Consider the following 72089-nt stretch of genomic DNA (forward strand, 5'->3'; position numbering starts at 1 on the left):
AGCTAGAAACCCGGATAATGGAAACACAAAAATCACTTAAAGAAATGCAGGAGAATAAGGCTCAAGAGATAGAAGTCAATAAAGAACAAAAACACACACACACACACACACACACACACAAACTTAAAGAAATGCAGGAAAACTTGAGTCAACAGGCAGAAGTCATGAAAGAGGAAACACAAAATCTCTTAAAGAATTACAGGAAAACACAAACAAACAAATGATGGAACTGAGCAAAACCATCCTGGATCTAAAAACAGAAGTAGAAACAACTAAGAAATCACAAAGGGAGACAACTTTGGAGATAGAAAACCTTGAGCAGAAATCAGGGGCCATAGATGCAAATATCAACAACAGAATACAAGAGATGGAAGAAAGAATCTCAGATGCCGAAGATACCATAGAAACCATTGACTCAACAGTCAAAGAAAATGCAAAATGCAAAAGGCTTGTATCCCACAACATCCAGGATATCCAGGACAAAATGAGAACACCAAACCTAAGGATTATAGGTATAGATGAGAGTGATGATTTACAGCTAAAAGGGGCAGCAAATATCTTCAACAAAATTATGGAAGAAAACTTCCCTAACCTAAAGAGAGAGATGCCCATGAATATACAAGAAGCCTACAGAACTCCAAACAGACTGGACCTGTGCAGAAATACCTCTCGTCACATAATAATCAAAACCCCAAATGTGCTAAACAAAGAAAGAATATTAAAGGCAGCAAGAGAAAAAGGCCAAGTAACATATAAAGGAAGACCTATCAGAATCACACAGACTTCTCACCAGAGACCATGAAAGCTAGAAGATCCTAGGCAGATCTCATGGAGACTCTAACAGAACACAAATGTCAGCCAAGACTACTATACCCAGCAAAACTCTCAATCACCATAGATGGAGAAAACAAGATATTTCATGACAAAACCAAATTTACACAATATCGTTCCACAAACCCAGCTCTGCAATGAATAATAGGAGTAAAATACCAATACAAGGAGGGAAACTACACCCTGGAAAAAGCAAGATAGTTACCTTCGTTCATCAAACCCAAAAGAAGACAACCACTCAAATATAAAAATAGCATCAAAATGACAGGAAATAATAATCACTATTCCTTAATATCTCTTAACATCAATGGATTCAATTCCTCAATAAAAAGACATAGACTAACAGAATGGATAAGCAAACAGGACCCTACATTTTGTTGCATACAGGAGACACACCTCAGTGTCAAAGACAAAAACTACCTTAGAGTAAAAGGCTGAAAGACAATTTTATAAGCCAATGTTCTTGGGAAACGAGCTGGAGTTGCCATTCTAATATCAGATAAAACTGACTTTCAACCTAAAGTAATCAAAAGAGACACAGAAGGACACTTTTTACTGGCCAAAGGAAAAATCCATGAAGAAGAACTTTCAATTCTGAACATCTATGCGCCAAATGCTAGGGCATCCTCATTCATAAAAGAAACTTTACTAAAGCTCAAAGCACATATTGCACCTAACACAAAAATTGTGGGTGACATCAACAATCCACTCTCCTCAGTGGACCGATCAGGAAAACAGAAACTGAACAGGGATACAGTGAAACTAATTGAAGCTTTGGACGAATTAGATTTAACATATATATATAGAACATTCTATCCTAAAGCAAAAGAATACCGTTTTCTCAGCACCTCATGGTACCTTCTCCAAAATCGACCATATAATTGGTCACAAGACAGACCTCAACAAATAAAAGATCGAACTAATCCCATGCCTCCTATCAGATCACTATGGAGTAAAAGTGGTCTTCAATAGCAACAAAAACAACAGAAAACACACATACACGTGGAAACTGAACAATATTCTACTCAATGATATCTTGGTCAAGGAAGAAATAAAGAAATTAAAGACTTTTTAGAACTTAATGAAAATGAAGATACAACATAACCAAATCTATGGGACACAATGAATGCAGTGCTAAGAGGAAAGCTTATACCCCTGAGTGCCACCAAAAAGAAAATGGATAGAGCATACACTAGCAGCTTAATGACACACCAGAAAGCCCTGGAACAAAAGGCAGCCAATTCACCCAGGAGTAGTAGAAGGCAGGAAATCATCAAACTCAGGGCTGAAATCAATCAAGTGAAAACAAAGAGAACCATACAAAGAATCAACGAATCCAGGAACTGGTTCTTTGAGAAAATCAACAAGATAGATAATCCCTTAGCCAGATTGACCAAAGGGCACAGAGAAAGTATCCTAATTAACAAAATTAGAAATGAAAAGTGGGATATAACAACAGAAACTGAGGAAATTCAAAAAATCATCAGATCCTATTAGAAAAGCCTATACTCAACACAACTGGAGAATCTCAAGGAAACGGACAATTTTACTAGACGTATACCAAATACCAAAATAAAATCAGGACCAAATAAACCATCTAAACAGTCCCATAACCCCTAAAGAAATAGAAGGGTCATAGAAAGTCTTCCAACCAAAAAAAACACACAGGACCAGATGGTTTCAGTGCAGAATTTTACCAGAATTTCAAAGAAGACTTAACACCAATACTCTTCAAAATTCCACAAAATAGAAACAGAAGGAACACTACCCAATTCCTTCTATGAAGCCACAATTACGCTGATACCAAAACCACCCAAAGATCCAACAAAAAAGAGAACTTCAGACCAATTTTCCTTATGAACATTGATGCAAAAATGCTCAATAAAATTCTTGCCAACCGAATCCAAGAACACATAAAAATGATCACCCAACATGATCAAGTAGGATTTATCCCAGGGATGCAGGGTTGGTTCAATATAAGGAAATCCATCAAAGCAATCCAGTACATAAACAAAATCAAAGAAAAAAAAAAACACATGGTCATTTCATTGGATTCTGAAAAAGCAGTTGAGAATGTTCAGCATCCTTTCATGCTTAAAGTCTTGGAAAGAACAGAAATTCAAGGCCCATACCTCAACATATTAAAAGCAATATATAGCAAACCGGTAGCCAGCATCAAACTAAATGGAGAGAAACTTGAAGCAATCCCACTAAAATCAGGGACTTGACAGTGCTCTCCCCTTTCGCCTTATCTCTTCAATATTGTACTTGATGTACTAGCTCGGGCAATACAACAACATAAGGTCAAAGGGATACAAATTGAAAAGGAAGAAGTCAAGCTATCATTATTTGTAGATGATATGATAGTCTACCTAAGTGACCCAAAAAACTCCACCAGAGAACTCCTAAAGCTGATAAGCAACTTCAGCAAAGTGACAGGTTATAAAATCAACTCAAGCAAATCAGTAGCCTTCCTATACTCAAAGGTTAAGCAGGCTGAGAAAGAAATTAGAGAAATGACACCCTTCACAATAGCCACAAACAGTATAAAGTACTTTGGGGTGACTCTTACCAAACATGTGAAAGATCTGTATGACAAGAACTTCAAGACTCTGAAGAAGGAAATGGAAGAAGACCTCAAAAAATGGAAAAACCTCCCATGCTCATGGATAGGCAGGATTAATATAGTTAAAATGGCCATTTTGTCAAAAGCAATATACAGATTCAACGCAATACCCATCAAAATCCCAACTCAATTCTTCACAGAGTTAGAAAGAACAATTATCAAATTCATCTGGAATAACATTCCAGGATAGCTAAAACTATTCTCAGCAACAAAAGAAATTCTGGGGGAATCAGTATCCCTGACCTCAAGCAAAACTACAGAACAATAGGTTAAAAACTGCATGGTATTGGTACAGTGACAGGGAGGCAGATCATTGGAACAGGATTGAAGACCCAGAAATGAACCCACACACCTATGGCCACTTGATCATCGACAAAGGGGCTGAAAATATCCAATGGAAAAAAGATAGCCATTACAGCAAATGGTGCTGGTTCAACTGGAGGTCAGCATGCAGAAGAATGCGAATTGGTCCATCCTTGTCTTCTTGTACTAAGCTCAACTCCAAATGGATCAAGGACCTCCACATAAAGCCAGACACTCTGAAGCTAATAGAAAAGAAACTGGGAAGACCCTTGAGGATATCGGTACAGGGGGAAAGTTTCTGAACAGATCACCAATAACGTATGCTCTAAGATCAAGAATTGGCAAATGGGACCTCATAAAATTACAAAGTTTCAGTAAGGCAAAGTACACCATCAAAAGGACAAATTGGCAACCAACAAATTGGGAAAAGATCTTCACCAACCCTACATCAGATAGAGGGCTAATATCCAATATATACAAAAAACTCAAGAAGTTAGATCCCAGAAAACCAAATAACCCTATTAAAAATGGGGTACCGAGTTAAACAAAGCATTTTCACCGGAAGAACTTCAGATGGCGGGGAAGCATCTTAAAAAATGCTGAACTTCATTAGTCATTAGGGAAATGCAAATCAAAACAACCCTGAGATTTCACCTTACACCAGTCAGAATGGCTAAGATTAAAAATTCAGGAGACAGCAGGTGTTGGAGAGGGTGTGGAGAAAGAGGAACACTCCTCCACTGCTTGTGGGGTTGCAAATTGGTACAACCACTCTGGAAATCAGTCTGGTGGTTCCTCCGAAAACTGGGCACCCCACTTCCAGAAGATCCTGCTATACCACTCCTGGGCATATACCCAGAGGATTCCCCACCATGTAATAAGGATACATGCTCTACTATGTTCATAGCAGCCCTATTTATAATTGCCAGATGCTGGAAAGAACCCAGGTATCCCTCAACAGAAGAGTGGATGCAAAAAATGTGGTATATCTACACAATGGAGTACTATTCAGCCATTAGAAACAATGAATTCATGAAATTCTTAGGCAAATGGATGGAGCTAGAGAACATCATACTAAGTGAGGTAACCCTGACTCAAAAGGTGAATCATGGTATGCACTCACTAATAAGTGGATATTAACCTAGAAAACTGGAATACCCAAAACATAATCCACACATCAACTGAGGTACAAGAACGGAGTAGTGGCCCCTTGTTCTGGGAAGACTCAGTGAAGCTGTATAGGCCAAAACCAGAACAGGGAAGTGGGAAGGGGTGGGTGGGAGAACAGGTGGAGGGAAGGGGGCTTATGTGACTTTCAGGGAGTGAGAGGCTTGAAAAGGGGAAATAATTTAAATGTAAATAAAAATATATCGAATAAAAAAAGAAAGTATTGAAAACAAAAAAAAAAATCTTCAGTTTTCTCAAAAAATGTTACCAATTAATTTTTCAATTATATCCTAAAAGTATTTGTATGCCTATTATTTTATCTGAGTTTTTTCCAAAAAAATTAAATATTATCAATTATTGTATGTAATCCTCAATTTTCACAAACAGGTTAGATGAAAAGCTTCATTATATTAAAAAATATCTACACTTTTTCTATTTTATTCTAAAGGCATTTGTATGACTAGAATTGTATCTGTTTTTCTAAATCTTTTCTTCAATTTTATCAAATCACTATGTAATCTTCAATTTTATCATACATATGTTCTACGAAAATCTTCAGTTTTTTCAGAAAATATCTCTACTTCATCTTTCATTTATATTCTGAATGCATTTGTATGCCTAGGTTTGTATCAGAGTGTTTTTAAAAAATATTTATTTTATAAATTATCCTATGTAATGCTCAATTTTCTGATACATATATCATATGACAATCTTCAGTTTTATCAGAAAATGTTTCCACTTCATTTTAAAATTATATTCTAAAAGTATTTATATGCCTATTATTTTATCTTATTTTTTTGCCCCAAAAACTTCAATATTATCAATTATCCTATGTAATCCTCAATTTTCTGACACACAGGTTAGATGAAAATCTTCAGTATATTCAAAAAATATCTACACTTCTTTTTCAATTATATTCTAAATGCATTTGTATGCCTAGAATTGTATCTGAGTGTTTTTCTGAATAAATCTTCAATTTAATCAAAAAAAGAGAGATTAATAAACCTCATGGCGTTTGCTGCACACATGCACACATCCATACAAACACACCTTTTCATATCTCTCTCTCTCTCTCTCTCTCTCTCTCTCTCTCTCTCTCTCTGCCTCTCAAATATACAGAGACACTCAAATATACACACATGCGTATACACATGCTAGCTCATAAACACAGAAAATATCAAATGTACACACACACACCACTGGACTACTCAAACTTCTAAAAAAATCTTTCCTAGAACCACAACTAAGGTAGGAATTTTGCAAGCCTAAGGGACTGTTGCTTATCCATATGCATTGAATATCCTAGGTGTGCTTTTCATACATTACTTACAGTGTGTGGATTACAAAGTCTAGCATGAGTTCCAAGAATCTTAAGAGATTTCCAGGACCACTTGTAATAAAGAATCTCAGCCCTTGGTAACTTAAATATTATTTCACTCACAAAACAAGTTGGAAGCTAATTTTAGTCATAAAATTTACCTCTTAGGCACTTCAATTTTACCCAAACAGCCAAGAAACTTCTTATAAATTCAATAAGTAATACAAGTAGTCAAAGGCCAGCTGTAGTACAGAAACAAGTCTCCAAAAACAGTTCCACTGTGTAATTGAACCAAACCCACTTGGAGAAAATATGGAAGCAACCATAGATATAGGCAGGGCTGGGGATGTCTAATTTCAATTAATTGGTTCCTAACACATTAAAGCTGAGTGCTTTTGAAAGAGTTTATCAATTTCTAGCTGGTGAAAACAGTTCTCCCAAACTGATGAGATAAAAATAAAACCTCTCTGTATATTTATTGTTCAACATGAAGGAATTGTAGGATATGTTCCAACTGTCCGCAAATAAATTCTTATTCTATTTTCAAACAGAAGTTCACTTATTTCATAGCTTTCTGTTTAGTTTGAATTATTGAGGTCATACCTACTGATGTCCCTCATATTAGGGCTGGGTTATTATTTCCTACCTTGTTTTCTTCTTATCTCACTTCCCTGCATACCACAGCAAACAAGGCACACAATACAAAGCTTACTAAAGATGTATGATTTCCCATTTCCTAAAAGAACTGTCTAGACATTCCTGTATCTCAAAATTATGGGAAATGTCAAAAGTGTTTCCTGCTCACATTGCCAGGACAAAATCTCTTGATCCTTTTCTTTGGCTCATGCTTTGTTTATAAAGAAAGTCAAAGATTTTTTTTCTCCTTAGACTATGGTCAACTCAAGAGCTGGGAGAAAAATCTTTGGAATTCTCTCAAAATTAAGAATACTGAATGACAAATGCTGAATAAATTAAGGACTAAATGAAAATGTAATTGTTATCACCTACAGGAAGCTCCAAGGAGCCCTTTGTGAGTTCTCTATGGGATAAGTATAAGAGTTCTGTCCTGTGAACGACACTACAAACTGCACTTCAAATAGAAACCGATTCCCAGAAGTTGAGAAACTTTTGTTCCTATATCCAAAATTGGAACAGTTGAACAAATAGGGTTTAGGTTGTCTAAATAGTACAGATTGTCTGCATAACTAGACCATCTTAATAGTTCCAAATTAGAATGTGTGAAAAGGTTTGAATCTATCACACTAGAAAACTTGCAATGTGAGAATGGCTTGAAGATACTCAGATCAATGACATAGCATAAAATATAACGATTGTAGTAGGAATACCTGTCCCTGATTTAGGACACTGTAATAATACATTCAAAAGGATTAAAACCAACCATAGCAAGCATGTGCCTGTGGGAGTGAATCAAAGGCCAGTCTGTCTGATTAAGACAATTGCATATGCTACTTAAAGCATATAAAATGGTGTGATTCTTAGGAAAGATTGTACCAAATAAAGAGTATTTAATGGCCATGTTTATCATTGTGCCTCTGTTTCTAGTTATCATTGCTATCATATATTATGAACAAATGACAAGACAAAAGAGATATGTATAAAATATTGCTTCAGTTATGCATTGTTTCCTCTTTTATATATTAATCACTTTATTTGTTTACATTTCAAACATTATCCCCCTTTCCGGTCTCTCCTCCTCAAACTCCCAACCCCATCCCCCTCTCCTTTGCCACTAAGAGGGTGCTCCATACCCACCCAGCCATTACCACCTAACCCCTCTAGCATGCCCCTTCTCTGGGGCATCAAGCCTCCACAGGACCAAGTGCCTCCCCTCCCACTGATGCCAGGTGAGGCTGTCTTCTCCAACATATATATGTGGGGCCATGGGTCCCTCCATGTGTACTCTTTGGTTTGTTGTTTAGACCTGGGGAGTTCTGAGGAATCCAATTCATTGATACTGTTGTTTGTCCTATGGGACTGCAACCCCAATCAGCTCATTCAGTCCTTTCCCTAACTCTTTCTTTGGGATCTCCAGGCTCAGTACAATGGTTGGCTGTATCTACATCTTTCTTAGTCACCTGTTGGCAGAGCCTTTCTGAGGACAGCAATACCAGGCTCCTGTCTGCAAGAACATTTTGGCATCAGCAATAGTGTCTGGATTTGGTGTCTGCAGATGGGATGGATACCTAGGTGAGGTGGTCTCTGTTCCATTTTTGTCCCTGCATTTCCATTAGACAGGGACAATTCCGAGTTAAAAATTTTAGATGGGTGGGTATACTCATCCCTCCACTGGGGCCCATGTCTATGTGCTGGAGGTGGTCTCTTCAGGTTCTATCTCCTTGATGTTGGCTATTTTGGCTAATGTCATCCCCACTGGTTTCTGGGAGCCTCTCACATCCCTGGTGTCTGGGACTTTCTAGAGGTTTCCCCCTCCCCCACAGCTACTTATTTCATTCTTGTGGCCCTCTGGACTTCTCTACTGTCTCATCCCATACCTGGTCCTGTCCCCCCCTTTTTTCTCTCCCTCCCCTCTCCCACCCAAACCACTCCTTCCTTTTGCATCCTATGATTATTTTGTTCCCCCTTCTAAAAGTGTGAAGCATCTGCACTTTTGTTTCCCTTGTTGTTAATCTTTCTGTGGTCTGTGAGTTGTATCATGGGTATTCTGAGCTTTGGGACTAATATCCATTTATCAGTGAGAATATAACACATTATGTCCTTTTGGGTATGGGTTACCTCCTTCAGGATATTTTCTAGTTTTACCCATTTGCCTACAAATTTTGTGAAGTTGTCATTTTTAATAGCTGAGTAGTATTCCATTATGTAAATGTGCCACATTTTCAGTATCTATTCTTCCATTGAGGGACATCAGGGATATTTCCAGATTCTGGCTAGAATATGAATTATTTAAAGCTAGATGTATTAATAATGATATGTATTATTAAAAGCTAGTATAACTCAGAAATTACAAACATCTGCTGCTCTTCTAGAGGATACTGGTTCAATTCCCAACACTCACAGGTGGCTCACAGCCATATGTAACTTCTGTTTCAGAGGATCCAATGCCCTATTCTATCCTCTATGGGTGTGAGACATACCTGTGGTGAACAGATATACATTTTCAGGCAAAACACACATAAACATTAAAATAATTAAATACTTTAGGAAAAAAGAATAATTTGTTTCTTTGCTCCATGTATCTGCTAGGTACACAGAGAACTTGTTCTGGTTTAAGTTTCTATTTTTAACATAAAGCTGGACAATATTGAAATCCTTAATGTTTAAAATTGCAAATGAAGACAGATATATTAAAAACCATGTACTACTAATTCATCGGGAAATGATGAGATTTAAAATACAGCTTGGTATAGTGGTCCACTCTGCTAATTCTAGCACTGGGGAAGCAGAGGCAGACAAATCTCTGAGTTTGAGGCCAGGCTGGTTTACAGAGATTTCAAAATCAGCCAGGGCTATACAGAGAAACCCTGTCTCAAAAAACAAACAAAAAATTTAATGCCAAATTTTAAATGATATTATAGATTCTCATTTGTCTTCTTCTGATCCAAATTTATGTTTTGAATCTTTTTGAAAACTTTTCTTAATTTGCACCTTTATTTGTGAATGTTTGTGTTGGCAGTTCTCAGGAGAAGAAAAATAGCCAGGAAATAAGTTTTAAAGTGATAATCAAGATTTTTTTTTTGACAGGGTTTCTTTGAATAGCCCTGGCTGTCCTGGATCTCACTCTGTAGACCAGGCTGGCCTCAAACTTAGAAATCTGCCCCCCTCTGTCTCCCAAGTGCTGGGAATAAAGACATGCACCACCACTGCCCGGCTGATCATCAACATCCTTAACCATTAGAGAAGTGGAAATTAATTTATTTGTGATTCACTAGCACCCTAGGCCAAATATGTACAAACAAAGAAAATAAAAGATACCAAATGTGAATGAAAAAGGAAACTAGTATTTTATGGTAGTAGGAGGGTAAAAAAAATAGTTCAGTCACAATAGAAGTCTGTAAGAAATTTTTTTGAAAACCTAAAAATATAACTATCATATGACTCAGCTACACTATTCTTAAGGACTCTATATGCTACCACAGACATATTTGCACATCCATATTGTTACACTATTCATAATAATGGGGAAATAGAAACAAGAAACAATCTAGATGCCCTTCAATAGAATAATGAATAATTACAATAAGGTATATATGCACAATGAGATTTTATTCTATGGCAAAGAAAAAGTGAATTTATGAAAGTGTTATATTAAATGATGAAACTCAGACTAAGAAGGACAAACACGAGGAAGTCCGGGAGAACTGGTGTGCACTGGAGGCAGACTGGGAGCACACAGCTTGCTCCTGTGGCATGGAGCTTAGGTTCCAGTCCTGAGGCCTTTGGCGGGAGCCCTCAGACCTCTCTGCTTCAGGATCCATATCAGCCTGGGCTGCAATGCCACATCTCCAAATCCTGCAAGAGGCAAGAGGGGCTTCCGGGAGGCAGACTGGGAGGAGTCAGTGTGCTCTGGTGAATCCAGTGGGCCCCTGTGGGAGCCTTCAGGTGTCTGCTTCAGGATCTGAACAGCCTGGGCCACAGCACTTGGTCTCTAGGAAGTGCGGGAGACCTGGTGTGCACCTGAGGCAGACTGGGAGTGCACATCTTGCTCTGGTGGCACGGAGCCTAGGTTCCGGTCCTGAGGCCTCTGTCAGGAGCCCTCAGATCTCTCTGCTTCCGGATCCAGATCAGCCTGGGCGGCAACACCACATCTCCAGGTCCTGCAAGAGCATTTCCTGGATACCCCATCACACCAGTAAAACAAGATTTGGATTTAAAATCAATCGTCATAATGCTGGTACAGGAACACATGAAGGACATACTTAAAGAAATTCAGGAGAAAATGGATCAAAAGTTAGAATCCCTTGCAAGGTAAACACAAAAATCATTGAAAGAAATTCAGGAGAATACAAAAGCAAATAAGGAGGAAACGCAAAAAAAAAAAAAAAAAAAAAAAAAAAAAAAAAAAACATTTAAAGAAATACAGGAGAACTTTGGTCAACAGGCTGAGCTCATGAAAGAGGAAACACAAAAATCTCTTAAAGAATTACAGGAAAGCACAAACAAGCAAGTGAAGAAGCTAAGCAAAACCATCCAGGATCTAAAATCAGAAGTAGAAACAACTAAGAAAACTCAAAGGGAGACAACTTTGGAGATAGAAAGCCTTGGGAAGAAATCAGGGGACAGAGATGCAAATATCAACAACAGAATACAAGAGATAAAAGGAAGAATCTCAGATGCTGAAGATACCATAGAAACCATGGACTCAACAGTTAAAGAAAGTGCAAAATGCAAAAAGATGGTAACCCAAAATATCCAGGAAATCCAGGACACAATGAGAAGACCAAATCTAAGGATTATAGGCATAGATGAGAGTGAAGATTTACAACTTAAAGGGCCAGCAAATATCTTCAATAAAAGTATGGAAGAAAACTTCCCTAACCTAAAGAGAGAAGGTGGAAGGTGCTGAAGGTGAGGGAAAGGCCATAGAACACAGGTGACATGAAAATGGGTATGGAATTTGGTAGAAAGAAAAATGTGGATGAGCACCAAATACATAGTATTAATTCAAAGAAGGCAAAAAGAATTGGTCACAAGTTACATGGTTTAATTTTACTATGTATAATGAAATAATGCATGAATCTTCTACTGAAATACACATTGAAATATGAAATAGTACAATAATTAATGTACATAAAACACTCAGGACATGTAGCTCCAAAAAGGCAGCAAATGGATTGGAGATTGCTAGAGCTTACATGGAAAAGGTAATGAGATATAAGTGCTTAATGACCAAAGTTTTCTATTGCAGTGATACACTATATCAAGCAGCATAGGATGTACTATATACTTCTGACTTGTACTCCACTTTATAATGATTCTTTAAGTCATGTGACTTTCTTTTGCTTAAATAAAAAGATTCTCTAAATGCCTACAGAATTTTTCAGCAGGTAAAGACCCTTAGCGATAAGTCTATTATCTGAATTTGATTCCTGAACCCAGAGGTGGATGGAGATAACATTCAGAAACTTTCCTCTAACCTTCATTAGTGCCCTTGGCACATGTGCACACACTCACACACACACACACACACACACACACACACAGAGAGAGAGAGAGAGAGAGAGAGAGAGAGAGAGAGAGAGAGATAACAAAACAAATACATAAATACATAAAATGATTTTAACAAACAAACTTCTTTAGGGAAAGTGGGAAAGTGTAACCAGCCTTGGGATGTTACCAGTGAAGTGAAGCAGGAAACAAGTGAAGTCATTTTATTCCATATTCACTCCTTGGCTTGGGCTTCTTAGACAAAGCATCTTTTATTTTTATTTTTTTCAGATTTATTTATTTACACTCCAGATTTTATTCTTCACCCCCAAGGTCTGCTCTCTGACTGTTCAACATCTCATACCTCCTCCCACCCCCCCTGTCTCCAGGAGGATATCCCCACACTCACTCCCAACCCCACCTGAATTCTAAACACCCTGGGTCCTCCAGTCTCTTGAGGGTTATGTGCAGACATGGCAGTCCTCTGCTGTGTGTGTGTTCAGGGCCTCATATCATGCTGCCTGGTGTATGCTACCCGGTTGGTTGTGCAATGTTTGAGAGATCTCAGGAATCCATATTAATTGAGACTGCTGGTCCTCCTCAGCTTCTTACAGATTTTCCATAATTCAACTGCATGGGTCAGCTGCTCTGACCATTGGTTGGGTGCAAGTATCTGCATCTGACTCTTTCAGCTGCTTGTTGGGTCTTCCGGAGGGCGGCCATATTAGGGTCCTTTTTATGAGTGCTCCATTCATAGTCTCAGGAATAGTGTCAGGCCTTGGGACCTCCCCTTGACCTGGATTCCACTTTGAGCCTGTTGCTGGACCTTCTTTCCCTCAGGCTCTTCTCCATTTCCATCCCAGTAGTTCTTTCAGACAGGAACAATTATGGGCCAATGTCTTAGTCAGGGTTTCTATTCCTGCACAAACATCATTACCAAGAAGCAAGTTGGGGAAGAAAAGGTTTATTCTGCTTATACTTCCACATTGCTGTTCATCACCAAAGGAAGTCAGGACTGGAAATCAAGCAGGTCAGGAAGCAGGAGCAGATGCAGAGGCCCTTCCTTACTGGCTTGCTTGCCCTGGCTCCCCTTGCTCTTTTCTTGTATAGAACCCAAGACTACCAGCCCAGAGATGGCACCACGTACAGTGGGCCCTCCTCAAGTGAGAAAATGCCTTACAGTTGGATCTCATGGATGCATTTCCTCACCTGAAGCTCCTTTCTCTGTGATAACTTCAGCTTGTGTCAAGTTGACACAAAACCAGTCAGCACAGTTAGAGTTTTGACTGTGGGATGGCAACCCCCTCCCTCATTTGATGCCCCATCTTCTGCTGGAGGTGGACACTACAAGTTCTCTCTCCCCACTGTAGGACATTTAGGACATTTATCTAAGGTGCCTCCTTTTGAGTGCTGAGAGACTCTCACCTCCCAGGTCTCTGGTGCATTCTGGAGGGTCCCCAAACCTCCTATCTTCTGAGGTTGCCTGTTTCAATTCTTTCTGCTGGCTCTCAGGGTTTCAGTCTTTTTCACTCACCCAATACCAGATATGGTTCCCCTCTCCCTCTCCAACCCCTGTCACTTTCCCTCCCAGGTCCCTTTCTTCCTTAACCCTTGTGATTGCTTTCTTCTCCCTCCCAAGTGAGACTGAGGTACCCTCACTTGCGCCCTTCAGTTTGTTGAACTTTTAGAGTTCTGTGGACTGAATGTTGGGTATTCTGTAGATTTTTTTGGAGGGTGGGGCTAATATTCACTTATTAATGAGTTTATACCACACATGTCCTTTGGTATCTGAGTTACCTCACTCAGAATGATAATTTCTAGTTCAATCCATTTGCCTAAAAACTCAGAATGTCCTCGTTCTTAATAGCTGAGTAGTATTTCATTATCTAAATGAACCATATTTTCTATATCCATTCAAAATTTTCTTCCATTGGGCATTTGATTTACTGCTTTGTCTCAGTAATATATCTTATCACTGTCTACCAGGACATAGGAATAAACTATATTTGAAACCATAAAGGTCCTGTGGCTTCTTAGTCTCAGTAGTCATATGGTAGCTGGGCAGTTAGTAAGGAACCACTATAAATGTACAAAGCTACCAAGGATATGATTTATTTTTTTCTTTATAAATACTCATTAATAGATTTGTGTAGTCACTTTATAGATCAAAGTAATTACAGACTATGAATACTTCTAAATCATCCATGAAAACAAAACCAACTATCAAATTAATTTACTAACTATCACTGTAGATAATAAATTTATCATTTAAGGGTCCTAGTTCTATTAGGTAAAAGGCACTTTTGAGAAATTGATGTAAGCTCTAGCTTTTTGAACAGATGAGTTTGGAAAGATAGAGTTAATCTCTATAATGTTTAACCCAATACTACTATTTGTTTTGTTTGTGGGTTTTAAGAACCTTTTTTTTTTATTAATTTAAGAATTTAATATGACATTTTCAGTCATCATCAGCCCCAACTCCAATCCCTCCAAGATTCATCACCTTTCTTACCCTTCCAATTTTGTGTCATCATTTTTGTAAAATCTTATCAAGGACAATTTTGTGACCCATAGACTATTAGGTTGGTGGTGACATGCCAACGCATACATAAACAATTAAATAAATAAACAGTAAAATAAAATAAATAAAATGAAATAAAAATTTGACAAGCTGAAGAGTGGGATAGATGGTTCAGTGGTTAACAGTACTTATGACTCTTGTTTTGTTTTGTTTTGTTTTGTTTTGTTTTAAGATAGGGTTTCTCTGTATAGCCCTGACTGTCCAGGAACTTCCTTTGTAGACCAGGCTAGTCCAAGACTCAGAGACCCACTTCCCTCTGCATCTTGAGTCTTGGGATTAAAGGCAGTTATAGGCAGACAGCTACACTTGTTACTATTAAGAGTACCTGGTACTACATCATGATTCATATCTATCTGTAACATCAGATTTAGAGGTTCTGACACAGTCTTCTGGCCTCCATGGGAGCTAGACATGTACATGATGTCCATATATTCATGTTGACTGAACACTTACAAAAATAAAATATAATAATTATTTGTATATAATTTTAATATGAGAAAATACCTTATTTCCCAAACAATTTTCTCAAATTTTCTTCTCAGTTACTTGTTTGCCAATTAGTACCACTATCTCATATAAACATAAAATTTTTCAATATCATCTTTTTGGCAAATATACAGGGACCACATTTTTCTGAAGTCTATTCAGAGTTAATTATAATAATTATACCATGCAAGAATTTGTTGTTCTCCATACAGATGCAAGACAAGGCAAATATTTTCACAAGGTTGTAATGGGAATGGTCTTTCAACATGGACTTTGAAAGAGCTCTATGACTGAAAGACTGCTGATTCTAATACCAATGATATTTCTGACGTTTCTGGGTTTTAAAGTTATTGTGAAGCAGTTATAAAGAAGGATTTGGGTCAAAGGGTAAAAAAAAACTTCATAAATATTAATTTTCTTGCCCAAGATTTGCTTATCTTCATAAATTTTCTACATATTGTTACTTACTTGTGGATATTCTAGAGCTCGAGTTATTTTCTTTCTTTTTTTTATTTTTTATTTATTTATTTTTCTATATTCTTTGTTTACATTCCAAATGATTTCCCCTTTCCTGGATCCCCCCTCCCAATATGTCCCATAAACCTTCTCTCCATCCATTCTCCAATCACCTCCCTCCTTTTTTTCTCTGTCCTTATATTCCCCTCCAATGCTAGATCAATCCTTTCCAGAACCCAGATGCCCCTTAAAGGAGGAATGGATACAGAAAATGTGGTATATTTACACAATGGAATACTACTCAGCAATTAGAAACAATGAATTCACAAAATTTTTAGGCAAATGGTTTGATCGAGTTATTTTCTAGTGCTTTTGTTGATTTTATGGAAAAGCATAATTACAGAGATAATCTTTACCAACTTGTTCTGTTAAGTTTAGAATATTAGTTAAGGGTTCTTGTGTAGATTGAAGATTGACAACCTTGCTAATAAGACAACTCTCTTAAAGAATACCATAATAAATATAGAAGCTAATTTAATTTAAATATTTAATATAATCTAAAAAACAGAATAGTAACTAATGGGAGATACACAAGAAAGACTCCCTTTCTTATTTTCCTTTCCCCCTGTTTGTATGTCACATCTCCATTCCTATAAACACATTTACAATATGCTCACCTCTATACTGAAATTTTACTACCATTCAGATTTCAACAAAGCTTGTTAATATAGGAATGCTCATAAGTGATATGTATATATATATATATATATATATATATATATACATCTACATACATACATGCATACATATACACATACATACACACACATATATTTTCACTTGATGGCCCTTGATAATGCATAGCACACTGCTGTAAGGAAAGAGAACCAGTATAGTTCACTTAGCACTGCTAACATTGAATGTTAGAACATACTCTGTTACTCCTGCAAGGATATAGTGTGAAAACAAAATAATAACATCAATATCAACAGCAGCAGCAACAACAGCAACAATAACAGCAACAACAAAAACTTCATTCAGGAATGGTTTCAGTCCCCAAATACTTGAACAGACTCTGGGGTTTCATTTCTATGGTTATATTCTAATAATACTGCTGTGAAAAGGGTAAAGCAAATCCATGTATCAAATAATTGACAATTAACAATCTGAGGGTTCACATCAAAGAGCTACATACACTTTAGGATCACTCATTTGACAGTCCTTAAAAGGAACAAACTAGCATATTATTCTAGTTTCTTATGGGCATGAGGGAATATTGCCTTTGTAATTAATTGGCAACAAGATTGCTATCTAACTTTGCAGTTTTGAAAATGATTTATCACCTAAATAATGACTCAAAATTTTAAGTGTCAATTATCCTCACTGGTGTTTAACTATAGTAGTTAAGGTACTTTAGTTCTTTAGATTTGAAAAGGATTTTAAAATATGGCATGTACAAAATGTTACTTGACCTATGTCGAAACCTGTCAAAATAGCTTATATAATAGGAAATGTGAAATTAGCAGCATATATGTGCCATAGAAAATTTGGATATACTGTAATCCACAAGGTATGTCATATATCTCTCCTTTTCAAACTTTTGCTTGAGAGAATTTATCAAATTCTAGATTCAAGAGGTTGGAATGTTGTTCAGTCCCAGCACGCAAATTACATAGCCCACAAAACGAATACCCTCCAGCTCATTCTTTTGTGGCCTCTGTGGACACCTGTACACAATCCACTTAGATTCATGGATACTCATACACATCAGTAAAACTGATACAAAATGAAAAATGCATATTGCAAATTGGAGCTCTGGGCAGGGGACTAACCATCTTTATGCATAAATAAGACTCATGTTCTTAAGTCAGCATTGCAAAAGTGAATGGATACATGTTCGAAATTGGACTTTACTTTAACATATGATGTTTTTAATTTTATCCCCTTTTATTTTCCTGTATTGAGGATTCAAGTTATGTTAATTAATTTCTGGGATTAGGGAAGGAATTGAGAAATGGAATGATAGAAAGCTACTACATGTGTAAATAATATATTGTGAGTCAAGACCAATTCACACAATTCAAAATCTGAGAAATATGTGAAAATATTCTAGAGGTACAACAACCAGATGGATTTAAAGTACCAGTAAAATGACACTGGATGTGCTGAAAGAAATCTTTGAATTATAGCATTGTGAGCTCAGTGTTAGCTGGAAAGGTGAATAAGACTTTGGCAGCACCATGGCATCCAATTACTTTTGTACAAAAGAAAGAATTTGCAATAATGGAGGTCCACGGCTACTTGTAGCTGTAACACATTTTTCTATGCTCTTTTAAAGAAAAAAACAGCAAATGCAGATAATTCAACCCTTCTTTCCAATGCACTAAAAATATAAGGGATGCCATAATTCCTTCAGGCTGAAGGAAAATACAGACTTCCTTGAATGTGGATAACTAAACCATGCCAATTTTCCATACAGCTTGCAGTAAATTGCTGACTGCATATTTGTCTTAGACTGCAATGCCAAATAAGGCTTCTGCCAGAGGCCATAACCCAAGCCTAGAGGAAAATATGCTTCTATTGTTTTTATAGCCTTACATACAGTCAATTAATGAGGGAAGATTTCCACCTGTGTATATCAATGAAAGGCTAACAGAAAGAAGAGGCAAATGTGGCACAGACATTCATAGTGACTTCAAATATAGAACTCATTCAATTAAAACTGTAAAGCAAATAATGCATAGAAGTAGAGACAAGCACCAAGAGAGTCTAGAAGCATATTATTCTTCAAAATATAATTGAGACATAATTCAGTGTCCTGGTGATAAAGTGGGGCTTTACTTCACCATGGCAGTGAAGTAAACTGATTGTCCCTAGCCCGTTTCATAATCTGCACAATGTAATAATTTGGTAATACATGTCCTTACTGTTGGAAATTTAGTCCAAGACGCAACAGAATCCACAGAATTTGTTAGAATGCTAGAAATACAGACCCTCATCCACATCTACATGGATGAAGTCCATCTCTGGCTTAAACAACATATAGACAATATGAGATGCACATGCTCACTGAAATCTAAGAATCGATAATTACGAATATTTCATCCCAGTTCCTGTTTCATGTTAGCAATGCACTAAGTAGAATTACCATTGCTAAAGCTTTCTTTTCTACTTGAGCCTAGCCTAGTAATCATGGTGTTTCTGGATGGCTGCTTTCCTGACCATACCACTAAACTCACCTCCACAAGGCCATACTGGCTTTCACTGCTCCTTTCTTCTAACTCTTTCCCATTTCCTTAAGTTCTTAGGGCCCACACTATAAAGAACAGGCTCTTGGCTGACTGGCATGAGGAAATTCATTCTGGATTTATGGACTTATTACATATATACATATGGTAGAATCATGTCCATTTCATATTGTGGTCATTTGGGGGCATTTTATTTAGGTTACTTGAGTAACTGGAAAATCAAATGACAGAAACTTTAATGCTAGCTCAGTTTCAGTGGTTTTAGTGTGGAACTGGAAGGCACCATCAATCTAAGCATATGACAGGCAGAAACATCATGGATGATACCCAAAACAGAACAAAGTTGCTTACCTCAAGATAGCTAAGAAGTAAAGAGAGTCAAACAGGTATAGGAATAAGAGTTACCATCAAAAATGCCCTCAACGGAACAAATGGATCTCTCTGGGAAGGGGAAAGAGGAACACTCCTCCACTGCTGGTGGGGTTGCAAATTGGTACAACCACTCTGGAAAGCAGTCTGGAGGTTCCTCCGAAAACTGGGCACCTCACTTCCAGAAGATCCTGCTATACCACTCCTGGGCATATACCCAGAAGACTCCCCACCATGTAATAAGGATACATGTTCTACTATGTTCATAGCAGCCCTATTTATAATTGCCAGATGCTGGAAAGAACCCAGGTATCCCTCAACAGAAGAGTGGATGCAAAAAATGTGGTATATCTACACAATGGAGTACTATTCAGCCATTAGAAACAATGAATTCATGAAATTCTTAGGCAAATGGATGGAGCTAGAGAATATCATACTAAGTGAGGTAACCCAGACTCAAAAGGTGAATCATGGCATGCACTCACTAATAAGTGGATATTAACCTAGAAAACTGGAATACCCAAAACATAATCCACACATCAAATGAGGTACAAGAAGAAAGGAGGAGTGGCCCCTGGTTCTGGAAAGACTCAGTGAAACAGTATTGGGCAAAACCATAACGGGGAAGTGGGAAGGGGTGGGTGGGAGGACAGGGGAAGAGAAGGGGGCTTACGGGACTTTCGGGGAGTGGGGGGGCTAGAAAAGGGAAATCATTTGAAATGTAAATAAATTATATCGAATAAAAAAATAAAAAAAAACAGCTTTTGTGTGTGGATTAGGGGTGGTGGCAGCAGGTGGGAAAAGGAGACGGATGGATGGCAGGAGAGATGTAAATGGAGAGAGATAGCACAGGGCAGACAGATAAAATGGGGGAGTTTGTAGTGTATGGAAACCTATTGCAGTAGAAACTTCCTGGAATCTATGAGGGTGACTAGTCCCTAGTAATGGAGGATATGGAATCTGTACTAGATGTAATTTTCAGCAAAGCAATATTTTTAGTAGTAGTACAGGGTGGCATTTGGCTGCATTTTGGGGCAAGATGGTCCCATGGAGCTTCTCAAAAAAAAAAAAAACAAAAAAAAAAAAAACAAACTCAGGATGATGATAGAACAGAGCATTGCTCTTCACAAATTGACTGTGGGTCCCCATTGCCTAGGACATCTACTACAGCTCATTGAATATAGAGAAGTCAAGGTGGAACTCTCACACCTACCTTCCAATCTCTCTGGTGTGTAGGCAAACTGCAGGGTACAGAAACAGAAACCTGGACACCAACCAAGCCATAAAACCCTTCACCTACAACATTTTCTCTTTTCAAAATGTGCTGGCATACTTATAGTGCACAACTTGTGGGAGTAGCCAACCAATGTCTGATTTAACTTGAGGCCCAGGATATGAGAGTAAGCCTGCTTGAATGGCCAGGAACCAGAGCCTGGAGAGTCATCTGATATAGAAGCATAACTACTCATCCCCCCTAATGTCAGTAAAATGATTCCTAATGGTATTCTGCTATGCTCATAAATCAGTGCCTTGCTCTGTTATCATCAGAGAGGCTTCCTCTGGAAGGCAGCAATTGGGAACCGATGCCAAACATTATGCAGAGACAGTCTAAAATGAAGGGTCCCACTGGGGCCCTTCCATTGGAGATTGGGGAACTCTAAAGAAGAGAGAGAAGAAAGATTTTAGGAGTCAGAGTGATCGAGGACACCAGAGAACATGGCTCACTGAATGAATTAAGCTGGGCTTGTACAGACTCACAGAGTTTGAAGCAGCAAGCACCTAGCCTGCTTGGGTCTGTACCAGGTCCTCCATATACATGCTATGGTTAGCTGGTAACCTGCTGCTTTTGTGGTACTCATAAGAGTTATAGAGACTGTGTCTCTGCTCTTTTGCCTGCTCTTGAGACTCTTTTCTTCTCACTGGGTTGCCTTGTCCATTCTCAATATGTGGTCTTTTGCTTACTGCATCTTGTTTTGGCATGTTTGGTTGTTTTCTTTTGAAGCTCTGCTCCTTTCTTAAGGGAAACAAAGGATGAGTGGATTTGGGTAAGTGAGGACATGGGGGAAGCTAGAACCAGTGAACAGAGGGTAAACCACAGTAAGGAAGTATTGCACAGGGAAAGGATATATTTTCAATAAAAATGCCCTACAGGGAGTTTTTCCCATCAAACTACCTCCAAACAGCCCATTTAATATGACTATATCAGAGCATTTATCCCACATCACTAATGAAGTTAATGTTCTCATGATCAAATCTATAGTATAAATGGGAACTAAGATTCCAGCAAATTTGAACCATAACAACTAATAGCAAGGACTTTGAAGTTAAAATTGTGTCTTTGTAATCTTAAATGAGTCACCTAACTTCTATGAGCTTATATGAATTGTAATTTACATGTAGTAATACAGTGAAAATATGCCATAGAGAATTTATTTTTTTTGAGAATTTATGAATAACATTATATTATTTTCTTGATCACACTATATTTATCAATCATCCAGTCATGGTATATTTATAATACCATGAAAATAGTATTATATCTGCTTTCAGAAAAATAAATTAATATTTAAAACATAAAACAAAGTAAAACATAAAGCAAACTTCATCCAGATATAAGAAATAGACAATATTAGAAATAATGATGGTTTGGGCATAATGTCAGGAAGGGGAGTAGCAAATGGAAGTATATTCAGTATTAATTTTTGAAAAATGCATTTGGATAAATACAGACATATAAAACTAACCAAGCCAAGGTCAAAATTATAAGCCCAAAATTAGATGGCAGGGCAGGAAGGCAATATGGTCATCTTCAAAGATTAGCTTGTGGATCAATTCAGAGGCTACTGAGTAAGCCAGAAGACAACAAATCTATAACCAGGCATTTCAAATATGAACAGTCTGTTGGTCAAATCAAATTGAAGAACCAATTGTTCACAAGTTCAAACTTAAAACTTCTGCAATTAATAGTTCTGTATTTGTTAAAAATCTTTTGCTGTCATTTTTTATAAAAGGTGAATATTATTCCCATAAACTGACTCCAAATGATTTATTTATACCCACAAAGTAATGAATCTTTCAATCCTAATCAGAGAAACTTCTATTTGCAGTAGATAGTGATTAACCAGAGAACCACACCTGGTCAATATGCAGATAGTGAAGATTGTTCTACCCTATGTGGACTATATATACCCCTGTCCTTCATCCTAAGGCTCAGTGACCATTGTGAAAGTGATACCAGAAATAGTGTAAGAGCCAGAGAGGATATGGATGATACAAGGTAAGCGTGTCTTCTAACCATCTCAGGGCAGTTTCACAAATGAATATGGTTGTGACAATATACAGATGATCAGTGCAAGCCCAAGTGAGACCAAATCCCAACATGGAGATCCTGCCAATTGTTGGCTTCATGGAGAGGGAGAGTCAGTTTTCTCTAACAGTATAGTCACTTGTACTTGCATGCATTTACCACACTCTAGTAGAAAGCTACACATCTGAGCAACACAAAATTTGAATGGATGGAAAGTGAAGGTACATCTGGGAAGGGTTTGGGAGGTAAATTAAATATCATCAAAATATTATAAAATAGTCAAAGAACAAAGGATTTATTATGAACTGAAAGGAAGGAACACATAAATAGGAGCAGGGCCACAATTATTCTGAAAAGAAAAGAAAACAGTTTTTGAGAGACTAGAAAGATGTGTTGGGGAAAATGTTACTGGTTGACCAAGAGCTTCCCTGACAGCTTTCCCACTAGTAGCAACCATAAAAATTGATACAACTCCATAGAGAACAATGTTCCAATATAAATGCAAAAGCCTAAAATTGTCATACCTTATGACAATATATTATATTGAGCCATAAAATCTGTCATAGGAAGATAATATTAAATATCAAAAAAGTTTTATTCTCTTTAACCATGTTTTACTTATTTTCTGAGAATTTCATGACATTTATATTGCTTATATTCTTTCTTCTCCCCCACACCCTCTCACATCCTGTCTAACCTCCTTACCCACCCAACTTCATGTAACTTCTTTCTCCTTAAGAGACTCAGACAAATAAAAAATTGCTCGCACTCACGCACATGCACAAAAGCACACATACAATCCCCCTACACACCACAAACAAACAAAAATAACCCATGGAGAGTTGGTCAACAATTCCTTTGTGGGCTTCCTGTTATGCAGGGTGGTCAATGTGCTCAGTGTCACTCTATTGCAGTAAACTAACTCTATGGATCACAGCAGCAATCAGATACTAATAGCTCCTCTCAACAAGAAATAGGTCTTCAGGCCTACCTCAATTCTTCCAAGCTGAGATTTTGTCTCACTAAAAATTTTATTTTTTACAAAAGACCCATGACACATTTGGCAACCTTAATAGTATGATTGATAGCTACAGGGATTGAAAATATTTTTCCTGTTAAGATTCTAGTTGTTCTGTTGAAACAGAGATCTAGTCTGGAACAGATTTCACAACTCTTCTGTGGAATAGGAACATGAACCTCTGTTTCAATTTTTCCCACATGTCCTCTCTCTGAAGGATTAATTACTTCATAAAACACTTGGCTAGGGCCTTTTTCTTCTCTCAAACCTGCCTGAAAATGTCATACTTCAGTCAGGAGACTTACAACAAGATCCAATCTGAGGAAAAATTGGATGAAGAAAGTGTGGTTTTAATGCTGATTCCATTTACTGAGGAGCTCACCACAGAATATCCTACAGAATCAAATGTTTCTTCAACCATAGATCACGAACCACCAATTCATTCTCTGGTAAGGCATGAGGGAATCAAACACCCAACAAAAACCATACCAAGCACCTCTCCTCCGGCCACCCCACCTCCTGTTAGTAGTATGTCCAGGAACACTTTTCGGGAATGGTGCCATTAATGTAACCTGAGTACGGATGTCAAGAAAGTTGAAGCTTATTTGAGACTTCAGAGACATTAATATTCTAAACAAGAATGTTATATTCCCTACACATCTCATGAGGCCAGAATGAAGCTGTGTCCCAAGAAACTCAAGATTGGGCTTCCAATCGGGCATCCAAGCAGCTGCCAAAGAAGGAAGCAGTAGAGTGGTATACTGGAAATTCTAACTTGACCTCAGTGGTCCACACTTGCAGCCTGGGAAAAGAATGACACGAGAGCTGCTCAGTCAGTGTCTGTGAATAGCTGTTCTTTTTCCTCTACTGTAGACGTCTTTCTGACACATACCACTGGATTCAGATGGTGTGTTGTCCACGGCAGGCAGCACTCTGCAGATAGGAAATGCTGGGTTCACTTGCAATTTCATGATGGTCAGACCTGGGTTCCAGACACTCTCAAAGGATGAATGTTCTCTTCTTGTTACTAGCCAGTGTTATCCCAGAACCGGAATTGGAAGATAATTTACTCTGTCCAGAATGTATGTGTTCACAGCAACAAGAATATCATGAGAAACTTTAAAATTTGAAGTCATACAAAGAAAAATGTTCTACTCTCAAATATGCCACCTTAGACAATATCAAGGTTTGACTCTGGTCTGAAAGGAATGGAAGAAGCAAAGAAAAACATTCTGTGTTCACTATAATGGCTAAAAAACTGAAAATCAGTCTTCACAGTCCCTCCTGTCTCTTCCAGCAGAATAGAGAATCTGCAGACAAATCAGCATCCATCGATCTAATATCACCCTGCTAAATCATAACATCTTTGCCATCTCCTCATGGTCTTGGGCTGGATTTGCTAAATGCTTAGCTATCTGAGAAATTATTTTATTGTACTGGGTTTGTTTTGCGGTATTGTTATTTCATAGATTTTTTGGGGGGAACAGGGATCAGTTTCAAATTAGCAAAGCAGAAAGTCCTTTTTAAAAGATTTTTTGAGTAAGGCTTTATCATGTAGTAACTCTACCTGGCCTGGGAATTCTAGGTAGACGAGAAATTTGTAGTGGTCTTCCTAAGTGTTGGGATTTACATGCCTGTACCACACTGCCTAGCCAGTACTGATATATTTTTGACTATAGTGTAGAGGTCATTCCTTAGGCTAAACAATCTGTGGGTGTTGACAAGTGTCTAGAGTGCCATACATTTGAAATCATGCAGTATTGATTGGCTTTTACCTAGCAATATGCATGTGAGAAATATCCATGATTGGCTTCCAGATTGGCTTTTACCCAGCAATATGCATGCGAGAAATATCCTTGTCCTTGTTTGATGTTTCTATTTAATGCTGAAATTCCATAGTCCAAGATGTGCCTTGTGAATGGATGCTATTACTAGTGGATACCTAGTTTTATTTTTTATATATTTAAGACAGAGTCTCTTGCAGCACAGGCTGACCTTGAATATTTTAATGTTTTAAGAAATGTATAGCTTAACATTTCCTATGGTGATCACACTCATCATCCTTGTCTTCTCTTATTGCATTGTAGTCCTACCAATCCCACCTCCAGGAGCACCCACATAGACATGAATACTATGAATACAATGTACTAGTGTACAGGCAGCTCTCCAGCAACTAAACTAACTGCTGATGGCTCTCCATGCTCCAGTGGTCATCAACTGCCAGTAGTAGTTTCCGAGAAAGATCATGGCCCCCACAAACCCCTCATTTCTCCTTGGCTGAATGTTAATGGACTTGATTCTTGGGTTTTCATTTCCTAAATGCTAAAGTGTACCACCCAGTATAGTGCTGGGCATTCAACTCAGGGCTGTATGCACGCTAGCAAGTCACATACTTTACAAAGTTACATTTCTAGCTGTAAATTTATGGTAAGGATAGAGACCATGTAGGGCCCAGGCTGGTCCCCCAAACTCACAAACACGCCTCAATGTCTATTCAGTCTTGCACACAGGTTTGAGAGAGCTGCATCTTGTGCTTGTCTTCAGGAACTCATTGTGTAACCCAGGTTGATGCCAAGTTCTTGATCTTGTCTCTGATTCTCATATCACCAGATTTAAAGGTGCGCTATTACACCCAGATTGCAGGCATGAGGGAGTGATGTATTGTTAGCATTAAACCAAGTCTTCCATAGCTCTGGGTAGCTTCAAACTTTCCTTACAGCTGAGGATAAACTTCTGATCCCCTTGCCTAAGTGTTAGCATGGATATGTACCACCATTTCCACATTTTTGAAATCTTTCTGAGGTTTTCTGTATCCTACTCAAGCACTTGATATATTGGGCTATATTCCTAGCTTAGCATCATCACTTCTGCTTTCTGAGCTGACCCAGGTTGAGCTTTGTAGCCCATGCTGGCCATGGAACTAATTCTAACTCAGCCTCCTCAGTGGTCTCATAAAAAGTAACATGCATAGAGAGCAGAGCTGTGAACAGATTCTGCAAGAGTCTAATCCCAGATCCTTGAAGGTGGAAGCCAGAGAATAAGGAGAAGCACAAGGCCAGGCTTATATACGGCAAATGCTAAATTGAGGCCAGATTGGGCTATATAGTAATTTTGGGATTTTGTGGCTAGACTGTGCCACATGAGAACAAAAAATGACAAAAAGAAAAATGAAAGAAAAAAGAAATGAATGGATCAATGAATCAAAGAAAGAAAAGAGGAGGAGGAGCGACTCAAGAATCATTTGGGGGTCTTGGAGAGATGACTCAGTAGTTAAGAGCACTGGATGATCTTCCAGAGGTCTTGAGTTCAACACACAGCAACCACATGGTGGCTTATAACCATCTATAATGAGATCAAGTGCCCTCTTCTGACCTGCAGGCAAACATGTAGGCAGAATGATGTACACATGATAAATCTTTTCTTAAACACACACACACACACACTTGGCTACATAATTTCTTAAATACCGAGGGCTCTTTACTTCCTTACAGAGAAATATTAAAATGAAAACTATGTGACAGATTAGTAACTAGGATTAATTTGGTTTTCTACTGCTGTGATGAAACACATGACCAAAAGCAATCTGAGGAGGAGAGGATTTATCTGGCTTACACTTCCATATTATAGTTGAGCATGGAAAGAAGTCAGAAGAGAGTCAGGCAGGAATAGAACCTGGAAGCAGGATCTAATACAGAGTCCATGAAGGAATGCTGCACATTGGTTTGTTCATCATGGCTTGGTCATCCAGCTATTTTATTTAGCTTAAGACCACTAGTCCAAGAAAAGCACCAACCTCAATGGCCTTGGGCTTCCCATCAATCATTATTAAGAATATTCCCTATAGCCAGATCTTACAAGTCACTTTCTCAATTGTAGTACCCTCCTTTCAGATGACTGTAGCCGGTGTCAAGTTGACACAAAACTAGCCAGCACACCATCCTATGCTCTTTAGTTTCTTCCCATGAAATAGTGAGAAAAGGGGAGGTACTGTTACATGACCCTCAACTAAGTAATACTATTTCAAATAAATTTTCCCATGAGAAAAACTATTTCTCCATTACGTATCAAAAACATATCTATTTCATAAACCTAAAAAGAAATCTGGCATTTTTTAACTTCCTTACACACATTCTTCACTAGACTTGATATGAACCCCTATCAAGTTACATTTAGAACACATATCTAAATAAGAAACGCCTTCTTGGATGTTACCAAAAAGCTTGAATTTCTACATCATAGAATAGATTTATGAAATTTAGACAGTCTAGACTAATGTACAAATTAGACTCCAGAAATATTATCAATGAGAAGACATTTGAAACTATTTTGATTTGGCTATCTTATAACAGTAGATTCTTACCTTTGTTATCTCAAAAAACTCTTATGTTCAGTATGTTTATATAATCATTATAATCATGCATTATTGCATAATTAGTGTAAGTACATGTAATCAGCTCTAATATATAATCACATAATTGAGTCATTGTAAAACAAGTTCTTGTGAATCTAAACATAATGCTTTGTATATCTGTAAAATATAAATACTATTTTTATTTGAACTGGTTATAATGGGATTTTATTTCCTATCAGTAGTTACCATATTCAGGAGCTAGCCTTCCACTTGACATTGTAATAAAATGCATATACATTCTGTTCCTTTTCTTCTAAATCACATGGTGAAATCAGATTACCCTCTTAAAGGCATTAATTATTTGATATACAATAAATTGTTTCACAATGTTTGAAACCATGGGTCTCATCAGATATGATGCAAGATGGTCCTATAGGGAGACATATAACAATATGTAACAAATATCTTTATGTACAAATGAGTATACATGTATCTGCAATTAAAAGCTATTCTAACGTACTACAGACTAGATTACAATTCTGCTAGAGTTTGAATAATGTAATAGGAAAACAACTTTATTTTGATTTCTACTTTTAAAAGATAGGCATTGAAATAATAGACTTTTATAAAGGACACCATCTTAAAGATATCCATCCATTGTTGAAGATCAACTGACCATAGGTGTAGGGTTCATTTCTGGGTCTTCAATTCTTTTCCATTGAAACCTGCCTCTCACTGTACAAATACCATGCGGTTTTTAACACTATTGCTCTGTAGTACTGTTTGAGGTCTGGGATACTGATTCCCCCAGAAGTTCTTTTACTGTTGAGAATAGTTTTGGTTTTTTGATGTTCCATATGAATTTGAGAATTTCTCTTTCTAACTCTGTGAAGAACTGAGATGGGATTTTGATGAGGATGGCATTGAATCTGTATATTGCTTTTGGCAAGATGGCCACTTTTACTATATTAATCCTGCTAATCCATGAGCATGGAAGATTTTTCCATTATCTGAGGTCTTCTTCAGTTTCCTTCTTCAGAGACCTGAAGTTCTTGTCATACAGATCTTTCACTTGTTTGGTTAGAGTCACACACAGATACTTTATATTGTTTGTGGCTATTGTGAAGGGTGTCATTTCCATAATTTCTTTCTCAGTGTGCTTATTCTTTGAGGATAGGAAGGCAACTGATTTGCTTGAGTTGATTTTATAACCTGCCGCTTTGCTGAAGTAATTTATCAGCTGTAGGAATTCTCTGGTGGAGATTTTTGGGTCACTTAAGTATACTATCATATCATCTCCAAATAGTGATAGTTTGACTTCTTCCTTTCCAGTTTGTATCCCTTTGACATCCTTATGTTGTCTAATTGCCCTAGATAGTACCTCAAGTACTATATTAAAAAGATATGGAGAGAAGGGGCAGCCTTGTATAGTCCCTGATTTTAGTGGGATTGTTTTGAGTTTCTGTCCGTTAAGTTTGATGTTTGCTATCAGTTTGCTGTACATTGCTTTTACTATGTTTAGGTATGGGTTTTGAATTCCTCTTCTAGGATCTAAAACCATCCAGTGGAAAAAAGATAGCCTTTTCAACAAATGGTGCTGGTTCAACTGGAGGTCAGCATGCAGAAGAATTCAAACTGATCCATTCTTATTTCCTTGTACTAAGCTCAAGTTCAAGTGGATCAAGGACATACGCATAAAACCTGACACACTGAAACTAATAGAAAAGAAAATGGGAAAGACCCTTGAGGACATGGGAACAGGGGAAAATTTCCTGAACAGAACACCAATAGCTTATGCTCTAAGATCAAGAATTGACAAATGGGACCTCATAAAATTTCAAAGTTTCTGTAAGGCAAAGGACACTGTCAAAAGGACAAAACAGCAACCAACAAATTGGGAAAAAACCTTCACCAACCCTACATCCAACAGAGGGCTAATATCCAATATATACAAAGAACTCAATAAGTTAGACTCCAGAGAGGTAAATAACCCTATTAAAAAATGGGGTACAGAACTAAACAAAGAATTCTCACCTGAAGAAGATCGAATGGCTGAGAAGCACCTTAAGAAATGTTCTACATCATTAGTCATTAGGGAAATGCAAATCAAAACAACCCTGAGATTTCACCTTACACCAGTCAGAATGGCTAAATTTAAAAACTCAGGAGACAGCAGGTGTTGGCAAGGATGTGGAGAAAGAGGAACACTCCTCCACTTCTGGTGAGATTGCAAGATGGTACAACCACTGTGGAAATCAGTCTGGCGGTTCCTCAGAAAACTGGGCATGACACTTCCTGAGGACCTTGCTATAACACTCCTGAGCATATACCCTGAGGACTCCCTGGCATGCAATAAGGACACATGCTCCACTATGTTCATAGCAGCCTTATTTATAATAGCCAGAAACTGCAAAGAACCCAGATGTCCCTCAGTGGAGGAATGGATACAGAAAATGTGGTATATTTACACAATGGAATACTACTCAGCAATTAAAAACAATGAATTCATGAAATTCTTAGGCAAATAGTTGGTACTGGAAAATATCATCCTAAGTGAGCTAACTCATTCACAAAAGAACACACATGGAATGCAGTCACTAATAAGTAGATATTAGCCAGAAGATCTGAATACCCAAGACACAATTCACATAACAAATCATCCTCAAGAAGAAGGAAGTGAGGGCCCTGGTACTGGAAAGGCTTGATGCAGCAATGTAGGGGATTACCAGGACAGAGAAGTGGGAGAGAGAATGGGCGGAGGGAAGAGGGCTTATGGGACTTATGTGGAGTGGGGAACCAAGAACCAGGAAATCATTTGGAATGTAAACAAAGAATATAGAAAAACAGATATCCATCCAAACTCTAAAGAGGATCATAATGAACATTCTGAACATCTTCATTTGAAATTTGTGATGTATATAAGACCTGAATTGAAATATTTTTACTCAGTTTTTTAAGTGCCAAGTTTGGTTGAAATTATTTAGCATTACATAATTTCAATTGATATCCTTTATAATTTCTTTAAAATGTTTTAAAATACAATATTTTATGTTTATGGGTGTTTTGTTTCTATGTATGTTGTTCACCGTGTACATACCTGGTACTCTCTGAGGCAAAAAGAAGGGGTCAGTCTATTATAAGACACCATATGGGTGCTAGTAAACAAACACAGATCTTCTGCTAGATCAGTACTCCAAACCATTAAATCATCTTTCCATTACCCTTTCTGTATTTGTGCATATAAAGTATACAAGAACTGGGCTGCTCGGTGGGTCATCTGTGTGTCAACCTGGCCAGGAGGTTTTTAGCCCAGCATACTCTCCTGGCACTTTCAGGGAGCATGCACGCCCACCATGCTGGCCACCTGACAGACCCAATTAACAGTCATAGCCTGAGGGGAACTTTGCTCAGACCTTGGCTTCCCAGGCTTTTGCCCAGACTCAGGACCTGAGCAGCTAGGCTAGCCTTGTGTGCACCAACCAGGTTGGGAGATCAGCTGCCCAGCAGAGTGACCAGCATACAGAAAAGGTCCCCACAGCACACACCCTTCAGCACTCCCTGAAGGAGCAAACAGGCACTGTATGGTTCACAGACACAATCTAGGGCAAAGCACACTAGGGCTGCATGGGCACCCAAGAGGAGGACAGCACATCAGCAATCTGCTACAGGGGAAAACCAGCCATCCAGTGTTGCAGAAATAGCCCCAGAGCCCCTCAGGAGGCTCAAACACCAGCCAGAGAAAGGACCAACTAACTCCAGAGAACAAGATGGCAAAGGGCAAACACAGGAATGCTACTAACAGAAATCTAGGCAATATGGCAGCATCTGAACCAAACTCTCCAACATCAGCAAGTCCTGGTTATGCCAACACACCAGAGAAACAAGATTTGGATTTAAAATTACTGGTCATGATGCTGCTACAAGAACACAAAAAGGACATAAATGAATCTCTTAAAGAAATACAGGGGAACATGAATAAGCTAGAAACCCGTATAATGAAAACACAAAAATCACTTAAAGGAATGCAGGAGAATAAGGCTCAAGAGATAGAAGACAATAAAGAAGAAACACAAAAACTCTTAAAGAAATGCAGGAGAACTTGAGTCAACAGGCAGAAGTCATGAAAGAGGAAACACAAAAATCTCTTAAGGGACCAAAGGAAAACACAAACAAACAAATGATGAACTGAGCAAAACCATACTTGATCTAAAAACAGAAGTAGAAACAACTAAGAAATCACAAAGGGAGACAATTTTGGAGATAGAAATGGTTGAGAAGTAATCAGGGGCCATAGATGCATATATCAACAACAGAATACAAGATATGGAAGAAAGAATCTGAGATGCCGAAGATACCATAGAAACCATTGACTCAACAGTCAAAGAAAATGCAAAATGCAAAAAGCTTGTATCCCACAACATCCAGGATATCCAGGACACAATGAGAAGACCAAACCTAAGGATTATAGGTATAGATGAGAGTAAAGATTTACAGCTGAATGGGCCAGCAAATATCTTCAACAAAATTATGGAAGAAAACTTCCCTAACCTAAAGAGAGAGATGCCCATGAATATACAAGAAGCCTACAGAACTCCAAACAGACTGGACCTGAGCAGAAATACCTCTCGTCACATAATAATCAAAACCCCAAATGCACTAAACAAAGAAAGATTATTAAAGGCAGTAAGAGAAAAAGGCCAAGTAACATATAAAGGACTGTTTATAAGAGAATCACACCAGGCTTCTCACCAGAGACCATGAAAGCTAGAAGATCCAGGACAGATCTCATGCAGACTCTAAGAGTACACAAATGTCAGCCAAGACCACTATACCCAGCAAAACTCTCAATCACCATAGATGGAGAAAACAAGATATTCCATGACAAAACCAAATTTACACAATATCTTTCCACAAATCCAGCTCTGCAAAGAATAATAGGAGGAAAACTCCAATAAAAGGAGGGAAAATACACCCTGGAAAAAGCAAGATAGTAACCTTCCTTCATCAAACCCAAAAGAAGATAACCACTCAAATATAAAAATAACATCAAAAATGACAGGAAGTAGTAATCACTATTCCTTAATATCTCTTAACATCAATGGACTCAATTCCCCAATAAAAAGACATAGACTAACAGACTGGATAAGGAAACAGGACCCTACATTTTGTTACATATAGGAGACACACCTCAGTGTCAAAGACAAAAACTACCTTAGAGTAAAAGGTTGGAAGAAAATTTTGCAAGCCAATGGTCTCAGGAAACGAGCTGGAGTAGCCATTCTAATACCAGATAAAATTGACTTTCAACCTAAAGTCATCAAAAGAGATACTGAGGGACACTTCTTGCTGGTCAAAGGAAAAATCCACCGAGAAGAACTTTCAGTTCTGAACATCTATGTGCCAAATGCAAGGCCACCCTCATTAATAAAACTTTACTAAAGCTCAAAGCACACATTGCACCTAACACAATAATTGTGGGTTACTTCAACACTCCACTCTCCTCAATGGACCAATCAGGAAAACAGAAACTAAACAGGGACACAGTAAAACTAATTGAAGCTTTGGACCAATTGGATTTGACAAATATTTATAGAACATTTCACCATAAAGCAAACATTTCAGCACCTCATGGTACAATCTCCAAAATAGACCATATAATTGGTCACAAGACATACCTCAACAAATACAAGAAGATCGAACTAATCCCATGCCTCCTATCAGATCACTATGGAGTAAGAGTGGTTTTCAATAGCAACAAAAACAAAAGAAAGCCCACACACACATGGAGGCTGAACAATACTCTACTCAATGACAACTTAGCCAAAGAAGAAATAAAGAAATAAATCAGAGACTTTTTAGAATTTAATGAAAATGAGAGGCACAACATACCTGAATCTTTGGGACACAATGAAAGCAGTGCTAAGAGGAAAACTCATATCCCTGAGTACCTCCAGAAGCTGGAAAGAACCCAGATGCCCCTCAAAGGAGGAATGGATACAGAAAATGTGGTATATTTACACAATGGAATACTACTCAGCAATTAGAAACAATGAATTCACAAAATTTTTAGGCAAATGTTTTGATCTGGAAAATATCATCCTAAGTGAGGTAACCCAATCACAAAAGAATACACATGGAATGCAATCTCTGATAAGTGGATATTAATTAGCCCAGAAGCCCTGAATACCCAAGGCACAAATTGCATAACAAATGACTCCCATGTAGAAGTATGGAGAGGGTCCTGATCCTGGAAAGGATTGATCTAGCATGGGAAGGGAATATAAGGACAGAGAAAAAGGAGGGAGGTGATTGGAGAAGGGATGGAGAGAAGAAGATTTATGAGACATATGGGGAGGGGGATCTGGGAAAGGGGAAATCATTTGGAATGTAAACAAAGAATATAGAAAATAAAAATATTTAAAAAAAAGAATCAATAAATCCAGGAGCTGGTTCTTTGAGAAAATCAACAAGATAGATAAACCCTTAGCCATACTAACCAAAGGGCACAGAGTAAGCATCCAAATTAACAAAATTAGAAATGAAAAGGGAGATATAACAATAGAAACTGAGGAAATTCAAAAAATCATCAGATCTTACTACAAAAGCCTATACTCAACACAATTAGAGAATCTGGAGGAAATGAACAATTTCTGAGACAGATACCAAATACCAAAATCAGGACCAAATAGATCAGTCAAGCAGTCCCATAACACCTAAAAAAATAGAAGGGGTCATAGAAAGTCTTCTAACCAAAAAAAGCATATGACCAGATGGTTTCAGTGCAGAATTCTACCAGACTTTCAAAAAAGAACTAACACCCATTCTCTTCAAACATTTCCACAAAATAGAAACAGAAAAAACATTACCCAATTCCTTCTACGAAGCCACAATTATGGTGATATCAAAACCACACAAAGATCCAACAAAGAAAGAGAACTTCAGACCAATTTCCCTTATGAACATCGATGCAAAAATACTCAATAAAATTCTTGCCAACCCAATCCAAGAACACATAAAAATGATCATCCACCATGATCATGTAGGCTTTTTCCCAGGGATGCAGTGTTGGTTCAATATACAGAAATCCATCAATGCAATCCACTACATAAAAAAACTCAAAGAAAAAGACCACATGGTTATTTCATTGGATGCTAAAAAAGCAGTTGACAAAATTCAACATCCGTTCATGCTTAAAGTCTTGGAAAGAACAAGAATTCAAGGCCCATACCTAAACATAGTAAAAGCAATATACAGCAAAACCAGTAGCCAGCATCAATTTAAATGGATAGAAACTTGAAGCAATCCCACTAAAATCAGGGACTAGACAGGGCTGCCCCCTTTCTCCTTATCTTTTCAATATTGTACTTGAGGTACTAGCTCAGGCAATTCGACAACATAAGGAAGTCAAAGGGATATAAATTTGAAAGGAAGAAGTCAAACTATCATTAGTTGCAGATGATATGATAGTCTACCTAAGTGACCCAAAAACTCCACTAGAGAACTCCTACAGCTAATAAACAGCTTCAGCAAGTGTCAGGTTATACAATCAACACAAGCAAATCAGTGGCCTTCCTATACTCAAAGGATAAGCAGGCTGAGAAAGAAATTAGGGAAATGACCCCCTTCACAATAGCCACAAACAGTATAAAGTATCTTGGGGTGACTCTTACCAAACATGTGAAAGATCTGTATGACAAGAACATCAAGACTCTGAAGAAGGAAATGGAAGAATACCTCAAAAAATGGAAAAATCTCCCATGCTCATGGATCGGCAGAATTAATATAGTTAATTATTAATATATACAATATTATAGCAAAAGCAATATATAGATTCAATGCAATACCCATCAAAATCCCAACTCAATTCTTCATAGAGTTAGAGAGAGCAATTTTCAAATTCATCTGTAATAACAAAAAACCCAGGATAGCTAAAACTATTCTCAACAGTAAAAGAACTTCAGGGGGATTCAGTTTCCCAGACTTTAAACTCTACTACAGAACAATAGGTTAAAAACTGCATGGTATTGGTACAGTGACAGGGAGACAGATCATTGGAATAGGATTGAAGACCCAGAAATGAACCCCCACACGTATGGCCACTTGATCCTCGACAAAGGTGCTGAAAACATCCAATGGAAAAAAGATAGCCTTTTCAACAAATGGGGCTGGTTCAACTGGAGGTCAGCATGCAGAAGAATGCGAATTGGTCCATCCTTGTCTCCTTGTACTAAGCTTAACTCCAAATGGATGAAGGACCTCCACATAAAGCCAGACACTCTGAAGCTAATAGAAAAGAAACTGGGGAAGCCCCTGGAGGACATTGGTATAGGGGGAAATTTCCTGAACAGAACACCAATAGCTTGTGCTCTAAGATCAAGAATTGGCAAATGGGACCTCATAAAATTACAAAGTTTCAGTAAGGCAAAGGACACCATCAAAAGGACAAATTGGCAACCAACAAATTGGGAATAGTTCTTTACCAACCCTACATCAGATAGAGGGCTAATATTCAATATATACAAAGAACTCAAGAAGTTAGACCCCAGAAAACCAAATCACCCTATTAAAAAATGGAGTACAGAGCTAAACAAAGAATTTTCATCTGAAGAACTCCAGATGGTAGAGAAGCATCTTAAATAATGCTCAACTTCATTAGTTGTTAGGGAAATGCAAATCAAAACAACCCTGAGATTTCACCTCACACCAGTCAGAATGGCTAAGATTAAAAACTCAGGAGACAGCAGGTGTTGGCAAGGATGTGGAGAAAGAGGAACACTCCTCCACTGCTGGTGGGGTTGTAAATTGTTACAACCACTCTGGAAATCAGTCTGGAGCTTCCTCAGAAAATTGGGCAAGTCACTTCCGGAAGATCCTGCTATACCACTCCTGGGCATATACCCAGAGGATTCCTCGGCAGGTAATAAGGACACATGCTCCATTATGTTCATAGCAGCCCTATCTGTAGTAGCCAGAAACTGGAAAGAACCCAGGTGTCTCTCAACAGAAGAATGGATGCAAAAAATGTGATATCTATACACAATCGAGTACTATTCAGCCATTAGAAACAATGAATTCATGATATTCTTAGACAAATGAATGGAGTTGGAGAACATCATACTAAGTGAGGTAACCCAGTCTTAAAAGATCAATCATGGTATGCACTCACTAATAAATGGATATTAGCCTAGAAAATCTCAATACCCAAAACACAATCCACACATCAAATGAGGTACAAGAAGAATGGAGGAGTGGCCCCTGGTTCTGAAAAGACTCAGTGTAGCAGTATAGGGCAAAACCAGAACAGGGAAGTGGGAAGTGGTGGATGGGAGAATAGGGGGAGGGAAGGGGGCTTATGTGACTTTCGGGTAGTGGGGGGCCAGAAAAGAGGAAATCATTTGAAATGTAAATAAAAAATATATTGAATAAAAAAATAAAATTAAATTTAAAAAAGGAATACAAAACAAAACCAAAAAGTACAAAAAGAGATATTAAGGAATAGTGATTTTTGCTTCCTATTATTTTTGATGTTATTTTTATGTTTATGTGGTTATCTTATTTTGGGTTTGTTGAAAGATTCTTTTCTTGCTTTTTCTAGGGCATAGTTTCACTCTTTGTGTTGGCAGTTTCCATCTATTATCCTTTGTAGAGCTGTATTTTTGGAAAGATACTGTGTAAATGTGGTTAAGTTCTGGAATATCTTGGTTTCTCCATCTAAGGTGATTGATAGTTTTGCTGGGTATAATAGCCTGGGCTGGCATTTATATTCTATTAGGGTCTGTATGAGGTCTATCCAGGATCTTCTAGCTTTCATGGTCTCTGGTGAGAAGGCTCTTTTAATTCTGATAGGCATGCCTTTATATTTTACTTGTCCTTTTTCCTTACTGCTTTTAATATTCTTTCTTTATTTTGTGTATTTGGTGTATTGATTATTATGTGACGGGAGGAATTTCTTTTCTGGCGCAATCTATTTATTTTTCTATAGGCTACTTGTATGTTCATGGGCATCTCTTTTTTTTACGTTAGGGATGTTTGCTTCTATAATTTTGTTGAAGATATTTACTGGCCCTTTAAGCTTGAAATTTTTGCTCTCTTCTATACCTATAGCCCTTAATCTTGTTATTCTCATTGTATTCTGGATTTCTTGGATGTTTTGGGTTAGTACTTTTTTTGCATTTTGCATTTTCTTTGACTGTTGTGTCAATGTTTTCCATGGTATCTTTTGCATCTGAGATTCTCCCTTCTATTTCTTGTATTCTGTTGTTGATGCTTGCATCTGTGTTTCCTGACTTGTTGCTAGGTTATCTACTTCCAGAGTTTGTTTTGTTTGTGATTTCTGTATTGTTTCTACTTCCATCCATCCATCCTGGATAGTTTTGTTCAGTACTTTCACCTGTTTGGTTGTGTTTTCCTGTAATTCTTTAAGGGAGTTATTTATGTCCTTATTGAAGTCTGTATCAGCATCATGATCTGTGATTTTAAATCCGAGTCTTGCTTTTCTGGTGTGTTGGGGCATCCAGGACTTGCTGTTGCTGGAGAACTGGATTCAGATGCTGCCATATCACCTTGGTTTCTATTGGTAATATTCTTATGTTGGCCTTTTGCCATCTGGTGTTAGCTGGTCTTGCTCTCTCTTACTGTGACTTGCCCTTCCTACAATCCTGTGTATCAGTACTCCTGGGAGATCAGTTCTCTCTGGGAGGAATTTAGGTATGGAGAGCTGTGGTACAGGTCATCTCACGGGTGTGGACAAAAACCAGAAGGATCTTGTCCCCAGCTGATCCTTGGTTTACTGTATTCTGATGACTCTGAGCAGGTCCCCCTTGGGCTAGGAATTTGAGAAGTGATGGCTTTACCTGTGCACACAAGTGTGTAAACCAGCTCTCTCATGGCAGTGTTGGTGTACATAGTAGCTCTGTGGCCCAGGATCAGCTCTGGGTGCAGATGAAAATCAGACTCCTGTCCCTGGCTGCCCCTGGGTTCTTGTCTCCTGAGAGTTTTGGGCTGGTTCCTCTGAGCAGCAGAGGTGGTCCTATCTGCACTCTCAGGCCTGTCTGCACTCCTAGAAAGCTATCTATCTCCCTATGCCACCTAGATATACAGCCCTGTGGCCAAGGATCTATCCTATTCTTTATAGGAGAGATATTTTTTAAAGTCCTTTTGATCTTTCTTAGTTATCTCCTTCACTGCATTACAACTAAATTAAAGTGCCAGATGCTTTAAAAAAATTTGTCATAGTCAATGTATAGTTCCTGATGCACATGAAGATAATGGTACACTTATGAAGAGAAATTACACTCTCAACAAAGACAATGCTGTCAAACTAATGGAGTAATATCTGTGTTATTGCCAATTACTAGTTTTAATAATTGTCCTATCATCATTTTCTCTCATATACCCACAAAAAACACATGCATGTCTGTCTCTGTATTTTTGTTAAGCACAGCTAACTTCCAATTATGAGGTAGATTTGTAGAAGAAAACCAAAACCTAAATATTAAATATATTGCTAATAATTGTATACATTTCACTTTACATTTGGCATAATCCTTTGGTGACTTTCATATCCATTATCTTAATGCTCTGCAATCCAGTTCCTACTTCTGGCCATGTTTGCTTTTGGTTTTAAAGTCCTAAATTGCTCATTGCTTACAAAGGAGTTCAGGGTTCACATAAGGGCATTGCACATTTCTCTAATCCTAGCTTCTTTATTTTTATAAATAGAGCTGTCATCAAGGAGAACAACCTTCTTGATAATCCTGGTAGCCTTTCTTGGGAAAGTATAGATCTTCTATTTCTTTCCAAAGAGAAAATGATCTTGCCTCTGCCTGCCTTGGGGACTTTGAGTTTTTGAATGACTAATATGGACTTCTCCTTTAGAAGGTAACATATGTATTTCCTGAGAAATAATTACATCAGTCTGGTAACAGAGCAGGCTGTCATTATTCACTATGCTAACAAAAATTATGTTGACACCCAGATACTTCTCGGAAAACCTAATTATGTCACAGCCCTATAGTAGCAAGCAATGTGAGGGATAATGTTCATTGTCAAGCAATAGATAACATTAGCAGGTGAGCAAATGCCCCCACAGACCTTTAAATATTTCAGTGCCATAGAGACACCTGGTTGCAAGTGTTCTTGATCCTGGGCAGCATTAATATCCAGAAACATAAAACAGAGCCTAATGAAAGATGCTACATTATTCCTTCACCTTCATCCTGGTCCAAGTCTGAGTTCGAATCTCTTCATTCTACCTTAGTTGTCATATTGTTGCTGTACCATATTTGCAAACATGTTCTGTGTCAGTTTTGTACTTTTGAAAGGTGGACGTGGGGTCAATAATTGTTCTCTGGAGCTTTAAGGAATTATTTTCATACCTAATAGAATAATTACTGTAAAACCACTTTGGGTTTCACTCTCATAAGTATTTTCATTTTAGTTTATTATGTATCTTCCCTTATAGAGTAGGAGATTGAAAAGAGACTCACTTCCGCATCAATGATGTCTACATGTTCCAGTTCAATACCTTCCACACAGAGCAAACAGGATGAGAATGTACTGACAAATCCAATTCTCTGAGAAAATCAATAACTTTTGATTTAGGAGTGATTCAAGCTAGCTTTGTGAAAATAAAGAATAAGATGGAGTCAGCCCCTAATATGAGTTACTAAAGCATAGTATGGATAACCACAGGTATCTGGAATGTTAAGACTATCTTCAGATGGCTCCATGTATAAAGCACTTGCCACACGAGCCACATGATGAATTGATTTTAGATCAGCACAACCCATATAAATATGGGGTGTTTGTTATGGCCTAGTTGCTGTAATAGTACTAGAGACAATGGATTCCAGGAATGAGCTTGTTAGCCAAAATAGCTATATCAGTATTGGGGTTCAGTTGAGAGCCCCTATGTCAATGAATTAGTTGAGAGACAACTGAAATCAATCTAAATCCTCAGTAGGTATGTATACACATGTGCACTCATGTGAGCCCATTTATTTGAACATGCATATTCATATAAAATATAATGTTATGACATCATTTGCTACCTCCCCCTCTAAGGAAAGTAAAATAGAGTTCTGCAGTGGCTAGGTAGTATTCAGCATACAGCAGCACATAGTTTTATGCAAAAACATATATAAGACTCCTACAATAGTCTAGCAAACAAAGTATTAAATATCCTTCCTCTCCTTTCCTCCCTCCCTCCTTCTGCCCCTTCTTTCCTCCCTCTGTTTGTTTATGTGTGTGTTTGTGTGTGTGTGTGTGTGTGTGTGTGTGTACAAATATGTGTATATATATGTATGTAGGAACAGGACATTGAAATGTTCAACATAACTACACATTCTGAATCACTTTAGACATAATCTGTTACTGATCTTAGAACTACCCTGTTGGCCAGAAAACTCCAGGCATGCTCCTGTCTCCATTTCTCATAGCATACATGTCGCACATATGCCAAGCTATTATGAAAGTTTGATGTGCAGTCCTAGATCTGAACTAGGATCTAATTCTTTTATACCAGGCTGTCTCACCTACTGAGCCATAATTCCAGTCCCTTCATAAGACATTTTAAAATGTAAAACCATCACTCTTTTTCATTAATATCTTTTTGGGATGGAATAAAAATTATTTATGTTAATGTGTATTATGTCTATTGTTATTTGAAATAAGATAGAGAAGTTAAAATGTTTACTTTTAATTCAATTTCTGGAAAATAGGAACATAAATAAACTGTATTAATAAAACTCCTGGAGAAATTAATTGCACTTGTTCAGCCTAAAATATGTCATTCCTCCTTTGAAGACATTTACACAATGGTCAAAGAAAATACAAAACAAAAAAAGCTTCCTAACGTCAAATACTCAGAAAATCCAGGACACAATGAAAAGCCCAAACCTATGAATAATAGGAATAGAAGAGAGCAAAGATTCCCAGCTCAAAGCACCCAAAATATCGTCAATAAAATCATAGAAGGAAACTTCTCCAACCTAAAGAAATAAATGACCATAAATGTACAAGAGCCTATGCAACAACAAATAGATTGGACCAGAAAAGAAAATCCTCCTCTCACATACTAATGAAAAAACTAAATGCACATAATAAAGAATTTTAAAAGCTGTAAAGAAAAGAGGCCAAGTAATATATAAAGACAGAGATATCAGAATTATGCCATACTTCTCAACAGAGAACCTAAAAGCCAGAAAAGCCTGGCCAGAGGTCATACAGATCCTAAGAAAAAATAAATGTCCCCTAGGCTACTATAACCAGCAAAACTCTCAATCATCATAGATGGAGAAAACAAAATATTCCATGACAAAAACAAATTTAAACAATACAGCCCTACAGAGGACTCTAGAAGGAAAACTCCAAAATAAGGAGTATACCTACACCAAAGGGGAAAAAATAGAAATTAATCATCTCACAAAAAAATTTAAGGAGAGAACCACATTCTTTTTTTTCGAATTGCATGCAATAACTTTATTTTTTCTTTTTTTCATTTGATATATTCTTGATTTACATTTCAAGTAATTTTCCCTTCTCTGGATCCCATCTCCCTGAAAGTCCCATAAGCCCTTTTCCCTCCCCCTGTTCTCCAATCCAACCCTTCCCACTTCCCTGTCCTGGTATTCCCCTACACAGCTGCACTGAGCCTTTCCAAGACCAGTGGCCATTCCTTCATCTTTGGCATCATTTGATATGTGGATTATGTCTTGGGTATTCCAATCTTCTTGGCTAATATCCATTTATCAGTGAGTGCATACCATGAGTGTTCTTTTGAGACTGGGTTACCTCACTTAGGATGATGTTCTCTAGTTCCATCCATTTGTCTAAGAATTTCATGAATTCTTTGTTCCTAATATACCACATTTTTTAATATCCATTCCTCCTCTGAGGGACATCTGGGTTCTTTACAGCTTCTGGTTATTATAAATAGTACTGCTATGAACATAGTGGAATATGTATCCTTATTACATGCTAGGGAATCCTCTGGGTATATGCCCAGGAGTGGTATAGCAGGATATTTCGGAAGTGAGGTGCCCAGTTTTCTGAGGACCCGCCAGACTAATTTCCAGAGTGGTTGTACCAATTTGCAATCCCACCAGCAGTGGAGGAGTGTTCCTCTTTCTCTATATCCTCGCCAACACCTGCTGTCTCCTGAGTTTTTGATCTTAGCTATTCTGACTAGTGTGAGGTGAAATCTCAGGGTTGTTTTAATTTGCATTTCCCTGATGACTAAGGATATTGAACATTTCTTTAGGTGCTTCTCAGTCATTCGATATTCCTCAGGTGGAAATTCTTTGTTGAGCTCTGTACCCCATTTTTAAAGGGGATATTTGGCTTTCTGGAGTCTACCTTCTTGTGTTCTTTGTATATATGGGATATAAGCCCTCTGTCCAATATAGTGTTGGTAAAGATCTTTTCACAATTTGTTGGTTGCTATTTTTTCCTTTTGACAATGTCCTTTGCATTACAGAAGCTTGGTAGTTTTATGAGGTCCCATTTGTCAATTCTTTATCTTAGAGCATAAGCTATTGGTGTTCTGTTGAGGAAAATTTCCCCTGTGCCCATGTCCTCAAGGGTCTTCCCATTTCCTTTCTATTAGTTTCAATGTGTCTGGTTTTATATGGAAGTTCTTGATCCACTTGGACTTGAGCTTAGTACAAGGAGATAAGAATGGGTCAATTTGCATTCTCCTGCATGCTGACCTCCAGTTGAGTCAGCACCATTTGTTGAAAAGGCTAAGGATGGTTGTAGCTCCTTTGTCAAAGATCAAGTGACCATAGGTGTGTGGGTTCATTTCTGGGTCTTCAATTCTATTCCATTGATCTACTTGCCTGTCACTGTACCAATAGCACGCAATTTTTAACAGAATTGCTCTGTAGTACTGCTTGAGGTCAGGGATACTGATTCCCCCAGAAGTTCTTTTACTGTTGAGGATAGTTATAGCTATCCTGGTTTTTGTTTTGTTTTTGTTTTGTTTTTTTGTGATTCCAGATGAATTTGAGATTTGCTCTTTCTAAGTCCATGAAGAATTGAGTTTGGATTTTACTATATTAATCCTGCCAATCCAAGAGCATGGAAGATTTTTCCATCTTCTGATGTCTTCTTGGATTTCTTTCTTCAAACACTTGAAGTTCCTGTCATACAGATCTTTCATGTGTTTGGTTAGAGTCACACCAAGATACTTTATATTGCTTGTGGCTATTATGAAAGGTATAATTTCCCTAATTTCTTTCTCAGCCTATTTATCCTTTGAGTATAGGAAGGCTACTGATTTGGTTGAGTTAATTTTATATCCAGACACTTTACTGAAGTTGTTTATCAACTGTAGGAGTTCTCTGGTGGAGTTTTTTTTTGGTTCACTTAAGTATACTATCATATCATCATATATCATACTATCATATAGGGATAGTTTGACTTCTTACTTTTCAATTAGTATCCCTTTGACCTCCTTTTGTTGTCTAATTGCTCTGGCTAGAACTTCAAGTACTATATTGAATAAATATGGAGAGGGAAGCCTTGTCTAGTCCCTGATTTTAGTGGGATTGCTTCAAGTTTCTCTCTATTTAGTTTGATGTTGGCTACTGGTTTTCTGTATATTGCTTTTAGGTATGGACCTTGAATTCCTGTTCTTTCCAAGACCTTTAACATTAAAGGATGCTGAATTTTATCAAATGCCTTTTCAGCATCTAATGAAATGACCATGTGGTTTTTACTTTGAGTTTATGTAGTAGATTACATTGATGGATTTCCAAATATAGAACCATCCCTGCATCCCTGGGATGAAGCCTACTGGATCATGGTGAATGATCATTTTGATGTGTTCTTGGATTTGGTTGGCAAGAATTTTACTGAGTATTTTTGCATAGATATTCATAAGGGAAATTGGTCTAAGGTTCTCTTTTTTTGTTAGATGTTTGTGTGGTTTTGCTTCATAGAACAGAGTTGGGTAGTGTTCCTTCTGTTTTTATTTTGTGGAATAGTTTGAAGAGTATTGGCATTAGAATGGCATTAGAATTAGAATTATTGAATGTCTGATAGAATTCTGCACTAAAGTCATCTGGTCCTGTGATATTTTTTATTTTTTATTTTTTATTTTTTTGGTTGAGAAACTGTCAATGACCACTTTATTTCTTTAGGGGTTATGGGACACTTTAGATGGTCTATCTGATCCTGAGTAAATTTTGGCAGTTGGTATCTGTCTAGGAAATTGTCCATTTCATGGAGATTTTCCAGTTTTGTTGAGTATAAGCTTCTGTGTAGTAGGGTATGATAATTTGTTGGCTTTCCTCGGGATCTGTTTTTATTTTTCCCTTTTCACTTCTGATTTTGTTAATTTGAATACTGTCTCTGTACCCTCTGGTTATTCTGGCTGAAAGTTTATTTATCTTGTTGGTTTTCTCAAAGACCCAGCTCCTAGTTTTCTTGATTCTTTGTTTAGTTCTTTTTATTTCAACTTGGTTGATTTCAGCCCTGATTTTCATGATTTCCTGCCTTCTACTCCTCTTGAGTGTATTAGCTTCTTTTTGTTCTAAAGCTTTCAGGTGTTCTGGTATACTGCTAGTGTATGTTCTCTCCAGCTTCTTTTTGTAGGCAGTCAGAGCTATGAGTTTTTCTCCTAGCACTGCTTTCATTGTGTCCCGTAAATTTTGGTATGTTGTGTTTTCATTTTCATCAAATTTGAAAAAGTCTTTGATTTCTTTCCTTATTTCTTCCTTAACCAAGGTATCATTGAGTAGATAATTGTTCAGCTTCCATGGGCATGTGGAGGTTTTGTTGTTTTTGTTGCTATTGAAAACCACCCTTATTCCATAGTGATCTGATAGGAGGCATGGAATTAGTTCGATCATCTTATATCTGTTGAGGTCTCTTTTGTGACCAATTATATGGTCAATTTTGGAGAAGGTACCATGAGGTGCTGAGAAGAAGGTATATCCTTTTGATTTAGGATGAAACGTTCTTTAGATATCTATTAAATCCATTTTGTCCAAAACTTCGGTTATTTTCACTGTGACTCCATTTAGTTTGTGTTTCCCTGATCTGTCCATTGAATAGAGTGGGATGTTTAAGCCTCCCAAAATTATTGTGTGGACTGTGATGTGTGCTTTAAGCTTTAGTAAGGTTTCCTTTATGAAGGAAACCTTTATACAGTTGCTCTCGTATTTGGGACATAGATGTTCAAAATTGAGAGTTCTTCCTGGTAGATTTTTTTTCTTTGATAAGTATAAAGTAGCCTTCTGTATCTTTTTTGATGACTTTTGTTTGAAAGTCTGTTTTATCTTATATTAGAATGGCTACTCCAGTTTGCTTCCTGGGACTATTTGCTTAGAGAACTGCTTTCCAGGATTTTACTCTTAGGTAGTGTTTGTCTTTGACACTGAGTCTCATTTCCTGTATGCAGCAAAATGCTGGGTCTTTTTTTTTTTTTTTTTTTTTGTGAATCCAGTCTGTTAGTCTATGTCTTTTTATTGGGGAATTGAGTCCAGTGATATTAAAAGATATTAAGGAATAGTGATTGTTGCTTCCTGCTGTTTTTGATGTAATTTTTATGTTTGTGTGGTTATCTTCTTTTGGATTTGTTGAAAGAAGATTACTTTCTTGCTTTATTTTGTGTGTAGTTTCCCTCCTTTCATTGGTGTTTTGCATTCTTTATCCTTTGATGGGCTGAATTTGTGGAGAGATACTGTGTAAATTTGTATTTGTCATGAAAAACCTTTGTTCCTCTATCTATGGTAATTGAGAGATTTGCTGGATATAGCAGTTTGGGTTGGCATTTTTGTTCCCTTGAGTCTGCATGACCTCAGCCCAGGATCTTCTGGCTTTCATAGTCTCTGGTGAGAAATTCAGTGTTATTCTGATAGGTCTACCTTTATTTGTTACTTGACATTATTCCCTTATTGATTTTAATATTCTTTCTTTGTTTCATACATTTGGTGTTTTAATTAATATATGACTGGATGAATTTCTTTTCTGATCAAATCTTTTTGGAGTTCTGTAGGCTTCTTATATGTTCATGGGCATCTCTGTTTTTAGGTTAGGAAGTTTGTTTCTATAATTTTGTTGAAGACATTTACTGGCCCTTTGAGTTGGAAATCTTCACTGTCTTCTATGCCTATAATCCGTAGGTTTGGTCTTCTCATTTTGTCCTGTATTTCCTGGATATTTTGGGTCAGGAGCTTTTTGCATTTTTCATTTTCTTTGACTATTGTATCAATGCTTTCTATGGTATCTTCTGCATCTGAGATTCTCTCTTCTGTCTCTTGTATTCTGTTGTTGATGCTTGGATCCATAACTCCTGACTTCTTTTCTAGGTTTTCTATGTCCTGAGTTGTCTCCCTTTATGATTTTGTTACTGTTTCTACCTCCTTCTTTAGATCCTGGATGGCTTTGTTTAATTCCTTCATCTGTTTTGTTGTGTTTTCCCTTAGTTCTTCAAGGGTTTCTCCCTGCTTATTTGTGTGCTCCTGTATTTCTTTAAGGGAGGTATTTGTTTCCTTTTTGAAGCCCTCCATGATGCCCTCCATCAGCATCATGACCTGTGATTTTAAATCCCAATCTTGCTTCCTTGGTATGTTGGGGTATCCAGGACTTGCTATTGTGGGAGAATTAGGTTTGGATGGTGCCATATTGCCTTGATTTCTGTTAGCAACGGTTCCACATTTGCCTTTTGCTATCTGGTAATCTCGAGTGTTAGTTGGGCCTGCTGTTACTAGCTGGAGCTTGCCCCTCCTGTGTGTGTGCCTGCTGGTCTATCTCAGCAACTCTGGGTAAGCTGTTTTCCCCTGGCACAAATTGCTGTGGTGCTACTGAGTTCCTGAATGCAGGTGGAGTCGTGGTGGGGTGTGTCCCAAGTGATCCTCTACTCTGGTGAATCCTGCCTACCAATCTGTTGCACAGTCACAGAAGCAAAGGTGTCAGCTAAGACCCACTCTCTTGTAGTTGTATTTGGGTATGTAGTTCTGTGTCCCTGATCAGCTCTGGATACAGACTGTGCTGGCTGTCTCCTCCTTGCTAGCTGCTGGGTGTATAGCTGGTTACCTGCACTGCTTGGAGATGGCAAACTGTGACCGAGGGTGTTCCTAATCTGGAGGTGGTAACTGGAAAGCTCTTGCCAGAGGCCTCTGGACTGCAGGGCTGGTCTCACCTGTGCAGGCTGCCTTCTCCTCACTGGGGTTGGGTGTATAGCTGGCTTCCTGCACTGCTTGGAGATGGTACGCTGTGACTGAGGGTGTTCCCCGAGAATCACATTCACTTAATGCCACCTACAACAATGAACATTACAGGAACTAAAAATTATCTGTCTTTAATATCTCTCAATATCAATGGACTCAATTTCCCAATAAAAAGACAAAAGGTAACAGACTGGATACAGAAACAGTATCCAATATTTTGCTGTGTACAAGAAACACAACTCAGTGACAAAGACAGACACTAACTCAGAGTAAAAGTCTGGAAAAAAATCTTCCAAGCAAATTGTTCTAAGAAACAAATAGGAGTTGCAATTCTAATATCCAATAAAATAGACTTTCACCCAAAAGTCATAAAGCGAGATGGGGAAGTACACTTCATATTCATCAAAGAGAAAATCCACCCAGAGAATGTCTCAATTCTAAGCATCTATGCCCCAAATACAAGGGTACCCTCATTCATAAAAGAAATTTTAGTAAAGGTCAAAACATGCTGAAACCCATACAATAATAGCATGAGACTGCAACATCCCACTCTCACCAAGAACATGTCACTGAAACATAAACTAAACAGAGACACAGTGAAACTAACAGAAGTTATGGACCAAATAGATTTAACAGATATAGAACATTTCATCCTAAATCAAAAAAATATATACCTTCTTCTCAGTACCTCATGGTACCTTCTCCAAAATTCACAAACCAAAGCTCAACCAATACAAGAAGATTGAAATAATCACACATATCCTCTCAGATCACCACAGATTTCAATAACATAAAAAACAACAACAGAGGAGTTAGTGTGCTCTGGTAAGAACAGCAGGCCCCAGCGGGAGCCTTCAGGTGTCTGCTACGGGATCTGAACAGCCTGGGCCACAGTGCTCAGTCTCCAAGAAGTGCAAGAGACCTGGTGTGGACCCAGAAGCATACTGGGAGCACACAGGTTGCTCCAGCAGCACTGAGCTTAGATTCCAGTCCTGAGGCCTCTGGCTGGAGCCTTCAGATCTCCACTTTGGGATCCAGAATAGCCTAGGCTGCAACGCCACATCTCCAGGTCCTGCAAGATGCAAGAGGGGCATCCGGGAGGCCAGCTGGGAAGAGTCAGTATGCTCTGGTGAGCCAGCAGGCCCCTGCTGAAGCCTTCAGGTGTCTGCTTCGGGATCTGAACAGCCTGGGCCACAGCACCCTGTCTCCAGGCAGTCAGGAGGTCAGCTATGCACCAGAGGCCACCTGGGAAGAGGCAGCTTGCACTGGTGAGTCCAGCATTGACAAGACCAACTAACACCAGTGAGAACTAGATGGCAAAAGGCAAATGCAGGAACGTCACTAACAGAAATCAAGGCAATATGGCAGCATCTGAACCCAATTCTCCTTTATCAGCATGTCCTGGATACCCCATCACACCAGTAAAACAAGATTTGGATTTAAAAGCGCTGATCATGATGCTGGTACAAGAACACATGAAGGATATACTTAAAGAAATTCAGGAGAAAATGGATCAAAACTTAGAAGCCCTTAAAACGGAAACACAAAAATCATTGGAAGAAATCCAACAGAATACAAAAGCCAATAAAGAGAAAACAGAAAAATCACTTAAAGAAATACAGGAGAACTTTGGTCAACAGGCTGAGGTCATGAACGAGGAAACACAAAAAGCTCTTAAAGAATTACAGCAAAGCAAAAAACAAGCAAGTGAAGGAGCTAAGCAAAACCATCCAGGATCTAAAATCAGAAGTAGAAACAACTAAGAAAACTCAAAGGGAGACAACTTTGGAGATAGAAATCCTTGGGAAGAAATTAGGGGACATAGATGCAAATATCAACAACAGAATACAAGAGATAGAAGAAAGAATCTCAGATGCTGAAGATACCATAGAAACCATGGACTCAACAGTTAAAGAAAGTACAAAATGCAAAAAGCTTGTAACCCAAAATATCCAGGAAATCCAGCTCACAATGAGAAGACCAAACCTAAGGATTATAGGCATAGATGAGAGTGAAGATTTACAACTTAAAGGGCCAGCAAATATCTTCAATAAAAGTATGGAAGAAAACTTCCCTAACCTAAAGAGAGAGATGCCCATGAATATACAAGAAGCCTACAGAACTCCAAAGAGACTGGACCAGAACAGAAATACCTCCCGTCACATAATAATCAAAACACCAAATGTACTAAACAAAGAAAGAATATTAAAGGCAGTAAGAGAAAAAGGCCAAGTAACATATAAAGGAAGACCTATCAGAATCACAGCAGACTTTTTCACCTGAGACTATGAAAGCTAGAAGATCCTGGGCAGATCTCATGCAGACTCTGAGAGAACACAAATGCCAGCCAAAACTACTATACCCAGAAAAACTCTCAATCACCATAGATGGAGAAACTAAGATATTCCATGACAAAACCAAGTTTACCCAATATCTAGCCACAAACCCAGCCCTACAAAGGATAATAAGAGGAAAACACCAAGACAAGGAGGGAAACTTCACCCTGGAAAAAGCAAGATAATAAACTTCTCTCATCAAACCCAAAAGAAGTTAACAAATCAAATTTAAAAAATAACATCAAAAATGACAGGAAGTAACAATCACTATTCCTTAATATCTCTTAACATCAATGGACTCAATGCCCCAATAAAAAGACATAGACTAACCGACTGGATACGGAAACAGGACTCTACATTTTGCTGCATACAGGAAACACACCTCAGGGTCAAAGACAAACACTACCTTAGAGTAAAAGGCTGGAAGACAGTTTTACAAACAAATGGTCTCAGGAAACAAGCTTGAGTAGCCATTCTAATATCAGATAAAATTGACTTTCAACCCAAAGTCATCAAAAGAGACCCTGAGGGACACTTCTTGCTGGTCAAAGGAAAAATACAACAAGAAGAACTCTCAATCCTGAACATCTATGCTCCAAATGAAAGGGCACCCCAATTCATAAAAGAAACTTCACTAAAGCTTAAAGCACACATTGCACCTAACACAATAATTGTGGGTGACTTCAACACTGCACTTTCCTCAGTAGACCAATCAGGAAAACAGAAACTGAACAGGGACACAATTAAACTAATTGAAACTTTGAACAAATTAGATTTAACAGATACATATAGAACATTCTATCCTAAAGCAAAAGAATATACCTTTTTCTCAGCACCTCATGGTACCTTCTCAAAAATCAACCATATAATTGGTCACAAGACAGACCTCAACAAATATAAGAAGATCAAACTAATCCCATGCCTCCTATCAGATCACTATGGAGTAAAAGTGGTCTTCAATAGCAACAAAAACAACAGAAAACACACATACACATGGAAAGTGAACAATATTCTACTCAATGATACCTTGGTCAAGGAAGAAATAAAGAAAGAAATTAAGGACTTTTTAGAACATAATGAAAATGAAGACACAACATACCCAAATCTATGGGACACAATGACAGCAGTGCTAAGAGGAAAACTCATAGCCCTGAGTGCCTCCAAAAAGAAAATGGAGAGAGCACACACCAAGAGCTTAATGACACACCTGAAAGCCCTGGAACAAAAAGAAGCTATTTCACCCAGGAGGAGTAGAAGCCAGGGAATCATCAAACTCAGGGCCAACATCAATCAAGTAGAAACAAAGAGAACCATACAAAGAATCAACGAATCCAGGAGCTGGTTCTTTGAGAAAATCAACAAGATAGATAAACCCTTAGCCAGACTGACCAAAGGGCATAGAGAAAGTATCCAAATTAACAAACTTAGAAATGAAAAGGGGGATATAACAACAGAAACTGAGGAAATCCAAAATATCATCAGATGCTACTACAAGAGCCTGTACTCAACACAACTGGAGAATCTGGAGGAAATGGACAATTTCCTTGACAGATACCAAATACCAAAATTAAATCAGGACCAAATAGATCATCTAAACAGTCCCATAAGGCCTAATGAAATAGAAGGAGTCATAGAAAGTCTTCCAACCAAAAAAAGCACAGGACCAGATGGTTTCAGTGCAGAATTCTATCAGACCTTCAAAGAAGAGTTAACACCAATACTCTTCAAACTATTCCACAAAATAGAAACAGAAGGAACCCTACCCAATTCCTTCTACGAAGCCACAATTACGCTGACACCAAAGCCACACAAAGATCCAACAAAGAAAGAGAGCTTCAGGCCAATTTCCCTTATGAACATCGATGCAAAAATACTCAATAAAATTCTTGCCAACCGAATCCAAGAACACATCAAAATGATCATCCACCATGATCAAGTAGGCTTTATCCCGGGAATGCAGGGTTGGTTCAATATACAGAAATCCAACAATGTAATCCACTACATAAACAAACTCAAAGAACAAAACCACATGGTCATTTCATTGAATGCTGAAAAAGCATTTGACAAAATTCAGCATCCTTTCATGCTTAAAGTCTTGAAGAGAACAGGAATTCAAGGCCCATACCTAAACATAGTAAAAGTAATATACAGCAAACCAGTAGCCAGCATCAAACTAAATGGAGAGAAACTTGAAGCAATCCCACTGAAATCAGGGACCAGACAAGGCTGCCCCCTTTCTCCTTATCTTTTCAATATTGTACTTGAGGTACTAGCTCGGTCAATTCGACAACATAAGGAGGTCAAAGGGATACAAATTGGAAAGGAAGAAGTCAAACTTTCATTATTTGCAGACGACATGATAGTATACCTAAGTGACCCAAAAAACTCCACTAGAGAGCTCCTACAGCTGATAAACAACTTCAGCAAAGTGGCAGGTTATAAAATCAACACAAGCAAATCAGTGACCTTCCTTTACTCAAAGGATAAGCAGGCTAAGAAAGAAATTAGGGAAATGACCCCCTTCACAATAGCCACAAACAGTATAAAGTATCTTGGGGTGACTCTTACCAAACATGTGAAAGATCTGTATGACAAGAACTTCAAGACTCTGAAGAAGGAAATGGAAGAAGACCTCAAAAAATGGGAAAACCTCCTATGCTCATGCATCAGTAGAATCAATATAGTTAAAATGGCCATTTTGCCAAAAGCAATCTACAGATTCAATGCAATACCCATCAAAATCCCAACTCAATTCTTCACAGAGTTAGAAAGAGCAATTATCAAATTCATCTGGAACAACAAAAAACCCAGGATAGCTAAAACTATTCTCAGCAACAAAAGAAAATCTGGGGGAATCAGTATCCCTGACCTCAAGCAATACTACAGAGCAATAGTGTTAAAAACTGCATCATATTGGTACAGTGACAGGCAGGAGGATCAGTGGAACAGGATTGAAGATCCAGAAATGAACCCACACACCTATGGCCTCTTGATCCTCGACAAAGAGGCTGAAAACATCCAATGGAAAAAAGATAGCCTTTTCAACAAATGGTGCTGGTTCAACTGGAGGTCAGCATGCAGAAGAATTCGAATTGATCCATCCTTGTCTCCTTGTACTAAGCTCAAATCCAAATGGATCAAGGACCTCCACATAAAGCCAGACACTCTGAAGCTAATAGAAAAGAAACTGGGGAAGACCCTTGAGGACATCGGTACAGGGAGAAAATTTCTGAACAGAACACCAATAGCTTATGCTCTAAGAGCAAGAATTGACAAATGGGACCTCATAAAATTACAAAGTTTCTGTAAGGCAAAGGACACCATCAAGAGGACAAATCGGCAACCAGCACATTGGGAAAAGATCTTCACCAATCCTACATCAGATAGAGGGCTAATATCCAATATATATAAAGAACTCAAGAAGTTAGACTCCAGAAAACCAAACAACCCTATTAAAAAATGGGGTACAGAGTTAAACAAAGAATTCTCACCTGAAGAACTTCAGATGGCAGAGAAGCATCTTAAAAAATGCTCAACTTCATTAGTCATTAGGGAAATGCAAATCAAAACAACCCTGAGATTTCATCTTACACCAGTCAGAATGGCTAAGATTAAAAATTCAGGAGACAGCAGGTGTTGGAGAGGGTGTGGAGAAAGAGGAACACTCCTCCACTGCTGGTGGGGTTGCAAATTGGTACAACCACTCTGGAAATCAGTCTGGCGGTTCCTCTGAAAACTGGGCACCTCACTTCCAGAAGATCCTGCTATACCACTCCTGGGCATATACCCAGAGGATTCGCCAGCATGTAATAAGGATACATGCTCTACTATGTTCATAGCAGCCCTATTTATAATTGCCAGATGCTGGAAAGAACCCAGGTATCCCTCAACAGAAGAGTGGATGCAAAAAATGTGGTATATCTACACAATGGAGTACTATTCAGCCATTAGAAACAATGAATTCATGAAATTCTTAGGCAAATGGATGGAGCTAGAGAACATCATACTAAGTGAGGTAACCCAGACTCAAAAGGTGAATCATGGTATGCACTCACTAATAAGTGGATATTAACCTAGAAAACTGGAATACCCAAAACATAATCCACACATCAAATGAGGTACAAGAAGAAAGGAGGAGTGGCCCCTGGTTCTGGAAAGACTCAGTGAAGCAGTATTCGGCAAAACCAGAACGGGGAAGTGGGAAGGGGTGGGTGGGAGGACAGGGGAAGAGAAGGGGGCTTACGGGACTTTCGGGGAGTGGGGGGCTAGAAAAGGGGAAATCATTTGAAGTGTAAATAAATTATATCGAATAAAAAAAATTTAAAAAAAAACCACACACACACAAAGATTCAACAAAGAAAGAGAACTTCAGGCCAATTTCCCTTATGAACATCGATGCAAATATACTCAATAAAATTCTTGCCAACCGAATCCAAGAACACAGGTTCAATATACGGAAATCCATCAATGCAATCCACTACATAAACAAACTCAAAGAAAAAGACCACATGGTCATTTCATTGGATGCTGAAAAAGAATTTGACAAAATTCAGCATCCTTTCATGCTTAAAGTCTTGGAAAGAACAGGAATTCAAGACCCATACCCAAACATAGTAAAAGCAATATACAGCAAACCGGTAGCCAGCATCAAACTAAATGGAGAGAAACTTGAAGTAATCCCACTAAAATTGGGGATCAGACAATGCTGCCCACTCTCTCCCTGTCTATTCAATATAGAATTTGAAGTCCTATCCAGGTCAAAGTGATTCAAATTAAAAATGAAGAAGTCAAAATATCACTATTTGCAGATGATATGATAGTATACTTAAGCTACCCCAACAATTCTACCAGAGAAACCTTAAAGCTGATAAACAACTTCAGCAAAGTGGCTGGATATGAAATTAACTCAAGCAAATAAATAGCCTTCCTCTACTCAAAGGATAAACAAGCTGAGAAAGAAAATTGGGAAATGACACCCTTCACAATAGTCACAAATAATATTACATACTTTGGTGTGACTCTAACAAAGTAAGTGAAAGATCTGTATGACAAGAACGTCAAGCCTCTGAAGAAAGAAATCAAAGATCGAAGAAGATGGAAAGATCTCCCATGCTCATGGTTTGGCAGGATTAATGTAGTAATAACGGTCATCTTGCCAAAAACAATCTACAGATTTAATGCAATCACCATCAAAATTCCAAATCAATACTTCATAGAGCTAGAACAAGCAATCTTCAAATTCATTTGGAATAACAAAAAAGCCAGGATAGTGAAAACTAGTCACCATCCCTGACCTCAAGCTCTATTATAGAACAATAGTGATAAAAACTGAATGCCAAGATAAGGAAGCAGGTGAGTAGGGGGAGGCTGATGGGATAGGGTGGTTTTGGAGGGAAACCAGGAAAGCAGATAACATTTGAAATATAAATAAATATAATATCTAATTAAAAAAAGAAAAAAAGAATAGAATAGCATAAATGCCAAGGTTGTTTCAAGACTAGTGGCTATGGTTAGAAAGGGGCCTATTGTAGAGACTAAAGCTAGTTAAAGAGTTTACAAGAAAATTAGTACACTTGATACTTGTTTTCTCTCTTTGAGATGAAAAATATTTCTCACTGAACTTTTTCTAAATCTTCCTGTACTCAACTTTAGGAGAGACCACTGATTAAAATGTTATTGGTATTTTAGTAATTGAAAAGATTTTTTAAATTATCTTTACTTTTTTATTTAAAGTAAAACATTTACTTGGGACTGGCTTACTGTTTCAGAGTTTCTTATTCACTTCACATTCTGTTTATTGCCTATACCCCTCCCGCTCTGGGAGACTAAATTACCAACCATTGAAAAGATTTTTTTTCAAAACTCTCTGAGAATATATATATATACATGTATATGTGTATGTGTATGTGTATATAGATAGATTTGAAATTTAAATTTTCTTTTTTTAATTGGATTTTATTTATGTTTCAAATGTTATCCACTTTCCTGGTTTCCTCTCTGAAAATCCCCTATCCAATCCCCTCTCTTCCTGCTTCAATGAGGGTGTTCCCCTACCCACCCACTCCCACTTCCCTGTCCTGGCATTCCCCTACACTGGACATTGAGCTTTCTCAGGACCAAGGGTCTCTCCTTATTTGGCACTAGACAAGCCTCCTCCACACCCCGGGGGCCAGGGTGGTGGGGACTACTTTGAAGAGTCATAGGGCAGACTGCACAGTCTGTGGTGGCATGGCAGTCATTGTGTCGTCAGTTATGCAGGGAGTGGTTTCTGCAACAGCGCGTGTGGCTGCTTTAAACTAGCCTGGGCTCCCCAGCTGCCGGGAGGGTCTCTGCAGTGACCAACCCCTTCTTCTCCAGGACCCTACACCAGCTGGAGCAACCAGCAATGGCAGCCTCGATGGCCTCGCAAGGGCCTATCAAGGGAATCCTGAAGAACAAGACCTCCCCGTCTTCCCCGGTAGTGGCCTCGGCTGAACAGCCCCGCCTGACCTTCAAAAAGAAGCTGAATAAAAAGTCCCAGAAGTGGGATGAAGTTAACATCCTGGCAACGTATCATCCAGCTGACAAAGACTATGGTTTGATGAAAATAGGTGAGCCAAACACTCTATACCGCAATCCAATAACTTGTGACGACGATGCTAACAGTGATTCCGAATGCAATGAAATGATGAGTCCAGATTTCTTAGCGAAGAAATTAGCTGTTGATGATGTCTCCGAGCCAAAGGATATGGAACAAGAAAGTAGTGAAGAGGAAGATAACTGCCTCTCTCCTCAAGATCTAGAAAAGAAGCGGCAATTTGAAATGAAAAGGAAGCTTCACTACAACGAAGGACTGAATATTAAGTTAGCCAGACTGTTAATTTCAAATGATGATGACGAAGATGAAGGAATGTCAGAGACTGCAGACTGAGACAGCACAAATATTGAAGAGTCCAATCAAGGATCTCCTGAAAGTGACCATCTGCAACTGGAATCGCAAAGTTCCTAAGTGTTCAGCCTAACAGTCGTTTGTCAAATACAAACCTTGTTACTCTACTATACTACTTCTTGTTCTCTAAAATTCATGATTTTCTTAACAAAATACACATCATTTAACATTTGTTAAGAATTAAGACCATAGAGACTGAGGAGATGGAAAATGCCTAATTAATGCATATATTCTCGTGCCTCATAGTTCACAAATACAGTGTAATGTCAGTAATCCAAAACTACTTTCCTTTTCTAAGAACACTGGTTAATTTCTATAAGATATTATATAGCTTTATAATGATTTAATTAATATATTAATTAACATTATGGGAGAAACTAATTTTTTGTCACTTCTAGATGGTGGTACTTATAAAGTGTTTGGGAGTGGTTTCATGTTTTTTCTTTTAATCAAAAGCCTATTCATACAATGGGATATATGGGTGGATAAACAGGCAGGAAGAGATTTTTTTAACATTTATTTTTAGCTCATCTTAGTTAATTGAGAAGGCATCTAAGCTGTTATCTAATCAATAAACTTTAAAATTATTGTTCATTTTATTTGTGCTCAATAGGAAAGGAATGAAAATGTTTTCCATCCCAACTGGTTTACCCCATTCCCACCCACACTCAAATAAATGACCAGGTTAAAGTTGCGCTGGCATCTGCTCTGCTTGTCTTAGGATGCTGGGGAGACTTCAGACAAGCATTTTAATACCATATGCTATTTCAGTGTTCCCTTTATTTATATACCTGTCTTAACCTACTCTGGTTTCTTATTTCTTTTGTCTATACACATACAGTTGTAAAGATTGTATTATAGGATAGCAAAGGCTGATGTTCATGAGGAACTCTTCTTGCATATTCTGCCATTTGCTGCAGTAGTGAATTCTCAGTTTGACACCTGCTATTTCTAATAATAAAGGAAACAGAACTAGTAGTAGCCATAATATGGCAGGAGAGACAGCTAAGAATCTTGGTTTCTGTACTCTGACAGTTTGGTCAGTAAATGACTGCTATTTGCTTATTTGACATTAGGCCTTAGAAGACAATTAACTGAGGCATTTTTGCACAATGCAAGCACTATACATATTCAGAAAACAACTGTTCTTGAATGTATAGACAGAATTATACTTGAACATTTTTTAATTGAAAGATTCTGAGGAGTCTCTGTATAAAGGGAATATGATAATGTACACTATGATAAATGAACATGATCCCCCTAACATGATAGAAATTTGGATTTTCCCCCTGAAATGAAATGTAATTCCTGTGTATCTTAGTTTAGTGATGATTTCTTTTGCAAACATTTATTTATATTGTAAATTTCTGATAGCACCAAATGAATCTGTTATATGACAGACTTTTAAAGAAGTCTCTGGATTGAAATCCATATCTAAAAACGTGCTCTTTTCTTTGTTTCCCTTTTTCCTTTTATTAAAAATAAATTTTTGAATACAATATATTCTGATTGTAGTTTCCCTCCCAATTCCTTTGAACATCTAGATGCATGCCTTTTTGTCTCTCCTCAGAAAACAAATAGTCATCTAATGAGTAATAATAAACTTAAATATGATAAACAAAAAACAACTTGGAATATGAAAACACAAACAAGAAACAGACCCAAAGAAAAAAAGCACAAGAAATGCATATAGACACAAAGACACAAGGGTTTGCAGACTAGGAAATCACATAAAAAATGGAAGTCATAATATAAATTTAAAAGGTCTTTATGGTAGAAAACAAAAATAAAAACTAAATTGTACAGGAATTTTAATGCTGCAAAATGGCTGTATTAACCATATGTAAAGACCTTCTATATCTTTGTGATCTGGCTGTCTTGCAGACATGGCCTTAGTACACACCTTTAATCCCTCTGTATGGAATTCTTTAGTTCATGCTTTTATACCCAAATGATGACATCTAACTGAGAGGCAGACAAAGTGATGGATCAGAGAAAGATGGACAGAATGTGTAAAAGACAGGATATGCAAAACTCTCAGGAATAAAGGTATTTGAGAGCAGTGCAGTTCAGAATAGTTCATGGCAATTCAATTTGAAGAAGTTCATTTCAGAGTAGTTCAGTTAGTTTGCGTCAGTTGGGGAGTCAGTAAATACAGTGTAGTGGAGTTCTTTCATCAGTTTGTGCATTTCAGTTGGGAGTCAGTTGGGAGTCAGTTGGGAGTCAGTCCAGTGAGTACAGTATAGTGGAGTTGAACTGATTTGTGAGTTTGTGCAGTTAGCAAAGGCAGTTGAAGCCAGAGAATTAGAAAGAGGCAGAAGATAGAACAAATTTCCAGAGTTAGTTTGAGGTGAAACAGAGAACCCAGTTTGAATCAGTCAGTTTGGAGAAGAGTTTGAGAGAGACAGAATGGCCAGAACCACACAGCCAGAGTTCAGAAAGAACAAGAAAGGTAAGCTTATTCAGCAGTAAGCCTCAAAGTCAAGAATTACATCTGGCAAATAAAAGCTACTTGTACACTAAATATAAATTATTAAAATGCAACTAATTAAGCTCCTGAGACAATGAACATACAAAGACTCTATTTAGTTAATATTGTGTTGGCTGATGCGGTTCTGGAATTACCACACAAACACCAACCTTAGTTAAGAAAGAATAGCTTATTGAATGCATACCCCAGACTGATGGAGCAGGATCACAGAGGATTCAGGAGCCAAACTGTGAGGCTAGTGTGTTCTTATGGCAAGGAAAAAACAGGTTCAGAAGGTTCAGAAGGTAAGGGTACATACAGTATTACATTTTGACTAAATGGACAAAGTATTGATAAGAGCTTTTGGTGCCCCTTCTGGAAATTTGGCATCTGTTGCTGGGCTCAGACAAGTAAGTAGACTCAGATAAGAATATTAGAAACAGTAACCATGGGGCATTGCTGTTTCCATTGCTGAATTACTATCTTATGTGATCTGTTTGTTTACTACTTAATATCTTGTGTGATCTTGTTGCTTACTACTCTGCCTAATTGCTTTCTTGTATGATTTCCTTGTTTACTACTTTGCTTGACTGCAGTGTTTTTGATCTAAGAACTGCCCATGTTTTTTGGACATACCTGGAATGGTATAAACACAGGCTGGAGTGAAATAAAACTGCTTCAGCCTCAGTATGGGATGGAATCATGTTGTAATTTTGCCTGTTTTTATTTTACAATCCTCACTCTCTTGCTTGAGACCCTGTGGACTGACTGAGCTGGCTTGGTGAGAAGGTGCCTCAATGTTGGAACTCAAGTACAGGGGGATACAGTGAAGGACACTGCTGAGAGAGGAACACTTGAAAAGGAAAATGAAAGGTAAAGGAAAATAAAAGCTAAAGGAAAATAAAAGATTTGAGCCAGCAGTGAATAAATTTTGTAAAAAAGAGGCAAGATAATGGTAAAATGTAAATGAAAGATAAAGGAAAATAAGGTAGATTTGGAATAAACCTTCTAAGAATGGGGCAAGGTAATGGTTGAATGTATTTTGTGTATGCGCATAGAGTTGTGATAGAATATAGAGGAGCGAAGATAATTTTCATAGATGCTTTTAGTCATTGGATTCTGATTAGAAACAGTTTGCATGAGAGCATGGGTTTCAGAAAAGCAGCCACCCCACCTGTCTGGGATTCTTTGGAGAAAGAGAAGAAATGTGAACATAAGCTGTTTCAGAGTTCTCCTAGGGACAGGAGGAGGCCAGAAGAGGTCCTGTTTCCTCTCTTGTTTCTACTGGGGAAATGCTTAGTTCTGGTTCTGGGTATCTTAGGTAGGATATCTGGGTCTCTTTGGCATATCTAGTTCTCTTTCCTCTCTGTCTATTGTCTGTCCTTGGTGCACCAATCTGCCTGTCATTTTATGTCTGTGTTTTCATTTTGTCGCTTAATTGTTTAGTGTTTCATGTTTAAAAAAATGGTTAAAACATTATCTGCTGGATGTCACCCCTTTATTTAGTTTTAACTCCTTTCAAAAGCAAGCAAGTAAGCAAGCAAACAAGCAAACAAAAGCAGTCTCAATTGGCACAACAAAAACTGGTAAGTTGCCCTGCACCTATAGTAAGGAAACTGATGGTTGTTTCTCCTAGAAAATCTCTGTGACTGTGATTATTGGGTTCAGCAACTGACAAGGTGCTCCTCCCTTGAAATTATACCTAGAAAGCGTATGAATATTTTGTCTAGTCTAAATAAGTAAATGTGTGGTGACTTCATGTTTGTTAAATATATAAATATGTTCTGCATGTCATAGATTTTTGGCTCATAAATTATTGGGTATGATTAAAAATTTGTAAATTGGTAACAAAATGTTGGCTTCAAACTGGAAACTCAGGGTTGGAGTCATTCTAGCCAACAACACATGTCATGAACCAACCTAGTGAAACAGATCTTTAATGACACCTCTAAATTAGGATAATATTTTTTTGTAATTCTTGTCCTAGAAACCAGACTTATAAAAGATAAGATTTAAAACAATGTTTATTTAATGAGGTATTAAAAGCATTCATATATAAGAACTGGCAGCCAAACTTTCTAACATGAAAGTAATGAACTTTAGAGAGAATGGATTGTTTATACTATTTAAAATTGGGTTTTGTTTTCCAAAATTATGGATATGCTCTTTATGTTCCAAAAGAAACTTAAAAATTACAAGGTATTGTTGAAAGGGTCCATGGAACTTTAAAACAATATCTTCATAAAATTTAAAAAGGGAGAATTCTGTCCCCATACACTACAAATTTATTTAAATCTTTAAAAGTTTGGAGCCAAGGAATGTTCTGAATGTCACCATACTTATAACTAAGTAAAATGGAAAGATATATAAGAGATCAATTGCATGCCCCTGACCCTGTACTTATATGGAGAAGAGGGCATGTTAGCTTTTTCACAAGAAGAAAATGGGGTGTGGTGGTTGCAAGAAACACAGTTGAGACAAATGGAACAAACCCTCCTTCCTGCTGATTCCTTTGCTGCTGCTGATGATGATGGTTCCTGCACACAGTAAAGTCTACTGGGCCTGTTCCTGACCACTGATACACCAAGCAATATGGTCCAGACCAGAATTCTTGTGCTTGAATCTCTCTGGAGAGAGGAGCCATCTTATAACAAGATTATGACTTTCAATACATTTGGTGACAGGATTTCTGTTTGCTTTGTAAAGAGTAATATGGGCATATTTCTGTGTTTCTTAAAATTGGATTATTTTATCAATTGGTCAGATTAAAATTTTGTTTCTTCAATGGTTTTAAATGTAAGTAGTGTTGATTGAACACTTGCTAATTGTGTTAATATATTGATATCTGGCATGTGTGTTATAGTGGTCTACCAATCAGCTTTTGTATTATTGCTTGTGAGTATTATAAGCATTTTGGTATTCTACAAGGGACTTGCAAATATTTGAAGAAGTGAGTCAGGTTTAAGGAGAAGCAAGAGGGTAGTGGGCTTGATTATTGCTGGTATAGCAGCTTTGATTATATTAATAGCTCACACCACTGCTTCTGCAATGACTTTGACATAAGAATTTAAGACAGCTACTTTTGTTAATCATGTAGCAAAACCATAATTTTACTAGTGCTCTTGATATTCAAGAAGATTCAGATAGATATCTCAACAAAATGCTCTTATTGACATTATTCAAACTATTCGGAGAGCAGGTTCAGAGTTTAAGAATAAGAAGTCCTCTTGAACTTGAGCTTTGTACAAGGAGAAAAGAATGGGCTGATTTACCTTTTTCTACTTGCTGACCACCAGTTGAACCAGCACCATTTGTTAAAAATGCTGTCTTTTTTCTACTGGATGTTTTTAGCCCCTTTGTCATAGCTCAAGTGACCATAGGCATGTGGGTTTGTTTCTGGGTCTTCAATTCTGTTACAGTCTGAAGCCTGCCGTGGGATAATCAGGATTCTTTGGTCCAGGAAGATACAGGTCCAGCGGGAAATGACAAACTAACATGACCACAGAGGTGGTTTGAAATCTGAATGTATTTTTCGGGTATCCCCCAAAGTCCAGTCAACTTAACATCTCAAATTAAGTATCACATACATCTCTAAAAGGCTAGCTAGGTTTTCTCAAGCAATACACGGTGTTTACCCAAAGTACAGGGCACATGTGGCTAAACTGCTTCTTTATCTTGGTCTCGCTGTAGCTGACCCAGGAGCTGAAGAAGGACGGTTCCCATGCCTAGCCTCCTGGCGAAAATGGCAGCATTGTAGAGCTTGGGAAGCTGCCTGGCTCACGCTGTCTGTCAAGAGTACTTCTGCTTAGTCTTCCCTGTTGCATCCTTCTCTGTGCCATGCCCTGGGCCACCATAAGCCTAGGGTGATCAGCTCTGGTGATTAGCTCAGGTAGTAACCTCTAGCCTCCAGCCTGATAAAACTAACTGGCTGCAGCCTTTTAGGCCAGAGTGATAAACTAACTAACTCATTCCTCCTCTGAGTGTCTCTCTCTGTAAAAAGTGTCTATTGCCTCTCTGAGACTAAATTGAGTCTTCGTGAGTATTAAGTATGAACTGTATCCTGAATCACACCTGTATAAGCTAAGAAGGTTGTTTTGCTCAAGGATTCCCTGGGTGGGGCCTGTAACACAAAAGACAGTTCCTCATAAACTTCCTTGCTACTCAGGTGGGCCTGAGTAGAGATAGTCTGTCTGCATAACAAGCAAAATCAAGAGTTAAAGGCAGAACTGGATTAACTTGAGGGGTAAGGTAGCTATGGAACTAGGTACCAACTCAAATGTAAATCCTTTCTACCTTGCCCAAAATTCATTAGTATTGAAAGGTTCTTTAGATGTAAATCTCCTAAGTCTGGCCTATAGTTTGGAATCCACCAGCCCTGAAAGGAAATGACTAAAAAGCAAAAAAGAACCTGTGACTAGAGTTCCTGGAATGCCTTTTCTAACTTAATAACATAAGTGGTTGGAGCAAAGCAAAGAAGAATTTTTTGGCTGCAAGATGGATTCTTACATATCTATATTTGCTTGGTTATACCATGTCCCAGCTACAAGGAAAGAGGAGAGTTAAGGAAATTGCCAAGTGAGATTTTTCAGCTTCTGAATGTAGGAGGCAGTTCTGTTCTTCCCAGGAGACATTTTCTCGCCTGTGTCTGGAAAATATTATTTTGTACAGGCTTCACTGGGCAACCACAACAAATTCTATTCCCTTGATCTTGCTACCTGTCTCTGTACCAATGCCATACAGTTTTTATCATTAATGCTCTATAATACAGCTTGAGGTTGTTTTTAATTGCTGAGTCATACTCCATTGTGTAAATATACCACATTTTCTGTATCTATTCCTCCATTGAGGGACATCTGGGTTCTTTCCAGTTTCTGGCTATTATAAATAAGGCTGCTATGAACATAATGGAGCATGCATCCTTATTGCATGCCAGGGAATCCTCTGGGTATATGCCCAGGAGAAGTATAGCAGGGTCCTCCGGAAGTGTCATGTCCAATTTTCTGAGGAACAGCCAGACTTATTTCCAGAGTGGTTGTACCATCTTACAGCCCCACCAGCAGTGGAGGAGTGTTCATCTTTCTCCACATCCTCGCCAACACCTGCTGTCTCCTGAGTTTTTGCTCTTAGCCATTCTGACTGGTGTGAGATAAAATCTCAGGGTTGTTTTGATTTGCATTTCCATAATGACTAATGATGTTGAAAATTTCTTAAGGTGCTTCTTGGCCATCCGAAATTCTTCAGGTGACAATTCTTTGTTTATGTCTGTACCCCATTTTTTAATAGGGTTATTTGGTTCCCGGGGATCTAACTTCTTGAGTTCTTTGTATATATTGGATATTAGCCCTCTATCTGATGTAGAGTTGGTGAAGATCTTATCCCAATTTTTTTGGTTGCCCATTTGTCCTTCTGATGGTGTCCTTTGCCTTAGAGAAACTTTGTAGTTTTATGAGGTCCCATTTGTCACTTCTTGATCCTAGAGCATACGCTATTGGTGATCTGTTCAGGAACTTTCCCTCTGTACCGATGTCCTCAAGGGTCTTCCCCAGTTTCTTTTCTTTTATTTTTTTTTAATTCGATATAATTTATTTACATTTCAAATGATTTCCCCTTTTCTAGCCTACCCACTCCCCGAAAGTCCTGTAAGCCCCCTTCTCTTCCCCTGTCCTCCCTCCCACCCCTTCCCAGTTCCCCGTTCTGGTTTTGCCGAATACTGTTTCACTGAGTCTTTCCAGAACCAGGGACAACTCCTCCTTTCTTCTTGTATCTCATTTGATGTGTGGATTATGTTTTGGGTATTCCAGTTTTCTAGGTTAATAACCACTTATTAGTGAGTGCATACCATGATTCACCTTTTGAGTCTGGGTTACCTCACTTAGTATGATGTTCTCTAGCTCCATCCATTTGCCTAAGAATTTCATGAATTCATTGTTTCTAATGGCTGAATAGTACTCCATTGTGTAGATATACCACATTTTTTGCATCCACTCTTCTGTTGAGGGATACCTGGGTTCTTTCCAGCATCTGGCAATTATAAATAGGGCTGATATGAACATAGTAGAGCATGTATCCTTATTACATGGTGGGGAATCCTCTGGGTATATGCCCAGGAGTGGTATAGCAGGATCTTCTGGAAGTAAGGTGCCCAGTTTTCGGAGGAACCGCCAGACTGATTTCCAGAGTGGTTGTATCAATTTGCAACCGCACCAGCAGTGGAGGAGTGTTCCTCTTTCTCCACACCCTCTCCAACACCTGCTGTCTCCTGAATTTTTAATCTTAGCCATTCTGACTGGTGTAAGATGAAATCTTAGGGTTGTTTTGATTTGCATTTCCCTAATGACTAATGAAGTTGAGCATTTTTTAAGATGCTTCTCCGCCATCCGAAGTTCTTCATGTGAGAATTCTTTGTTTAACTCTGTACTCCATTTTTTAATAGGGTTGTTCGGTTTTCTGGAGTCTAACTTCTTGAGTTCTTTATATATATTGGATATTAGCCCTCTATCTGATGTAAGATTGGTGAAGATCTTTTCCCAATTTGTTGGTTGCCGATCTGTCCTCTTGATGGTATCCTTTGCCTTACAGAAACTCTGTAACCTTATGAGGTCCCATTTGTCAATTCTTGCTCTTAGAGCATACACTATTGGTGTTCTGTTCAGAAACTTTCTCCCTGTACCGATGTCCTCAAGGGTCTTCCCCAGTTTCTTTTCTATTAGCTTCAGAGTGTCTGGCTTTATGTGGAGGTCCTTGATTCATTTGGATTTGAGCTTAGTACAAGGAGACAAGGATGAATCAATTCGCATTCTTCTGCATGCTGACCTCCAGTTGAACCAGCACCATTTGTTGAAAAGGCTATCTTTTTTCCATTGGATGTTTTCAGTCTCTTTGTCGAGGATCAAGTGGCCATAGGTGTGTGGGTTCATTTATGGATCTTCAATCCTGTTCCATTGATCCTCCTGCCTGTCACTGTACAAATACCATGCAGTTTTTAACACTATTGCTCTGTAGTATTGCTTGAGGTCAGGGATACTGATTCCCCCAGAACTTCTTTTGTTGCTGAGAATAGTTTTAGCTATCCTGGGTTTTTTGTTGTTCCAGATGAATTTGATAATTGCTCTTTCTAACTCTGTGAAGAATTGAGTTGGGATTTTGATGGGTATTGCATTGAATCTGTATAGTGCTTTTGGCAAAATGGACATTTTAGGTATATTGATTCTGCCGATCCATGAGCATGGGAGGTTTTCCCATTTTTTGAGGTCTTCTTCCATTTCCTTCTTCAGAGTCTTGAAGTTCTTGTCATACAGATCTTTCACATGTTTGGTAAGAGTCACCCCAAGATACTTTATACTGTTTGTGGCTATTGTGAAGGGGGTCATTTCCCTAATTTCTTTCTCAGCCTGCTTATCCTTTGAGTATAGGAAGGCCACTGATTTGCTTGAGTTGATTTTATAACCTGCCACTTTGCTGAAGTTGTTTATCAGCTGTAGGAGCTCTCTAGTGGAGTTCTTTGGGTCACTTAGGTATACTATCATTTCGTCTGCAAATAATGATAGTTTGACTTCTTCCTTTCCAATTTGTATCCCTTTGACCTCCTTATGTTGTCGAATTGCACGAGCTAGTACCTCAAGTACAATATTGAAAAGATAAGGAGAAAGGGGGCAGCCTTGTCTGGTCCCTGATTTCAGTGGGATTGCTTCAAGTTTCTCTCCATTTAGTTTGATGCTGGCTACTGGTTTGCTGTATATTGCTTTTACTATGTTTAGGTATGGGCCTTGAATTCCTGTTCTCTCCAAGACTCTAAGCATGAAAGGATGCTGAATTTTGTCAAATGCTTTTTCAGCATCCAATGAAATGACCATGTGGTTTTGTTCTTTGAGTTTGTTTATGTAGTGGATTGTATTGATGGATTTCCATATATTGAACCAACCCTGCATTCCCGGGATAAAGCCTACTTGATCATGGTGGATGATCGTTTTGATGTGTTCTTGGATTCGGTTGGCAAGAATTTTATTGAGTATTTTTGCATCGATGTTCATAAGGGAAATTGGTCTGAAGTTCTCTTTCCTTGTTGGATCTTTGTGTGGCTTTGGTATCAGCGTAATTGTGGCTTCATAGAAGGAATTGGGTAGTGTTCCTTCTGTTTCTATTTTGTGGAATAGTTTGAAGAGTATTGGTGTTAACTCTTCTTTGAAGGTCTGGTAGAATTCTGCACTGAAACCATCTGGTCCTGTGCTTTTTTTGGTTGGAAGACTTTCTCTGACTCCTTCTATTTCTTTAGGCTTTATGGGACTGTTTAGATGGTCTAGTGGGTCCTGATTTAATTTTGGTATTTGGTATCTGTCAAGGAAATTGTCCATTTCCTCCAGATTATCCAGTTGTGTTGAGTATAGGCTCTTGTAGTAGGATCTGATGATTTTTTGGATTTCCTCAGTTTCCGTTGTTATATCTCCCTTTTCATTTCTAAGTTTGTTAATTTGGATACTTTCTCTGTGCCCTTTGGTCAGTCTGGCTAAGGGTTTATCTATCTTGTTGATTTTCTCAAAGAACCAGCTCCTGGTTTTGTTGATTTTTGTATGGTTCTCTTTGTTTCTACTTGATTGATTTCGGCCCTGAGTTTGATGATTTCCTGACTTCTACTCCTCCTGGGTGAAATAGCTTCTTTTTGTTCTAGGGCTTTCAGTTGTGTCATTAAGCTTGTAATGTATGCTCTCTCCATTTTCTTTTTGGAGGCACTCAGGGCTATGAGTTTTCCTCTTAGCACTGCTTTTATTGTGTCCCGTAGATTTGGGTATGTTGTGTTTTCATTGTCATTGTGTTCTAAAAGGTCTTTAATTTCTTTCTTTATCTCTTCCTTGACCAAGGTATCATTGAGTAGAGTATTGTTCAATTTCCACGTGTATGTGGGTTTTCTATTGTTTCTGTTGCTATTGAAGACCACTTTTACTCCATAGTGATCAGATAGGAGGCATGGGATTAGTTCTATCTTCTTATATTTGTTGAGGTCTGTCTTGTGACCAATTATATGGTCGATTTTGGAGAAGGTACCATGAGGTGCTGAAAAAAAGGTATATTCTTTTGTTTTAGGATAGAATGTTCTATATATATATCTGTTAAATCTAATTGGTCCAAAGCTTCAATTAGTTTCATTGTGTCCTTGTTTAGTTTCTGTTTTCCTGATCGGTCCATTGAGGAAAGTGCAGTGTTGAAGTCACCCACAATTATTGTGTTGGGTACAATGTGTGCTTTGTGTTTTAATAAAGTTTCTTTTATGAAAGAGGGTGCCCTTGCATTTGGAGCATAGATGTTCAGGATTGAGAGTTCTTCTTGTATTTTTCCTTTGACCAGCAAGAAGTGTCCCTCAGATCTCTTTTGATGACTTTGGGTTGAAAACCAATTTTATCTGATATTAAAATGGCTACTCCAGCTTGTTTCCTGAGACCATTTGCTTGTAAAATTGTCTTCCAGCCTTTTACTCTAAGGTAGTTTTGTCTTTGACCCTGAGGTGTGTTTCCTGTAAGCAGCAAAATGTAGGGTCCTGTTTACGTATCCAGTCAGTTAGTCAGTGTCTTTTTATTGGGGCATTAAGTCCATTGATGTTAAGAGATATTAAGGAATAGTGATTGTTACTTCCTATCATTTTTGACGTTATTTTTTAAATTTGATTGCTTAACTTCTTTTGGGTTTGATGAAAGGTTACTATCTTACTTTTTCCAGGGTGTAGTTTCCCTCCTTGTATTGGTGTTGTCCTCCTATTATCCTTTTTAGGGCTGGATTTGTGGATAGATATTGGGTAAACTTGGTTTTGTCGTGAAATATCTTAGTTTCTCCATCTATGGTGATTGAGAGTTTTGCTAGATATAGTAGTTTTGGCTGGCATTTGTGTTCTCTTAGAGTCTGCATGAGATCTGCCCAGGACCTTCTAGCCTTCATAGTCTCAGGTGAAAAGTCTGCTGTGATTCTGATAGGTCTTCCTTTATATGTTACTTGGCCTTTTTCTCTTACTGCCTTTAATATTCTTTCTTTGTTTAGAACATTTGGTGTTTTGATTATTATGTGACGGGAAGTATTTCTGTTCTGGTCCAGTCTGTTTGGAGTTCTGTAGGCTTCTTGTATTTTCATGGGCATCTCTCTCTTTAGGTTAGGGAAGTTTTCTTCCATAATTTTATTGAAGATATTTGCTGGCCCTTTAAGTTGTAAATCTTCACTCTCATCTATGCCTATAATCCTTAGGTTTGGTCTTCTCATTGTGTCCTGGATTTCCTGGATATTTTGGGTTCCAAGCTTTTTGCATTTTGCATTTTCTTTAACTGTTGAGTCCATGGTTTCTATGGAATCTTCAGCATCTGAGATTCTTTCTTTTATTTCTTGTATTCTGTTGTTGATATTTGCATCTCTGTCCCCTGATTTCTTCCCAAGGCTTTCTATCTCCAAAGTTGTCTCCTTTTGAGTTTTCTTAGTTGTTTCTACTTCTGATTTTAGATCCTGGATGGTTTTGCTTAGCTCCTTCACTTGCTTGTTTGTGCTTTCCTGTAATTCTTTAAGAGATTTTTGTGTTTTCTCTTTCATGACCTCAGCCTGTTGACCAAAGTTCTCCTGTATTTCTTTAAGAGATTTTTGTGTTTTGTCTTTCATGATTCAGCCTGTTGACCAAAGTTCTCCTGTATTTCTTTAAGTGTTTTTTGCATTTCCTCCTTGTTGGCTTTTGTATTCTCCTGGATTTCTTTCAGTGATTTTTGTGTTTCCCTTGCAAGGGCTTCTAACTTTTGATCCATTTTCTCCTGAATTTCTTTAAGTATGTCCTTCATGTGTTCCTGTACCAGCATCATGACCAGTGATTTTAGATCCAAATCTTGTTTTACTGGTGTGATGGGGTATCCAGGACATGCTGGTAGAGGAGAATTTGGTTCAGATGTTGCCATATTGCCTTGATTTCTGTTAGTGACGTTCCTGCGTTTGCCTTTTGCCACCTAGCTCTCACTGGTGTTACTTGGTCTTGTCAATGCTGGACTCACCAGTGCAAGCTGCCCCTTCCCCGTTGGCCTCTGGTGCACAGCTTACACCCTGCACTGCCTATAGACAGGGTGCTGCTGTCCAGGCTGTTCAGATCCCGAAGCAGGCACCTGAAGGCCCCCGCTGGGGCCCGCAGGATTTACCGGAGCACACCGACTTCTCCCAGCTGGCCACCCGGAAGCCCCCGCTAGCCTCTTGAGGGACCTGGAGATGTGGTGCGGCTGCCCAGGCTGATCTGAAGTGGAGAGAGTTGAGCTGAGGGCTTCTGCCTGAGGCCTTGCCCCAGATTGTGTCTGTGGACCAGATGGAGCCCATGTGCACCCCCAGGGAGCGCCGACAGTGTATGCTGCTGTGACCTCCCCTGTGTTCCGCTCACTCCGCTGGGCAGCTGATTCCTCAACCGGGCTGGCGCACACATGGTTAGCCTGGTCGCCCAGGCCCTGAGTCCAGGCAAAAGCCTGGGAGGCCAAGGTCCGAGCAAAGTTCCCCTAGGGCTATGACTGTTAATTGGGTCCGCCAGGTGACCCGGATGGCCAGCGTGCGCGTCTGTGCTTCCCGAAAGCACCGGGAGAGTCTGTTGTACTAACAACCTCCTGGGCAGGTTGACACACAGATGGCCCACCAAGCCGCCCAGTTCTTGGGGTCAGTCCTGTGCCTTTTGGGGCCTAGACCCCCGTTTTGTTAGCCTCAGGCTACGCTGGTTAGCTGTCTCTGCCCTCCCGAGCACTCTGGGTCCTGTAGGCAAAATGGCGGCGCGTGCGCAGGCCAGGGCAAAAAAACCTCCTGGCTGGGTTGGCACCCCGATGGCCACCCGAACAGCCCAGGGCCTGGGTGCAGGCCAATGCCCGTCGGGCTCAGACCACCGCGGTGTTGGCCTCGGATTATGTTTGTGTACCTCAGTCTGTCCGATCTGTGGAGTCCGAAATCAAGATGGAGGTGAGTCTCTCCTGACTGGCGGGAAGCCGAGTTCTGAAGTGGCTTCCTTGC

The 72089-nt window shown here is 38.4% G+C and overlaps 1 protein-coding gene and 1 pseudogene across 2 annotated transcripts; both read left to right on the top strand.

Moving 5' to 3' along the window:
• The first annotated feature begins 24114 nt into the window (after nucleotides 1-24114).
• On the top strand, nucleotides 24115-25011 carry LOC127675038 (developmental pluripotency-associated protein 2-like; annotated as a pseudogene).
• Nucleotides 25012-57085: 32074 nt separating this feature from the next.
• Nucleotides 57086-57610, top strand: LOC127675656 (protein phosphatase inhibitor 2-like). Of its 2 annotated transcripts, XM_052171716.1 has the most exons (2): nucleotides 57086-57311; nucleotides 57378-57610. In XM_052171716.1, the coding sequence occupies exons 1-2, from the start codon at nucleotides 57086-57088 to the stop codon at nucleotides 57608-57610; spliced, it is 459 nt and encodes a 152-aa protein (XP_052027676.1). The 2 variants fall into 2 exon arrangements, with proteins under 2 accessions (XP_052027676.1, XP_052027675.1); XM_052171715.1 differs by having other exon boundaries at nucleotides 57086-57610.
• Nucleotides 57611-72089: the final 14479 nt, after the last annotated feature.

The sequence above is a fragment of the Apodemus sylvaticus genome, chromosome X, assembly GCF_947179515.1.
Source record: "Apodemus sylvaticus chromosome X, mApoSyl1.1, whole genome shotgun sequence".
NCBI lineage: Eukaryota > Metazoa > Chordata > Mammalia > Rodentia > Muridae > Apodemus > Apodemus sylvaticus.

Bases quoted from the DNA above. Each gene is read 5' to 3' on its own strand.
- LOC127675656 (XM_052171715.1), top strand. From the start codon at position 57,086: ATGGCAGCCTCGATGGCCTCGCAAGGGCCTATCAAGGGAATCCTGAAG.